The following is a 72,002-nucleotide window of genomic DNA, read 5'->3' on the forward strand; positions in this document are numbered from 1 at the left end:
GATCATACATGTAATGTTAGCTACCGAGCTAACGTTCGCTAGCTAGCTAACAATACACTTTAACTTGCAATGAAAACAACTTTCTGACAAAATTAGAAATGTATAATATCTGAAGACGTAGCTAGACTCTTACCCATATACATGGATGACTACTTCACGGCAGACTGGAACCTTTTAACTCTGCTTTGTTTGTAGTTACATCTTGTTTGGCAAGCATTATGTCAAATCACTCCGTTTCACACTGACCGTGGTGTATGCAGAAAGTATCCCATCACTTTTCCCAACTGATCTGTTGATAGCGCCTGCTAAATTCAGGGCATCCATGTTGTTGAGAAAAGTAGCAAAAGTTTAGTAGTTCTCAATGGCTAACGTTATATATTTCAAAATGGCGTGGTAGAAAGGATTATCAACACATACTGAGCAGCTCACGTTGTAGACAGGAGCACGTTACATGGCAGACCAATCCAATGACATGCCCAGCCCACCAATTATCTCAGCCAATCATGACTAACGGGAAGGTTCCTGGCTTTTTCCGTGGCTAAACCAACTGGGCTCATAATTGAACAATTGTATTCATATTTACAGATGGAATACAAGTTTGTCATTAAGGCACATGAAAGTTCACATGTTCCAGATGGCATTTCTGCCAAAAAAACACATTTTGATTAAAAAATAAATAAAAATAACGTTCAAATGCCTCTCCTGTGAAGTAGTAAGTTAAACAGTTTTCCTTCTAAAAAAATGTAATGAAGTATGTTAAAAAGCATATTTTCTATGGTGGAATGGTGTGGGCGTACCCCCAACAACAGAATGGTGTGGGTATATAGCGGTCATTCAAAATATTAATGCGAGTAGACCACTGATTGGCCGGCTCATCCTCCTCAGGATGATGACATCACCATCTATGAGGAAATAGCAAGCATTTTTGAGATACAAGTTTGAGGGTTTTTTGAAGTGTTCATTCTCCAATTGATGCTTTGGCTACAAATATGAGTATAGGATGAGTTAACATTATTTGTGTATGAGTTAACAGAACATTTTCACTGGACATTTACTTTAAAACTGCAAAAAAAAATCTCAGCCTCATGGCAACATGTGTAGAGCAGCAGGAAAATGTGCATCATTTTCTCTCATCCTCATGGCAAAATGAAAAGAATAGCATGAGTTGAGCTATAAAACAACACATTTTTATCTCTGTCCTATGGAAAAATGTGTAGAATTGCAAAATGTCCAAAAAGTATCCAAGAGAGGACATCCGGACACAGTCTACTGTTTGTCCCCCCAATATCTATACCACAATTTCGCCCTTGCCTCATAGTGCTCATCACTGCCTTTCTAAAAGTGCAAATGAAGGTCCTTACTACACCCCATCCTCCCTTCATACCTCTCTCTCTCCCTTCCTTCCTTTCTCCTAACGGAACCCTAAAGCGTCCTCCTGTTGACTACATTTCCTCAGTGACGTAGGAGTCTACGTACATAATCCATGTAGGTGATGCTTTTCGATGAATGAGTGCCCCCTCCCATCCCCATCACTAGTACTATGGCTTGTCTATAAAAACAGAACGCGGGGAGAGCCCACTTATTTTCACCGGTAGGCTATCCACGATGCAAGGGGGCAATGCATGTGGATCAAACAGAGAAGCTTCCACCTATTACAGATTATCTGAATTTCTGATATTCATAGTGATGATGCCATGCCTATGGTTTTTATCTAATGCAGTTACATTTCAATTGGTGAGCTACGATCATAAAGAGAAGCATAGTTTTCAGTAGATTTTGGGTCTGTTTCTACACAAGATGGGTAAGTGTCTTATTATTGTCAGTGGTTGTTTGCATAATATTTTATATTGATTGTCACAATTGAAATAGTTTGTCAACCACGTTTTAAACAACAACAAATGTAAATAATTCACGACTGTTTAAATCAAGAAGACTAATTTGCAAGCAAAAAGTACTCTATTTCTTCGTGTGAGCCTTTTCCTAAAACTGCGGTAGATATAGAGGCTCAAAGTTACTGCAGTGTGAGTCACTTTGGCGCACATGTGCAGTGTCAGTTGATAAAAAGAGACGATTTCTTGCGTGTACGCTGACTGCACATTATTAACCAGCCAGCCAGCATCCGAGACAGACCGCAGATAGCAAATCAATCCCCAGTTGATGCGTTTCTGTTGTTTGTGTACCACCGAATTAAGACTATCTGTGTAAAACCCTGTCATTCATTCCCAATATTCAGAGTAGGCTACCACTTCGGTCTTGTTAAAAAGGTAAAGTAGACTAAACAGGGGAATGAGAGAAATATTCAAAAGTGCTATTCATCAACAGGCCAATCATTATAACCTGTAGCCTATACATTAGATAGTAGGATACAGGTTATTTTACATGTTGACACGACAGAATCACATCAGAATGTCATTGAGTGCATCATCCTATGTCATTCTACCTGTGTCCGAGTGTTCATGTGATATTCCAGCAGCCTATATATCGCTTAGGCATTAAGGGACTCTCTTCATCTCTTCGCCAGCTATTTTTTTTCACGTTGACATGACATCGTGACGCGTTCTCAATTCTGCGTCATTCCTGCGCACACGGAGACAACTTCCAATCACCCATCAGAAGTCTTTAAAGAGACAGCGCGAGGCGTGAATAGGTCCGCATGCTGCAGTGCGAGCTCACCCTGCTCTGAGTAGAGCGCGGGAGATGAGGGAGGCGGCGGGAAGGAGCGCCAGCGCCTGGGGGTCCTTTGAAATCTCCCCAAGGTAACAACTGTAGAACTGCACGGAATGACAACGACTTTGGGTCGAAAAACTATTCTCTCTGCTGATTATAGTCTTCTTCCTGTTGCTGGCTTATATCCACACCGGTACAAGTGATATGACATTGTAGGCTACTCAGAAGAAGAAAATCCCTGTCTATGCTCCAGCGAAAATGAATCACTAGCTACAGTATCTCTATGGAAAACCGAATAGACAGGATACTCTGAGGTAGACTTCCATTTGATCGTAGCTGTCCATGGTGCTGAAAAGTTACCTAGCCTCTTGCTACTAAAACATTCAATGTCTTCGAAACAAGATATAGTCAACCCTGAGCAGCAAGTGCCTCTGTATGCTCCGAGAAAAGAAACGAGTCTGTCCTGTGGGAGAACAAAACAGGCTACTCGGACTGAGGTAGCCTACTAGAGTGGAGCTGAAAGACCGGTACTCTCTTGCTACAGTGTCTTGAAACAAGAGGTGTACCTGACTCCTGAATATTGATAGTCTTAGGAAATATTGGCTAATAAGGCCATCAAATTGGTACTTAATTCTTCAAAAAATAACAATTAGACACAGACTCAGACAACCGATGCATGCCGGTGTCCTACTGTTCCCGTTCTGATTTGGCCAAGTATCACTTCCGTCTGATCGTTGAGTTTTAGCTTTTGGTTAGAAAATTGATTTGACCAGCAGTGCCCGTCAACATGCCCAATTTGGAACACACGTGCAAAGCTATCGAAAAGAAAGTGAGCATTTATGGAGGTGTTTACCGTTCTCGTGACAGAAACTTGGCCAATGGGTCTCTTGTCAGTGGGATCATCTCAATTGCATTCTCCTTGGGTCCTCTCTCTTTGCCTCCTTCTCAAAACCTATTGGAGAAGGTCAGCGGGCCGGAATCTCTGGCTTTCTCATCTAATGGGTTTTGAGAAGGAGGCGAGGAGAGGACCCAATGGGTATGCAATTGAGATTCTCCCAGTGCGACTGCATACTCCTTGTGTAGGCACTGGTCAGGCGTTGGACAGCGACACAAAAAGCTCTAAAATCGCCGACTTTTGTAAAAAATTTGGTGTGGGAAATGTAAGGTTATAACTTCGAGTTCTCTCTTATCTTCTTAGATAAACCCCGATTATATATTCAGTGAAAAACAAATACAATAAATACCAATGAAATTTCAAACCATTGAGTCTAAAAATATAAGATAATGTGGGTATCTTGGTCATGATTTGTTCACTACTATGTTGTCACATAACATATTCTCTAGGTCAGACAGAACAGGAGCTATGGCCAGAGTAGGACAAGACAACTACATCAGCACCACTAAGAGCCAGTACACGTACACAGCTTTTTAAGAATGGCTTCAAGCTTATTTCTAAAATACCAAAAGTATCAAGTAATTGATAATAATGTTGCATGGGTTTATGTTTTTGTTCCTATATGCTGTGATATTTCAGATGTAGAAATGCAATGTGACTGCTATTACAGTCAGTGCATCAATACCTTGGCTCTAGACTGCTTACTGCTTAAAACTCATTGTAACAGTCTACAGTCATGGCTACTGACGTCTGGCAAATCTCTACCCCGTCCGCCCACCAGGCCCATCCAACTGTCTTCATGTGTATCCCTGGTGGATTGAGTGTCAAAGACAGAGAGCTAACATGTGTACATTTACATTTACATTTAAGTCATTTAGCAGACGCTCTTATCGCTCTTTTAGCAGACGCTCTTACGCTCTTAGCAGACGCTCTTAGTTAGATCAAGTGTGAAGGTTCTACTGCAAAGCCCTACTCTGCAGTCTGTGGGGTCCCTCCACACACCAACAAGCCAATCCTCATTCACTATGCGTTTCCACAGTAAATCCTGTTCTCCCGCTGTCTCCATGGTGACCGTGGCATTAGATTGTTACTGTAGCAACAGCACCACTGGTAACAGTCTACAGCCATGGTCGCTAGGGGGCAAACCTGCATCACATTGACAGGGGTGCGTAAGGAAGGCTGTGTGATGAGTTCCTCAGAGAAAGACTGGAAACGTCAAAACACCTGCAGTGATGCTGTGACCTTTGACCTTAGAAAATGGGTATATTGTTTGAGATTACGAGGTTGTGATGAGGGCACAGTGTTTGTTACCAGCACTTTGGTGCATGGGCTGACTAGTGTAACAAGTCTGTTTAGAATACTGTGCTTTGCTCATGAAGCAACCAAGAAATGTAGAGATCTACTTTAGACAAATAGATGGCTCTGTTCAGGACAAGCCTGACATTTCAGCAGTTAGACGGTGCAGAAAGAGCCCAGACTATTTGCAGTAGCATAATACAGGACATTGATCCCCCAGGCCTGTGAAAGAGAACGTGAACTTGATGACTTGTGCATGAAAACAGTGGTGTTATCTGGATTCTGATGTTTTCTGCCTATTGAGATATTACCCTTAATCATTCAAGGATCCGTCACAATTATATATTAAACACATATCCTTGAGGGGAGAGGAAAGAAGTGCCAGGAGCTGATGAAGGAGATTCCTGTAGTTAGTGAGTGTTTATCATCAGAGCACAGCCCTGGGTTAGGTACACACTTATAAGCTATAAATGAAAGACAGTGTGAAGCGGAGGGAGTACACTGAACTCTAACATGTCATCTATTTTTCACCAGCCCACATAAGCCCTGGTAGGAACAGACAGAGCAGTTCTGTAGAATACAGATCAGTTCAACAGCTACAATCAGTTCTTCATGAGGATATTGAACTATGTGTTTATCTCCATTATGTCTGTAGATCTTTTTCTGACTTCCTTCTTTATACAGGTGCTTCTGATCTTCTATTTCCTACTTTCTCTGGTTGTCCTGCTTCTTCTTTACCTAAAAGCAACACAGTTTAATATAAATAAATGTTATGTATTCAATTAGCATTTTATAAAATGATGAACATGCATTTTGTCTGTCTTTTATTTTATTTCTTACTCCTGTTGACCTTTCTGCTTTGGAGTAACGGCATATACAGGTAACTGCCAAAATAATGGAAACACTTGAGTAAATGAGGGATACAAAGTATATGCCCCCATCCACAGGGTACGATTGGTAACTGAATGGTTTGATGAGCATGAAAACGATGTAAACCATATGCCATGGTTGTCTCAGTCACCAGATCTCAACCCAGTTTAACATGCATGGGAGATTTTGGAGCCACACCTGAGACAGCGTTTTCCACCACCACTAACAAAACACCAAATGATAGAATTTCTCATGGAAGAAAGTTGTCGCATCCTTCCAATAGAGTTCCAGACAGGTGCATTAAAGCTGTTCTGGCGGGTTATGGTGGCCCAATACCCTATTAAGACACTATGTTGGCGTTTCCTTTAGTTTGGGACCTGTATATAAAGCATCTCAGCGTAGGAGTGGTAATCTAGGATCAGGTGCCCCTTATTCATTGTCATCTAAAAGGCTAAACTGATCCTAAAATCAGCAATACTACTCTGAGACGCTTGATACATAGGGCCCTTGATAGGATCTGCATTACGTACGCCTGTAGATGTGGTGTGAACGTCCTCCCAAGGCTGCTAGGCTGAGTGCAGTCCTCATGATTAAGAGTGGCCCTACTCCCTGTACTGTAAGAGGCTACATGCTGATGCTCCACTTTGACAGCACATAAAGTCTTACTGTTCAAAGAGGAGAGCTCAGACTGATGGTTGAACAGACAGACAGGGGATTGATGAGCACCAATTCCTTCTACACAGACTATATATACAAAAGTATGTGGACACCCCTTCAAATTAGTGGATTCGGCTATTTCAGCCACACACGTTGCTGACAAGTGTATAAAATCAAGCAAACAGCCATGCAATCTCCATAGACAAACATTGGCAGTAGAATGGCCCTTACTGAAGAGCTTAGTGACTTTCAAATGTGGCACCGTCATAGGATGCCACGTTTCTAACATGTCAGCTCATCAAATTTCTGCCCTGCTAGAGCTGCCCCGATCAACTGTAAGTGCTGTTATTGTGAAGTGGAAACGTCTAGAAGCAACAACATCTCAGCCGCGAAGTGGTAGGCCACACAAGCTCACAGAACAGGACTGCCGAGTGCTGAAGCGTGTAAAAATAATTTGTCCTCAGTTGCAATATAGCACAAGAACGGGTTTACATGGCCGAGCAGCCGCACACAAGCCTTAGATCACCATGCACAATGCAAAGAGTCGGCTGGAGTGGTGTAGAGCTCACCGCCATTGGACTCTGGAGCAGTGGAAACGCCTTCTCTGGAGTGATGAATCACGCTTCACCACCTGGCAGTCCGACGAACTAATCTGGGTTTGGCGGATGCTAGAAGAACGCTACCTGTCCGAATGCATAGTGCCAACTGTAAAGTTTGGTGGAGGAGAAATAATAGTCTGGGCTATTTTTCATGGTTCGGGGTAGGCCCCTTAGTTCCAGTGAAGGGAAATCTTAAAGCTACAGCAAACAATGACATTCTAGACGATTCTGTGCTTCTAACTTTGTGTTTGGGCAACCTCCTAACCTTCCTTTCCTGTTTCAGCATGACAATGCCCCCTTGCAGAAAAGCGAGATCCATACAGAAATGGTTTGTCGAGATCGGTATGGAAGAACTTGACTGGCCTGCACAGAGCCCTGACCTCAACCCCATTGAACACCTTTGGGATGAATTGGAATGCTGACTGCGAGCCAGGCCTAGTTGCCCAACATCAGAGCCCGACCTCACTAATGCTCTTGTGGCTGACTGGAAGCAAGTCCTTGCAGCAATGTTCCAACATCTAGTGGAAAGCCTTCCAAGAAGAGTGGAGGCTGTTATAGCAGCTAGGGCGGGGACCATCTCCATATTAATGCCCGCTATTTTGGAATGAGATGTTCGATGAGCAGGTGTCCACATACTTTTGGTCATTTAGTGTATCTTCAATACATGACAACTTAGGACACTGTGGGTGCATCCCAAATGGCCCTCTATGGGCCCTGCCCCTGGTCAAAAGGAGTGCACTATAGGAATATGGTGCCATTTGGGATGCAGCCTGTAACAAAGTGAATGACAGTAGCCTGAATGCCAGTAGTGTCTTCTTACCAGTCCTGAGATAGGCTGACCTTTCATCATACTGAGGGGCACGACAACCACATGGCAGAAATGCTGGCTACTAGGGATTCCCTGTGTGGACTCTCCATACTTCACCTAGGGGTTGTGTATGTGTGTGCGTGTGCATAAATGCAGGGAAAATCATTCTCCAATGATTATTATTACTAAGGCACTGTACCAGTTTACACTATGTCATGTCAGCACTTCAATAATGCCCTAAAGACACAGTTTGTCACTAAGGAGATTAAGTGTGAAAGAGAGTGTGAGGAAATGATTGAATTAAAGAGAAACTATGAGAGAAGAAGAACACAGACAATGAAGCAGTCTTTTTCTACAGGTATTTAAAAGCACTAGAGAGATAATCCATGGCAGCATTGTGCTGGGCTGGCATTTGGCAGGCTGATAAGAGACAGACTGACCTCCCACACAGAATTACTCATATCTTTACAACACTTCATTCTTCCTCCATCAAAGTATTTTATCCAACCTCCTAACAACGTTCTTTCACATTCCTATCTATTCTGTCCGTGCCCACACACATTCTGCCCACACCCACCAGCTTTTTCTCACATTAACACTTACAGATCCCGGTGGAGCTGAAAACACTGAATAATCATTAACATTTATGACAATAAACTTCCCCCTTAGTTAACTTCCATCTGATTGTATGCTGATGATACGTGTACTAATTATTTGGAACTGCAAATAAGTTAGGCCAAGATAGTCATTTTACATTGTATTCTTCCTTAATCAATGTCATCTGACATATCTTACCACTGAACTCGTCTAATTCCATCGTTCCTCCCCTCAGGAATGCCCACATTCAGCTGTTTGTTTTCCTGCCAATGTGGCAAAGGCCTCAACCACCCACCCTCTCTCCCAGCCCTCAGCCTCCCACCCCCCTCTGCCAGCCATCAGCCTCCCACCCCCCTCTCCCAGTCTCAAGCTCCCTCTCCCAGCCTCCCCCTCCCACCGCCCTCTCCCAGCCCCAAGCTCCCTGTCCCCAGCCTGGGGTCTCTGTAACCGTCTCAAATGGCACCCTATTCCCTACATAGTACACTACATAGGGAATAGCTTGTGATTTGGGATGCAAGCCTGCGTTCTGAGTCTTTAGGCCTGCAGCCAGAGGGCCAGATGTGGCAGCAGGATACAGTAGAGTTGTTCTGCCAAGGCCCCGCCAGCCCTGCCCCAGGCCTTCATAGATATATCACCACACAGACCAGAGGCGTCAAGCATTTTGGGCACATTGTGCCACATAACATTGGGGAAAGTAGACGATACTGGATAGTATTACACATCATACAGTAGCAATCTAATTTGATAGCAATACTCTTAAATTGAGACTGTTAGTATGCTTATAATCATATTTTTCCACTGTAGATACAACATTGAAAATGCTGCCACAAATGCCATGTTAACATACCAATGCAGCACAAAGAGATGGGTTTCACAGCATACAACATAATTACTACCCGTAGTCACAGTCTTACCGACATAACGAACAACCAGGTCTCCAAAATTCAGCAGTCAAATGAACCAGATCCTCTTCTTTGTAGTGACATAATATTCTAAATGGAATATTCCAGGTGTGGCAGGACAGAGAGACCTTGGGCTGACCGTTACCCTCGAAAGGACAGGAGCCTGGCTCTTTTTATACCATCTCCGGCCACGCCTGCGCTCCTCCAGCTGTGGCTGGCCCAGTCACATCGTCTGGAGTCCACACACATAGCCTCCAAGTCACTATGTGCTCCCCTCTTCTCACCTTTTCCCTTCACTTTTGGACTTCAATGCACAATATCTCAGCTGTATGTGACCAGGTGAAAAAACCTATACAAGCCAAACCATATCATAACCAATACACACAACCTACATTGTTGTTACCATATTAGTTAAAGTAACGTCATAGTCAACATAGCTAATAGAACTAACGTGTTAGTAAACCCGCTACAATTATGCAATATACAGTTTACAGTCAAGTAAGCAGTTCATTCATTCTCTGATCCTTTGATTGGGTGGACAACATGTCAGTTCATGCTGCAAGAGCTCTGATAGGTTGGAGGACATCCTCTGGACGTTGTCATAATTACTGTGTAAGTCTATGGAAGGGGGTGAGAACCATGAGCCTCCTAGGTTTTGTAATGAAGTCAATGTACCCAGAGGAGGACAGAAGCTAGCTGTCCTCTGGCTACACCATGGTGCTACCCTACAGAGTGCTGCTGAGGCTACTGTAGACCTTCATTGCAAAAAAAGTGTTTGAATCAATTATTTGGTGACGTGAATATATTTAATACAGTTTTATCTGAAAAGGATCACTTTTTAAATGTTTAACAATTTTATTTGCATGGAAATTCACTGAGGAGAATGGTCCTCCCCTTCCTCCTCTGAGGAGCCTTCTCTGGACCAGAAAAACAAACAAACAAACACATACTAGGAGTCTGAAAGTAAGCAATCAGTTGGTGCGACACATCTTTGGGTTTTACAAAAGTGCTATTGAAGATATACTACAGCGGAGGCTGCTGAAGGGAGGACGGCTCATAATAATGGCTGGAACAGAGCAAATGGAATGGCATGAAACACATAGAAACCATGTGTTTGATATATTTGATACCATTCCACTGATGCCGCTCCAGCTGTTACCCTGAACCCGTTCTCCCCAATTAAGGTCCCACCAACCTCCTGCGATACACTATGCCCTATATATTAACACATATCTTAAGAGTTCTCAATTGTTTTATAGTATTTGTGGGATATCAATATTGCAGAAGGTTTTATCACCATATAATGGTTTTGGGTGACCAACATAGGGTCTGAGGCTACAATAAACACCAGCTGACCGTATAACGCAAACTGATAGTAGTCAAACCCTATGTGATCCATGACACCTGTTGTCTTTGAGAAAGGAAAGGGAAATACCTAGTCAGTTGTACAACTGAATGCATTCAACTGAAATGACTTAGTCACGTGACACATGTGCACAGGAAGCTCATAAGCAGTCAAAAGCAGTCATAACCCCTCTATAACCCCACCCTGGCCAATCCTGCCCTAGGGACAGGAAACGGGGAGCTGCTGGCAGAAGAAACATGATGGCAAAAACATTTGGAGAGAGAGGGGGAGGGATGCCAAGGGAGATGGAAGAGAGTGGAGTCACATTCCCCAAACATCTGGAAACAATTACACACATTGAATACAAAAAGCACACAGGGTTCTTGGAAGGACACCCCCAAGCACACTCACCCACTACACTGCCATACAAAACACTGATAAATCAATCCCCCATGAGCTCTGGTGATTTAGCAGCACTATCAGAGTGGGGCTAAAACACACTGGCTATGCAGATTTCTCCATCTAGTGGCCACTGCCTCCCACTACATCTCTGGTCCAATGAACCAGTGGTGCAATAAGTCTGACACAATACACCACAGATCATATGGGGAGACTTTTCTCACATAACATGTTTTTCTGCATTTGGCCATATATGTGCATTGGATCAGAGTCTCTGTGGAAGGCAAGTCTGAGAGCGGAGGTGTTGCAAATACTTGGGTTACTTCAGTTACCAAGAAACAAAAGCAAATTGTTTGAAACAGAAGAAGTACTACCTAGACATATTGATTTAGCATGCTCATTTCTGTCTCCATTTAAAAACATTATTCCCTGCCTGTGCTTAATAAACATATCCCAGGGTTGTGGTAAGGTACAGTGCTATAGTGTTTATGTTTTCAAAGATGTAGGTAGGGATTCTCTGTGGGTAAGGATCCAGACACTGGACAATAAAGAAGTAAACAGCGAAGAGAGACACTAGAGAGGATATTCAGAGTTTGGCTTTGCAATCCACAAGAGTTTACTCAGCTTAAGTTGGATATTTTCTCTGCAGATCCTACAAGCATTAGGGAGTGAAGATTCTTTATTTAGCTGTTGAATGCAATCTCCTGACAAATCCCCGCCTCCCAATATGTCAATTATACCTCAACTGAAAGAACTCTGTTTTCCAATGCTTCTATTCAAACCAACAAGACAACAGCCAGCAAACAAACACCTTTATAACTCACTAGCTAGCCTTGTGAGGAAAACGCTGAGGTGTCGAGCATGGCGTAATGTGATATTATATACAGTGACGTAGCACGTTACCCAATACAACATTGAGGACCTGGGCATCTGGTGGGACCAGCAGTATCTAGCACCTTTGCTTGTGATTCGAATGAGATGCGGGTGTGACTGATCTGAGTAGAAGCTGCAGCACAGCAGGCCTTGTCGGGGGGGGGCTTGTGACATCAGAGGGGTGCCATACGTGTGACATCAAAGAGACTGTGGTTGATAACCTAGGGAGATGTACTCAGGGAACCAGCCTAGGCCACAGCTCCTGTCTGACACACACTTCTAACTGCTACTGATTGGTAGACATGTTGGTTAAAATATAAAATATACTTCTGTATTATCCTTCTGTCTCTCTCTCTCAAACTTTGATGCAGTAATGTCCATTCCATCAGGACAGTAAATATAATGGAGGGGTATCTGAGGTGAAGTGTCTCTGGTTCTCTGTCCTGCTCTCTGTCTCCTGGGGGAGGTGAGGTGTTGAGCAGGGCTCAGAGTGAAAGCCCTCCTGAGCTCCAACAGATAGCCATGATAAGAGCTGGTTGGCAGCCAGCAGTGGAGGTGTACATGTCATTCTCCCTGACAGCCAAAAGGGGCGCACTGGTTCTGTCCACACAGTTTAGACTGCTGTGAGGGAGTGGAGGTAGGGGCTGGCTGTGAGCCAGTCTTCTGTAGGGAAACAGTGGGAGAGAGTTAACATTTGGAACTGTGACAGTGCCTACCCCTAATAGTACCTACTCCTGATACAGTGACAACAAAACTCACAAGGAATGTTCATAGCAAGGAAATATTCATCCAAAGGGAATGCATACATTTGATTGTTGACATTTACAAGTCATAATTTCAAACAGGGTCAGATATGCAACTCTGAATCAACACAAATCAAAGAAGAAATGTAAAATCATGAAATGTGTTCTGTTGTCAGTGTACCGCTGGGTGTCACCATGGTGACACGCTCGCTCTCAGTAAGCACTTCCATTTAAGGCACATGACAAACACACACACACACACGCGAGAGGCTTCAAGCATTTTGGACACACTTGGTTTCACCCCCCCCATGTCATTCATCTTCTGCCCTACTCACCTGTGTCTGTTTGCGGGTGGGCCGAGCTGGTTGGTTGTCGGGGTGGTTGGGCGCCCATGGCCCCAGGCTCTGATTGGAGTAGAAATCCATGGGGTACACCTCCTGCCAGCCCACCTGCTGCAGAGCCACAGCTGCCTGGTAGAGGAGAAGAGGGGAGGGAGAGCAGAGAGGACAGCAGAGGGGAAGACAGAGGTTAAACATAGATCATCTGCACACACAAACAACACAACCAAGACAGAGGACTTCCAGCAATCCATTCTTTAGTCCTGTCCTTTTACTACTGCCCAACATACTGCCCATCATACTGCCCAACATACTGCCCAACATACTGCCCAACATACTGCCCATCATACTGCCCAACATACTGCACATCATACTGTACATACAGCCCATCATACTGTACATACAGCCCATCATACTGCCCATCATACTGTACATACAGCCCATCATACTGCCCATCATACTGTACATACTGCCCATCATACTGTACATACAGCCCATCATACTGCACATACTGCCCATCATACAGCCCATCGTACTGTACATCACACAGCCCATCATACTGAACATCATACTGAACATACAGACCATCATACTGCCCATCATAATGTAGATACAGCCCATCATACTGTACATACAGCCCATCATACTGTACATACAGCCCATCATACTGCACATACAGCCCATCATACTGTACATCATACAGCCCATCATACTGTACATACGGCCCAATCATACAGCCCATTAAACTGCCCATCATACTGTACATACAGCCCATCATACTGCCCATCATACTGTACATACTGCCCATCATACTGTACATACAGCCCATCATACTGTACATACAGCCCATCATACTGAACATAGAGACCATCATACTGTACATACAGCCCATCATACTGTACATACAGCCCATCATTCAGTACATACAGCCCATCAAACTGTACATACAGCCCATCATACAGCCCATCATAATGTAGACACAGCCCATCATACAGCCCATCAAACTGTACATACAGCCCATCATACTGTACATACAGCCCATCATACTGTACATACAGCCCATCATACTGCACATACTGCCCATCATACAGCCCATCGTACTGTACATCACACAGCCCATCATACTGAACATCATACTGAACATACAGACCATCATACTGCCCATCATAATGTAGATACAGCCCATCATACTGTACATACAGCCCATCATACTGTACATACAGCCCATCATACTGCACATACAGCCCATCATACTGTACATCATACAGCCCATCATACTGTACATACGGCCCAATCATACAGCCCATTAAACTGCCCATCATACTGCACATACAGCCCATCATACTGAACACCATACTGTACATACAGCCCATCACACTGTACATACAGCCCATCACACTGTACATACAGCCCATCATACTACCCACCATACTGTACATACAGCCCATCATACTGCCCATCATACTGTACATACAGCCCATCATACTGCCCATCCTACTGTACATACAGCCCATCATACTGCACATCCTACTGTGCATACATCCCTTCATACTGTACATACAGCCCATCATACGGTACATACTGCCCATTATACTGTACATACTGCCCATTATACTGCCCATCACACTGTACATACAGCCCTTCATACTGTACATACAGCCCATCATACTGCCCATCACACTGTACATACACCCCATCACACTGTAGATACAGCCCATCATACTGCCCATCACACTGTACATACAGCCCATCATACTGTACATACATCCCTTCATACTGCCCATCATACTGTACATACAGCCCATCATACTGTACATACAGCCCATCATACTGTACATACAGCCCATCATACTGTACCTACAGCCCATCACACTGTACATACAGCCCATCATACTGTACATACATCCCTTCATACCGCCCATCACACTGTACATACAGCCCTTCATACTGTACATACTGCCCATCATACTGTACATACAACCCATCATACTGCCCATCATACTGTACATACAGCCCCTCATACTGTACATACAGCTCATCATACTGTACAGACAGCCCATCATACTGTACATACAGCTCATCATACTGTACATACAGCCCATCATACTGTACATACATCCCTTCATACTGCCCATCACACTGTACATACAGCCCATCATACTGTACATACAGCCCTTCATACTGTACATACAGCTCATCATACTGTACATACAGCCCATCATACTGTACATACAGCTCATCATACTGTACATACTGCCCATCATACTGTACATACATCCCTTCATACTGCCCATCACACTGTACATACAGCCCATCATACTGTACATACAGCCCTTCATACTGTGCATACAGCTCATCATACTGTACATACAGCCCATCATACTGTACATACAGCCCATCATACTGTACATACAGCCCATCATACTGCCCATCACACTGTACATAGAGCCGATCATACAGCCCATCACACTGTACATACAGCTCATTATACTGTACATACAGCCCATCATACTGCCCATCACACTGTACATAGAGCCGATCATACAGCCCATCACACTGTACATACAGCTCATTATACTGTACATACAGCACATCATACTGCCCATTATACTGTACATACAGCCCATCATACTGTACATACATCCCTTCATACTGTACATACATCCCTTCATACTGTACATACAGCCCATCATACGGTACATACTGCCCATTATACTGTACATACTGCCCATTATACTGCCCATCACACTGTACATACAGCCCTTCATACTGTACATACAGCCCATCATACTGCCCATCACACTGTACATACAGCCCATCACACTGTAGATACAGCCCATCATACTGCCCATCACACTGTACATACAGCCCATCATACTCTACATACATCCCTTCATACTGCCCATCATACTGTACATACTGCCCATCATACTGTACATACTGCCCATCATACTGTACATACTGCCCATCATACTGTACATACAGCCCATCATACTGTACCTACAGCCCATCACACTGTACATACAGCCCATCACACTGTACATACAGCCCATCACACTGTACATACAGCTCATTATACTGTACATACAGCACATCATACTGCCCATTATACTGTACATACAGCCCTTCATACTGTACATACATCCCTTCATACTGTACATACATCCCTTCATACTGTACATACAGCCCATCATACTGCACATACAGACCATCATAGTGTACAAAGTTCATGATCAAGGCTTGGGGCCAGTTCCATTCCAGTCATTTTCCATTGAGAACATGTATACGATTTAATTACTGAGCTGCATTACTGGCATTGGTATGTCATTGAGGTAGGGAGTGGGCTGATGGAAAAGGCAGAAGTGTTGGCTGAGAAGGAACAGTGAGGGAGAAGAGGACTGTATGGGGCACAGCTTTATTCAGAAAACCATGGGACAATGTCTGACTTCACACATGCCAGACAGGCGTCAAAATATTGAGTGGGGATGACAAGCGTGGATGTCACTTTATTTCTACCTACCTTCCTAAATGGCACCCTATTCCCTTTATAGTGCACTATATATGGAATAACCTTTATAGTGCACTATATAAGGAATAGGGTGCCATTTAGGACACACCCTGTAGTGCAGAGCAAAACAGGTGTTGGAGAGGAACTAACACAGTGCTTTACCATGTGCGAGAATTACTTTGAGCCAATGATTCATACTGGCTATGAATGGCATTAGTGAACATTAAGATAGAGATAAAAAGAGAATTCAATTTATAATACAGAAGATTTTCCAATTATCTCTATTAAAAAGACACGGGTCATGGAGAGATTTAATTTGATAAACAATTATGTAAATGAAAATCAACTCTTGTATTGTACATGTTCTGCCTACAATTTCAATCATTTCCCCTTTGTTATCATGTTAAACCATGTCAATACTAGAGCCTGGACGATACCATTATTGTGGCAAGGAAACAAAACACAAACCGGATTTAACTTCAGGAAAACAGCCCTAATGCTGGAAATAAAATTCATTTTGTGGTCATCCAGAGTCACATGTATTTATTTTTCTAGCTATATCACACAATATTTTACATACAGCAGGTTTTTAAAGGACCAAAGAGTTGTCTGCTTTGTGTTTTCATTTTTGCCATGGAAAGAATATTGCAATACTGGTATCATCACAGCTCTAGTCAATAATGTAATGTATTCTTATCAATCACTCATTTTTCTTTCATCTCTTTTCCCCTTTCCTTTCCTCTCATCTCTACTCTCTCCTCTCCAGCTCCAATCTATCTCCTCCCTCCCTCTCCCTCTCCCTGTGTAAACTAGCTGCTCCTGCTAATCCCTTCACTGACAGGAGGCAAGTGTGTCTTATTGACTATAAATATAACATGAGACGCTCTGAAAATAACCACTGCTCCCTCTCCACCCATATCCCTCTTCCCTCTCCTCCCCCATCTCTCTCTTCCCCCATATCTCTCTTCCCTCTCCTCCCTCATATCCATCTCCTCCCTCATCTCTCTTCCCTCATCTCCTCATATCTCCCCAGCTCCTAATGCACCACAGAGGAAAGCAGGGAAAACAGACACAGATAGTCTGTTAGAGAAGAGGTGAATTAACTTATCAAACGTACACACACAAACGCAGACAGCGCAAATAATTCATATGTATTGATAGTATCTGAAAAGGGACTTCAAGGAACCTAGGGAACATTTTACTAGAAGGCTTCTGAACACAACTGAACGTCAGGGAGGGATATTACTACTAGGCGAATCACAGTCACACAGCGTCTGTAGCATTAGTCAATATCATAGCAGCAGCATAAACGGTGCACTATCACAGATATGGAATGCACTGACCTTGGACCATAGCTTGAAATAAGACCATGATGATGCTAATGCTAATCCTCATACGACAGGCACCTTTCCCATTAGGAAACTAACCTAATATCTAAGAAAATTAGTGTCTTAGTCACAATGTAAACTGTACATTTTAAGCGTATGACTCATTTCTAAACAGTAATGACTGATACCGCTTACATGAACACCTCTTTGAGTCTCTAAAATGCAGCCCACGTCATATTCATACTCCTGTGCTTGATATCACTGTGCAACCAAAGCCTGTCTTAAGGGACGCACTACCTCCATAGGAGTACAAAAACAAACATTTGCTTATCAGATCCATCTCTTCCTAGTTAGAAAAACAAGCTGCAGCTGGGGTGCAGTGTGGCGAGGCCCCCAGCGAGGGGAGCTGGTCTGCTGTGCTGTGAGAGTACATCAGTCAGTCAGAGAGAGAGAGAGAAAAGAAAAGTGCAACCATTGTAAAAGAACAAACACCATTGTAAATACAACCTATATTTATGTTTATTTATTTTCCCTTTTGTACTTTAACTATTTACACATCATTACAACACTGTATATAGACATAATATGACATTTGAAATGTATTTATTCTTTTGGAACTAATGTTTACTGTTAATTTTTTATTGTTTATTTCACTTTCGTTTATCTATTGCACTTGCTTTGGCAACATAAAAATATGTTTCCCATGCCAATAAGCCCCTTAAATTGAAATTTAAATCGAATTGAGAGCAACAGAGCTGAAAGACAGAACATAGGGGCTCCTACTGAAGAGCGTTGTCCATGCCCGCCTCTCTCCCCAGTCCAAGCCAGCCAGCCTGCCTCTCTCCCCAGCCCACCTCTCTCCCCCTAGCCCCATCCAGTCAGCCAGCCTGCCTCTCTCCCCAGCCCACCTCTCTCCCCCCAGCCCCATCTAGCCAGCCTGCCAATCTCCCCAGCCCAGCCCAATCCAGCCAGCCTGCCTCTCTCCCCCAAGCCCCATCCAGCCAGCCTCTCTCCCCCCAGCCCCATCCAGTCTGCCTCTCCCCCCCCAGCCCCATCCAGTCTGCCTCTCCCCCCCCAGCCCCATCCAGTCTGCCTCTCCCCCCCCAGCCCCATCCAGTCTGCCTCTCCCCCCAGCCCCATCCAGTCTGCCTCTCCCCCCAGCCCCATCCAGTCTGCCTCTCCCCCCAGCCCCATCCAGTCTGCCTCTCCCCCCAGCCCCATCCAGTCTGCCTCTCCCCCCAGCCCCAGCCAGCCTGCCTCTCCCCCCAGCCCCAGCCAGCCTGCCTCTCCCCCCAGCCCCAGCCAGCCTGCCTCTCCCCCCAGCCTCATCCAGTCTGCCTCTCCCCCCAGCCCCATCCAGTCTGCCTCTCCCCCCAGCCCCATCCAGTCTGCCTCTCCCCCCAGCCCCAGCCAGCCTGCCTCTCCCCCCAGCCCCAGCCAGCCTGCCTCTCCCCCCAGCCCCATCCAGTCTGCCTCTCCCCCCCAGCCCCATCCAGTCTGCCTCTCCCCCCAGCCTCATCCAGTCTGCCTCTCCCCCCAGCCCCATCCAGCCTACCTCTCTCCTCAGCCCCATCCAGCTAGCCTGCCTCTCCCCCCAGCCCCAGCCAGCCAGCCTGCCTCTCTCCTCAGCCCCATCCAGCCAGCCTGCCTCTCTCCTCAGCCCCATCCAGCCAGCCTGCCTCTCTCCTCAGCCCCATCCAGCCAGCCTGCCTCTCTCCCCAGCCCCATCCAGCCAGCCTGCCTCTCTCCCCAGCCCCATCCAGCCAGCCTGCCTCTCTCCCCAGCCCCATCCAGCCAGCCTGCCTCTCTCCCCAGCCCCATCCAGCCAGCCTGCCTCTCTCCCCAGCCCCATCCAGCCAGCCTGCCTCTCTCCCCAGCCCCATCCAGCCAGCCTGCCTCTCTCCCCAGCTCCATCGAGCCAGCCTGCCTCTCTCCTCAGCTCCATCGAGCCTGCCTCTATCCCCAGCCAGCCTGCCTCTCTCCCCAGCCCCATCGAGCCAGCCTGCCTCTCCCCCTCCATAGCCCCATCAAACCTGCCTGCCTCTCTCCCTTCCTAGCCCCATCTAGCCTACAGTACCTGCCTCTCTCCCTAGCCCCATCTAGCCTGTCTGCCTCTCCCAGCCTGCCTGCCTCTCTCCTCAGCCCCATCCAGCCAGCCTGCCTCTTACCCCAGCCCCCTCCAGCCAGCCTGCCTCTCCCCCTAGCCCCATCCAGTCAGCCTGCCTGCCTCTCTCCTCAGGCCCATCCAGTCAGCCTGCCTGCCTCTCCCCCTAGCCCCATCCAGTCAGCCTGCCTGCCTCTCTCCACAGCCCCATCCAGTCAGCCTGCCTGCCTGCCTCTCTCCTCAGCCCCATCCAGTCAGCCTGCCTGCCTGCCTCTCTCCTCAGCCCCATCCAGTCAGCCTGCCTGCCTCTCTCCTCAGCCCCATCCAGTCAGCCTGCCTGCCTCTCTCCCGAGCCCTGTCCTCAGTCCCATAAACCCCACCAGCCTGACTGCTACCTGCCTGCTCAGAGACAAGCAGTACTGATGAGCCCCTGCAATGTTAACACCAGAACCAGACATTTTCCCACATTTATCACAGGGTACACAACACCGCCTGCTCTGAGGGAGAAAAGTCATCAGAAGTGTGTGTGTGCGTGCACGCTCTTGTCGTGCTTTGATAGTGAATGACAGCAGCAGACAGTATGGATCGAGGCGAGCTGTTGTAGGACGCCTATTTACCTCATAGGGAGACAGCAGGGGTTTGGAGAAGGCTGTGCCCCAATCAATGGAGAGACGCGGGCAAGCGATCTGGACCCACCTGCAAGTACAGAGAGACAGCAGAGAAAGAGGGAGATTGCATTAAAGAGGCAGTGCACATCTCAGATAGCAGGGTGGGTAGGCACATGATGTGAATCTGTGCTGCTGCATTGGGCTGCAGGCAGCTCTGCCTCCACCTGATCTCCTGCATATGTTAGAGGATCTGTCCTGATTCACTCTGAACACAAAACACACTCTACATTCATTCATCATACCAGGGGGAGAAAGAAAGAATGCTGAGAGACAGGGGGAGAGAGGAGGGGAGAGGGGGAACACAAACAGGGAGAGGTGCGAAGGTGTGAGAGGAAGATGAATAAGAGGTAAGACAAAGAAGAGGGAGAGGTTAGGTGAGCTTGAATAAAAAAGCTGCACTAGCCCAGTCTCCACGGAGCTAGCCTACTTAGCAAGACAGACAGAGGGGAGGGGGGCTGGGAGTGTGTTAGAGAGGGAGAGACATTACGAAAGATAGAGGGAGGGGTGATGGAAGAAAGGCGGGGGGGGGGGGGGGGGGGGGGGTTGGCAGTGACATGTGTTTATCTTAGTGATTGTGAGAGTGAAGGATGAGAAGGATGTAAACAGCTGGGGGGAGAATGGATGATGGGAGGATGGAGAGGCAGAGCGGGGTTAAAGGGGTTAGCTTCCACAAATCAATGCTATCCACAGCTCCATCTCCACGGTGACATCCCCTCCCTGTACTGCCTATCCCCAAAGACAGACAGCCACCAGTAATACACCAGACACATTTATGGATTCAGCTGTATTCACATGGACACGGTGAGGAATGAGAGAGCACATATCTAGGTAGATTTCAAGACAAATATATGGATTCAGAATCTGTGCACAGGTGTACAGAAAGTGTTGGAGGGAGAAAGAAGCTAGCTCTAAAACACGGCACCGTGCTTCATCTCAGGGATACTTTCACAAGTTTAACGTGTATCTCTGCATCCTCTCTCGCTCTCCCACTCAGTTTGTATCCTTGTAGCAGAACTGTACTGTGTCTTATATCATAGTCGCTTCCTTGAACAGTAGAATTGATTGGGGCTTCACCTGAACCACTGGAGGCCTCACTGCACTCCTCGTCTCTGTCATGATTAACTCAAATATTCCACCCCCTCAGGCATTACATTTTCTCATTTTTAAATCATAATACTTTTTGGGGGGGAAAATATCTCCACAAAAACTTGATGAATTAGTATTCACAAGCCTAATTTGGAAGGCAGCTGAGTCAGATGTTTCCCCTTTAGTCTCAGAGGAGGAAGTTGGGATGCTGACTCCGAGTTCTGATTGGAACAGAGCTGTAGTTCTGATATGACCTTTTCAGACTCTTAGGCTGTGTCCAAAATGGCACCCTATTGGCCCTAGTCAAAGATAGTGGACTATGTAGGGGGCCCTTTAGCCTAGCAAACACAGCAAATGCATCAGACTGAACGGCCTGAGTACTATCCCCCACTCATTATGGGGGATAGTGTAGCTGAGTGTGTTTATCTTAAAACACGACTGGTAGCCTCAGGAAAGAGGGGTGACCCAGTAAGTAAAGCACAAAATCTGCACAGAATACTTGAAGAGATCTTCTGGTATTTTGTATAGTTTTTAGCCAATAGTTCTGAAAGTAGCGCTCACAAGCCAAAGGTGGTCCCCGAAAATGGTATACTACGACACATGTGCAGATATGTGACCATGTCATTGCTCTCTCTCCCTCCCCCTCTCTCTGCTGTGTCCACCGAGCCAGTGGACCCGCCCTGCAAACTCATTGAATAACGCTGGGCAGGCCTCTTGCTAGCTGTGTACTCAAATGTGGGGGGTGAAGCTCATTGGCTAGAACCTGAATTGCTAGGGGTGAAATGTAGGGAAAATGGCCCAGCTTTAAGAAAACAGTCGCTTTCAAACTAGGGATTTCGTGGCTAACTGAGGTAAGACAGTAATTCTGCTCATAGAATATGGATGCAAGAACTACACATTGACACATCCAGCCCAAAGCAGGAGGTTTAAAACATACTTTCTTAGTAGCCATAGTACCGGAGCATGTCTTTAAGACAAGCAATGAGTGGATGGGAGTGCAGGAGAGAGAAGCGAAGGATAGAAGACGAGGGGAGAAAGACTGGACAATCCCTACCTCCCTCTTTAGGAGCAGTATCTTAACAGATTGGCCTGGGAACATGCGCTGTGCCACGCTGGCTAGGCCCCCAGCCCGCCCCACAATTCAATTTACAGCCAATATCGGAGCTAAGATCTGCCTAGCGCACCGCAGATTCCTCACCACGGAGCATAGACAGAGAGAGATGGATAAAAAGAGAGCGTGAGGGAGGGTGAGAAAGAGAGAGGAGAAGAAGAGAAAGGGGGAAAGAGACAGAAGAGGAAAACGGAGGGGTTGCTACAGGGAGGTAAAGCTAACTCCAGTCACAGTCAAATCAAATCACATTGTATTGGTCACATACACATGGTTAGCAGATGTTATTGGTCACATACACATGGTTAGCAGATGTTATTGGTCACATACACATGGTTAGCAGATGTTATTGGTCACATACACATGGTTAGCAGATGTTATTGGTCACATACACATGGTTAGCAGATGTTATTGGTCACATACACATGGTTAGCAGATGTTATTGGTCACATACACATGGTTAGCAGATGTTATTGGTCACATACACATGTTTAGCAGATGTTATTGGTCACATACACATGTTTAGCAGATGTTATTGGTCACATACACATGTTAAGCAGATGTTATTGGTCACATACACATGGTTAGCAGATGTTATTGGTCACATACACATGGTTAGCAGATGTTATTGGTCACATACACATGTTTAGCAGATGTTATTGGTCACATACACATGTTTAGCAGATGTTATTGGTCACATACACATGTTAAGCAGATGTTATTGGTCACATACACATGGTTAGCAGATGTTATTGGTCACATACACATGTTTAGCAGATGTTATTGGTCACATACACATGGTTAGCAGATGTTATTGGTCACATACACATGGTTAGTAGATGTTATTGGTCACATACACATGTTTAGCAGATGTTATTGGTCACATACACATGTTAAGCAGATGTTATTGGTCACATACACATGGTTAGCAGATGTTATTGGTCACATACACATGGTTAGCAGATGTTATTGGTCACATACACATGTTTAGCAGATGTTATTGGTCACATACACATGGTTAGCAGATGTTATTGCGATTGTAGCGAAATGCTTGTGCTTCTAGTTCTGACAGTGTAGCAATATCTAACATGTGATCTAACAATTCCCCAACAACTACCTAATACACACAAATCTAAGTAAAGGAATGGAATAAGAATATATACATATAAATATATGGATGAGCAATGACAGAGCGGCATAGGCAAGATGCAATAGATGGTATAAAACACAGTATAAACATATGAGATGAGTAATGCAAGATATGTAAACATTATTAAAGTGGCATTGTTAAAGTGACCAGTGATCCATTTATTAAAACTTCTTCTTAATAGGGGGGCGCTGTTTTCACTTTGGAAAAAATCGTGCCCAAATTAAACGGCCTCGTACTCTGTTCTAGATCATACAATATGCATAGTATTATTACTATTGGATAGAAAACACTCTGACGTTTCTAAAACTGTTTGAATTATATCTGTGAGTAAAACAGAACTCATTTGGCAGCAAACTTCCATATAGGAAGTGAAAATTCTGAAAATGAGGCTCTGTGTCAGGGCCTGCCTATTCAACTGGCTTTTATTTATGGATCTGTATGCACTTCATACGCCTTCCACTAGATGTCAACAGGCAGTAGAAGGTTGAATGGGGTGTCTAGCTTGATGTGAGGCCGAATAAGAGCTTTTGGAATGACAGGTCCGCTCTTTAGTCAGTTTTCAACTGCGCGCCGGGGAACCTCACATTGTCATCTGAAAAGCGTTCGGTATACACGACGAATTGCTCCGGCTCTGATTTTATTGGATACATATGAGAAGAACATCATAAAGTAGGATTTTCAACCGAGTTTGACCAGTTTATTTGACGTTTATTGGGAATTTCGGAATTTTTCGTTCCTGGCGCCGAGAGTTGATGGGCATGTTCGCGCCACAATGCTAGCCAAAGTTGCTAATTCGACAGAAGAAATGGACATTCTAAAACCAAACAACGATTTATTCTGGACCTAGGACTCCTTGCACAACATTCTGATGGAAGATCAGCAAAGGTAAGAGAATATTTATTATGTTATTTCGTATTTTTGTGTAATATGTTGGCTCCAACACAGCGGAGAATAGGTGAGCGCTGTCTCACAATAATGCATGCTGTATGTTGTAGTAAAGTTATTTTAAAAAATCTAACACAGCGGTTGCATTAAGAACCAGTGTATCTTTCATTTGCTGTACAACATGTATTTTTTAGAAAAGTTTATGATGAGTTCTTTGGTTAGATTAGGTGACTGTCCAAAATATCTCCGGACATTTTGGTGAATTGTTGCTACATATTCACAATGTATAACCACGATTTGCAGCTCTAAATATGCACATTTTCGAACAAAACATAAATGTATTGTATAACATGATGTTATAAGACTGTCATCTGATGAAGTTGTCCAAAGGTTAGTGATTAATTTTATCTCTATTGCTGGTTTTTGTGAAAGCTATGTTGGCGGTGAATAAATGGCTCTGTGTGTTTGGCTATTGTGGTAAGCTAATATAATTCTATATTGTGTTTTCGCTGTAAAACACTTAAAAAATTGCAAATATTGGCTTTCATTTGCTGTATTGGACTTGTGATTTCATGAAATGATATTATATGATATCCCTGTCCCGTTAGGCTAGGCTATGCTAGTCAGCTTTTTTGATGAGGATGCTCCCGGATCCGGGATGGGTAGCCCTGAAAGGTTAAAGTGGCCAATGATTTCAAGTCTGTATGTAGGCAGCAGCCACTCAATGTTAGTGATGGCTGTTTAACAGTCTGATGGCCTTGAGATAGAAGCTGTTTTTCAGTCTCTCGGTCCCAGCTTTGATGCACCTGTACTGACCTTCTTCTGTATGGTAGTGGGTTGAACAGGCAGTGACTCGGGTGGTTGTTGTCTTGATGATCTTTTTGGCCTTCCTGTGACATCGGGTGCTGTAGATGTCCTGGAGGGTAGGTAGTTTCCCCCCGGTGATGCGGTGTGCAGACCGCACCACTCTCTGGAGAGCCTTGCGGTTGTGGGCGGAGCAGTTGCCGTACCAGGCTGTGATACAGCCCGACAGGATGCTCTCAATTGTGCATCTGTAAAGGTTTGTGAGGGTTTTAGGTGACAAGCCAAATTTCTTCAGCCTCCTGAGGTTGAAGAGGCACTGTTGCGCCTTCTTCACCACACTCTCTGTGTGGGTGGACCATTTCATATACACGGCTGTGACAATAACAGCGGATAATTCTCTTGGGAGATAATACGGACGGCATTTGATTGTGAGGAATTCTAGGTCAGGTGAACGAAAGGACTTGAGTTCCTGTATGTTGTTACAATTACACCATGAGTCATTAATCATGAAACATACACCCCTGCCCTTCTTCCTCCCGGAAAGATATTTATTCCTGTTGGTGCGACGTACAAAGAATCCAGGTGGCTGTATCGACTCTGAGAGCTTATTCCGAGAGAGCCATGTTTCCATGAAACAGAGTATGTAACAATCCCTGATGTCTCTCTGGAAAGCAACTCTTGCCCCAATTTCATCTACCTTGTTATCTAGAGACTGGACATTAGCGAGTAACATACTCGGAAGCGGTGGGTGGTGTGCGCACCTCCGTAGTCTGACCAGAAGACCTCTCCGTCTACCTCTTCTCCGGCGACATTGTTTTGGGTCAGTAGTGTAGTGCTGGTAAGTTGACGCCACTCTGATATCTAATAGTTCTTCCCGACTGTATGTAATTACACTTAAGATTTTCTGGGCTAACACTGTAAGAAATAATACACAATAAAACAAAAATAGTGCAGATTTCCCTAAGAACTAGAAGCGAGGCAGCCCTCTGTCAGCGCCATTTTATGTCTATCTACTACAGCCGCTGCCTCTGAACGTGTCCCCATTTCCCCTGTCCATTTCCTAGCAGCCCTCTGGGTGTAGGGGAACAGGAAGGAGAGCAGGGTGCCATGCTGATGCCTCAAGTCATGCCCTGTGAATAAGACCATCAGTAAGTGAATAGAATCCTGATGACTCTCTGTGAATGGGGGACCCTGCAGTGAGCTGAGGTAGAGGGAGGATAGCCTGATAAGCAGACCTAATTAGAGGGAAGGGGGGTGGGCCACACAGAGCTTGCATCCCAAATGGCACCTTTTCCCTATATAGCGCCCCAGAGGCCCTGGTCAAAAGTAGTGCACCAAATAGGGAGCCATTTGGGAGGCAGTCAGGGGCGAGCAGGGTTGAGGTGACCACAGGACCTGAAGGGTTCCCCAGTGTTCCCAGTGTGAACTAAGGCCCTGTCCACACCCTGCTACATTAGCTTCTCTGCTCCATTAGCCCCAGTAACAGTTACCATGCATCCCAAATGACACCCTATTCCCTCTACAGCAACCGGCTATGGTCAAAAGTAGTGCACAATATAGGGAATAGGGGGACATTTGTGATGCACACTTACGCAGACCTCCTTCCACCTATAAGGCTGCTGCCTTTCAATTATTCTAGCAGCCTGAACCAAGACAGGAAAAAACAATTAACCTCTTCTCTCGATCTCTCGATCTCTCAGGACAATGGACTAGAGTGAGTCACTTGAATAAAATAAAAAATATTAAATCAGGAACGTTGATTGGCATATGGATGAAAAGGAAATGCAGATGATTTGCGGTAAATTGGCATTAGACATGGCAAGGTATTTGCGATCCAGTTGATATAAATGTGTGTATGTGCCATATATCTACACAACGGTTCTAAACCAGCCCGGGGACAGTCTAATTACACACTTTAAAGTGTTTGCTAATGGTTTCTCTGTATGTCGAAGTGTGTGTGGTGTGTCACTAATGGGAGAGAAAGGCTGGGGGTGGGCCTTCTTTGCTGCACTGTGTGGGCTAGTACACCTTCCCTCTCCACCCTCCCTTCTCTTTCTGCACTCCTCTCCACAGCCAGTGTGCTGCCTTTGATTCTGTGCCCACAGGTAAGCACTGTCCCCAATGTGGGATCAGAACACAAAACAAACTTCCTTTCAAAACTTCCTATTTCTGTCTCCTTCAGGGTGTTTGTGTTTTTGTCTAACTCAGGAATCAATGGAGGTAGAAACTCTCCACCAAAACTAATTCCAAATACTGGTAGGCTAAATAGAGGAAAGTTCAGAGAATCACAACCAACACTGAGTTAGTTAGTCCATTGGTTAAAGTATCTGTCTAGGCTAGTCATATCCTGCTGTGGGCCAATCTCACTCATCTTGCTGACCCTTCCAGATTGACTTTTTTAGGTAGGCAAATCTCATACACCTAACTAACACCCCCCTAGTCACTTCTAGCCCTTTCATACACAGACAAAGACCCCACTAATGTACCACGCCTGCTTCTTTTATCCTGCCACCTAAAAACTTAGTCATGTTTCCTGCATTTTCACAGACCCTGTAATCAAAACACAGGTGTCAGGTCTGTGTAAATGCCTTAACACCTCCCATTGTTTAACACCTCTCTAATTTGCAATGCAAACAGCCTCTAGGTTATGACAACACGCCCCTCCCAATTTGCCAGTTGTATAAAAGGGGTATACCTGCAAGAAAGTGGTAAATAAGGGGATGTTTGAAAGGGGTCATATAAACATTGCCTTATATTTATTTTTTACATGTAATATACCACATCTTCTGTCTGAAATGGGTATTTCTGATCAGGCCATTACTGGCCCTCTAACACCTCTGCAGAGCCACCTCAGGACCAGTCTCATTACCTGGGGTCCTGCTGAGAGCCTTGTAGCACTGAGATAAGCCCTGTAATGTCAGCCGTCACGCCATTCCTATCACGCCTTCCCTGTAACAGAATTCCTTTAATGTCATCACTGCAATGCCAGTCCGCCCTTTGGTGTCATATGGCTGAAACGAAAGGACTGATGACTATGTACTGACTGTGAGCCCTTTTGAGTCATCCCTGCTACATCAACCCTGTGATATCATGAACTTTGTGTCTGTCCTGTGACGTCTGTCAGAGCCATGACGCCAGTCAGCCTTGTCACACCACTCTACTAACTACTGACTGAGCGACCCCACTCTGGCAGCTCTCTGCATTTCAAAAGCACTTATTTTCCTTCCCTCCCTGAGTACTTAATCTGCGGCCACTGAGCTGTCTAAACAGGTGCCTGTGAATCGCCTCGGGTGAAGGGTGTGAATATTTTGCCGGTTTGAGTCGTGCCGGGCTTATGAATTCACTGTTGTGTGTAACTGCCTTGGAGAGTGGTGAGATCAGATCAGAGCCAAAAAAACAAGAGCAGCAAACACCTCATTTTATCATGCTCTCTCCCGTTTCAACACAACCTCCTCAACTACCTCTGCATCCCCCGATCTCTCTCTCTCCTTCTTTCTCTCCATCTCTTTCAGACCTTCTGTCCCTCCTTCACCCACTCCTCCCTCACACATTGCAGTACTCATTACTCCACAGTGAGAGGCCAATCTGCTGAGTGTGTGGACTGTGAAAAATGTGTGTATTTGTGTCTCAAATACACACTCCTCCTTTCCTTCTTTCTGCCAGACAGTCATAGAAAACAAAGCAACTGGAGCTTGAAGCACGAGCGGTTGACATTTCACTTAAGAAACTTTTGGAGTTTTCTATTAAAGACAATTATAACTGTGCCTCGCTGGATAACAGAGAGCCTTTCACTGTGTGTGTGTGTGTTTGTGCATGCGTGTGTGCTGTAGACTCACGCATCCACTTCTGCCATCAGGTCCAGCTTGCTGGGGAAAATCTCAGACAGCAGCACTCGAGTGAAGGACTTGCCAAGAGACTCAAGCTTGGATTCCAAGTGCTATAATGGGGGGGGGGGGGAAGAGAGAGAGAGAGAGAGAGAGAGAGAGAGAGAGAGAGAGAGAGAGAGAGAGAGAGAGAGAGAGAGAGAAATACAAAGAGTGAGGGGGTAATGCGAGTAGGAGGACGTAGAGAGGGAGGGGATGGTCACATTAGCTTTGTGCCGAGTCCACACGAAGAACAAGTGTGTGTTTGTGCAGGTCTTGGACTCACAAGGGACCAGGCTGTGTTGCCTGCCTATACTAATACAAACACAGACACACTACGACACACACCCCCACTCCTCCTCCCTTTCAATAGATGTTCTGCTGTTACAGTGGAGGGCCCTTCACAGGTCCTTTAGAGCTCCAAAGTCTAGTGTTTCATAGTTAGTTAAACAGCTAATAATTAGAATATGGGTAATTAACCCAACTGGCTCTCAATGATGGAGCCCAGCAACACTGGAGAAAACCGCCCAATAACATCACTAGATAAAACACATCACCGCCCAATAACATCACTAGATAAAACACATCACCGCCCAATAACATCACTAGATAAAACACATCACCGCCCATTAACATCACTAGATAAAACACATCACCGCCCAATAACATCACTAGATAAAACACATCACCGCCCAATAACATCACTAGATAAAACACATCACCGCCCATTAACATCACTAGATAAAACACATCACCGCCCAATAACATCACTAGATAAAACACATCACCGCCCATTAACATCACTAGATAAAACACATCACCGCCCAATAACATCACTAGATAAAACACATCACCGCCCAATAACATCACTAGATAAAACACATCACCGCCCATTAACATCACTAGATAAAACACATCACCGCCCAATAACATCACTAGATAAAACACATCACCGCCCAATAACATCACTAGATAAAACACATCACCGCCCATTAACATCACTAGATAAAACACATCACCGCCCAATAACATCACTAGATAAAACACATCACCGCCCAATAACATCACTAGATAAAACACATCACCGCCCAATAACATCACTAGATAAAACACATCACCGCCCAATAACATCACTAGATAAAACACATCACCGCCCAATAACATCACTAGATAAAACACATCACCGCCCAATAACATCACTAGATAAAACACATCACCGCCCAATAACATCACTAGATAAAACACATCACCGCCCATTAACATCACTAGATAAAACACATCACCGCCCATTAACATCACTAGATAAAACACATCACCGCCCAATAACATCACTAGATAAAACACATCACCGCCCAATAACATCACTAGATAAAACACATCACCGCCCATTAACATCACTAGATAAAACACATCACCGCCCATTAACATCACTAGATAAAAGCGTTGAGCCAGTTCTGGGACTGAACTTCCTTCTGTGTTGGTGAACGTCTTTGAAGAGGGCCCGCTGGACCAAAAGTGTTACCACAGAGAGTCAAGACACACACGCAGTGCATTAAAAGGTGAGTGGATGTTTTTCCCCTCAGAACGTCGACTTCAAAAAGATCCCCTAATGGTTAGTATAGAGAGAGATACACCTCTGCAGCCAGCCACACTGTGATTCTCCGTTCCCTAGTGGGTTAGTTCTCACCCTTTACTATGACAGCCTGGGTTGCTATCTAAGATTATCCAGTCCTGTCCAGACAAAGGCATATCACACAACTCAACCACTTAATCTACACATTGGCCCAACAAGGGGTAGAACCAGTGGGACAGATTCAAATCCAGCTACTGTAAAAACAATTTAAAACAACGTTATTTTGGAATAACTTAATCTCTCTGTCTGACTACTGTATGTGGATAAGGAGAGGTTTTCATACAGGTTTGAAAATTGTGGGGGAAAGGTTTGGTTTTAAAATATAATCTGACAGCAAGAGGAGAGGAGAGATGCCAGAGAACGCTATGATTCTCTCAGTCTCACCCCCCCTCTCTGTCTCTTCCTTCCAGCATACCAATTAGAGAAAAGGATGACGCGAGGACGTGGAGGAAGAATCCCAAACAAAGTCAAACACAACGCATGAGAGGAAAACAAGAAGCGGGCAGATCAAACAGAGGAGAGAACAAAGAGAAGAGTGCTGAGAGGAGGAAGGAGGGGGGAAGAAGAGGGCTTGAGAGCAGGCTAGAATGGGATCCAATAACCCCCCCATGTAGGACCGATTAAGAACCCCAGGCACACACGCACAGAACATCCAAATGCCAACTGTTGGAGGGGTGAGGTTTGGCTTTACACTCTATAGTCTCCACAGGTGCATTGAGCTGCTAAGAGAAGCTGTGCCCCACAAAATGTATTACACATTATTGCATAAGTGAAGGTCTCAGTGTGTGAGGGAGGGGTAGAATCAGGATAAGTGTGAGATCTCCGAGACGCAGGCTCATACCTCCATGACCTTAGGGCTGCCCTGCCGGCCCAGCGTGCCCAGGATCAGGCCCCATCTCTTGGCAGAGCGAGCCTTGTCGATGGCCTGGAGCCGGATGGACCGCATGGCTTCATGGTCATAGTACTCCCTGGAGAATATCTTACTGTACGGGTCGTACCTAAACACACACATACACACAAGCACACGAGTGCACAGACATACACACAAAAGCACAGGCATTTGCAATCATACACAAACACACAAAACATGCACATTAGTGTGTATTGTTCACAACTGGTATCTACCTCGAGGATAGAAGCGCAAGAGAAAATCCAATCATGAAAATCCATCAAGTATTAAGGCAGTTATATGAGAGAAGAGGCATTTTAGAAAAACAAATCTTTCTCTCTACTAGGAGAGCTCAGCTCAGCACATCTTGAGATGATCATCTTTATTAGAGACCGAGAGGAGGGCAGTAGTACATGTATACAACAAACACCATCTCATATAAATTGTTTCCCACCAAAACAGCTGAGTGGCAATGACACCATAATGACAACCTCCTACAAGGTGAACCACATCACATTAATCCTGTATACAGTCCTTCGGGAAGTATTCAGACCTCTTGATTTCTTTCCACATTTTGTTACAGCCTTATTCTAAAATTAATTAAATGTTTTTTTCTTCATCAACCTACACACAATACCCCATATTTACAAAGCAAAAACAGGTTTAGACATTTTTGCAAATGTATTAAAAATAACAAACTGAAATATCACATATACATAGGTATTCAGACCCTTTACTCAGTACTTTGTTGAAGCACCTTTGGCAGCGATAACAACCTTCTGCCTTCTTGGTAGTGACGCTACAAGCTTAGAACACCTGTATTTGGGGAGTTTCTCCCATTCTTCTCTGCAGATACTCTCAAGCTCGGTCAGGTTGGATGGCGAGCATCGCTGCACAGCTATTTTAAGGTCTCTCCAGAGATGTTAGATCGGGTTCAAGTCTGGGCTCTGGCTGGGCCACTCAAGGACATTCAGAGACTTGTCCCAAAGCCACTCCTGCATTGTATTGGCTGTGTGCTTAGGGTTGTCGCCCCAGTCTGACATCCTGAGCGCTCTGGAGCAGGTTTTTATAAAGTCTCTCTGTACTTTGCTCCGTTCATCTTTCCCTCGATCCTGACTAGTCGACGACACAATAGTGGTAGGCCTGATCACCAACAACAATGAGACAGTGGTGCCAGGACAACAACCTCTCCCTCAACAGGATCAAGACAAAGGAGATGATGTGGACTACAGGAAAAGGAGGGCCAAGCACGCCCCCATTCTCATCAATGTGGCTGTTGCGGAGCAGGTTGAGAGCTTCAAGTTCCTTTGTATCCACCTCACCAACAAACTCTCATGGTCCAAACACACCAAGACAGTCGTGAAGAGGGCACGACAACGCCTATTCCCCCTCAGGAGACTGAAAAGATTTGGCATGGGTCCTCAGATCCTCAAAAAGCTCTACAGCTGCACCATCGAGAGCATCCTGACTGGTTGCATCACCGCCTGGTATGGCAACTGCTCGTCCTCCGATCGCAAGTCACTACAGAGGATAGCGAATATGGCCAAGATCATCACCGGGGGCCAAGCTTCCTGCCATCCAGGACCTCTATACCAGGCGGTGTCAGAGGAAGGCCCTAAAAATTGTCAAAGACTCCAGACACCCTAGTCATAGACTGTTCTCTCTGCTACCACACGCATCCCCCCACCCCCATTTTTACGCTGCTGCTACTCTGTTTATTATCCATGCATAGTCCCTGTACCTCTACCTACATGTACATATTAACTCAATTACCACGAATAACCTGTGCCCCAGCCCATTGACTCGGTACCCCCTGTATATTGCCTCTCTACTGTTACATTATTATATTATTGCACCTTAGTTATTTGTAATTTTTCTACTTAATTATAATTTTATTTATTTTTACTTCAGTTTATTTTTGTAAATAATTTAACACTTATTTATCTTAAAACTGCATTGTTGGTTAAGGGCTTGTAAGTAAGCTTTTCACTGTAAGGTCTACTACACCAGTTTTATTCGGCACGTGACAAATAAAATTATAGTTTATTTTAGTTTTGAGTCTCCCAGTCCCGGCCGCTGAAAAACAACCCCACAGCATGATGCTGCCACCACCATGCTTCACTGTAGGGATGGTGCCAGGTTTCCTCCAGACTTGGCATTCAGGCTAAATAGTTCAATCTTGGTTTCATCAGAAAAGAGAATCTTGTTTCTCATGGTTAGAGTCCTTTAAGTGGCTGAGGAGTGGCTTCCGTCTGGCAAAGGCCTGATTTGTGGAGTGCTGCAGAGATGGTTGTCCTTCTGGAAGGTTCTCCCATCTCCAGAGTAATTCTAGAGCTCTGTCAGAGTGACCATCGGGTTATTGGTCCCCTCTGACCAAGGCCCTTCACCCCCGATTGTTCAGTTTGGCCGGGCGAGTTGAGTCTCATAGCAAAGAGTCTGAATACTTACAGTACCAGTCAAAAGTTTGGACACCTACTCATTCAAGGGTTTTCTTTAATTTGACTATTTTCTACATTGTATAATAGCGAAGACATCAAAACTATGAAATAACACATATGGAATCATGTAGTAACCAAAAAAGTGTCAAACAAATCAAAATATATTTTAGATTCTTCAAAGTAGCCACCCGTTGCCTTGATGACAGCTTTGCACACTCCTGGCATTCTCTAAACCAGCTTCATGAGGTAGTCACCTGGAATGTGTTTAAATTAACAAGTTAATTTGTTGAACTTCTTTCCTTCTTAATGTGTTTTAGCCAATCATTTGTGTTGTGACAAGGCAGGTGTGGTATACAGAAGATAGCCCTATTTGGTAAAAGACCAAGTCCATATTATTGCAAGAACAGCTCAAATATGCAAAGAGAAATGGCAGTCCATCATTACTTTAAGACATGAAGGTCGGTCAATCTGGAAAATGTTAAGAACTTTTAAAGTTTCTTCAAGTGCAGTCGCAAAAACCATCAAGCGCTATGATGAAATTGGATCTCATGAGGACCGCCACAGGAAAGACAGAGACTTACCTCTGCTGCAGAGGATAAGTTCATTAGAGTTAACTGCACCTCAGAATGCAGCCCAAATAAATTCTTCACAGAGTTCAGGTAACAGACATCTCAACATCAACTGTTCAGAGGAGACTCCTTGAATCAGGCCTTCATGGTCAAATTGCTGCAAAGAAACCACTACTAAAGCACACCAATAATAAGAAGAGACTTGCTTGGGCCAAGAAACACGAGCAATGGACATTAGACCGGTGGAAATCTGTCATTTGGTCTGATGAGTCCAAATTTGAGATTTTTGGTTGCAACCGCCATGTCTTTGTGAGACGCAGAGTAAGTGAGCGAATGATCTCCATGTGTGTGGTTCCCACCGTGAAGCATGGAGGAGGAGGTGTGATGGTGTTTGGTGGTGACACTGTCATGATTTATTTAGAATTCAAGGCACACTTAACAAGCATGGCTACCACAGCATTCTGCAGTGATACGCCATCCCATCTGGTTTGCGCTTTTTGTTTTTCAACTGGACAATGACCCAGAACACACCTCCATGCTGTGGAAGGGCTATTTGACCAAGAAGGAGAGTGATGGAGTGCTGCATCAGATGACCTGGCCTCCACAATCACCCGACCTCAACCCAATTGAGATGGTTTGGGATGAGTTGGACTGCAGAGTGAAGGAAAATCAGTCAACAAGTGCTCAGAATACATAGGAACTCCTTCAAGATGGTTGGAAAAGCATTACTCATGAAGCTGGTTAAGAGAATACCAAGAGTTTGCAAAGCTGTCATCAAGGCAAAGGGTGGCTACTTTGAAGAACTTAAAATATAAAATATATTTTGATTTGTTTAACACGTTTTTGGTTACTACGTGATTCCATATGTGTTATTTAATAGAAAATAGTAAAAATTAAGAAAAACACTGGAATGAGTAGGTGTGTCCAAACTTTTGACTGGTACTGTATGTAAATAAGGTATGCATGTTTTTTTATAAATTTTTCGAAAAACCTGTTTTCGCTTTGTTGTTATGGGGTATTGTGTGTAGATTGATGAGGAAAACATTTAATTTGATCAATTTTAGAATATGGCTGTAACGTAACAAAATGTGGAAAAAGGGAAGGTGTCTGAATACTTTCCAAATGCACTGTATTCCTGACAATAACGACATTCTGCAATCTACCTCAGACTCATCCACTGTAGTACACCAGTATACTGTAAATGGAACACACAGTGCCTGATTAGCTCTTTACACTTGTACCAGTATACGGGTTCAAAATAGCAAATTTGGACACTGATACGCAATGTTCCCACCAAATGTTTTCCAGGAACTAAGCTAATTTCAGGTCTGCTGAGCGCAAACTTGAACATTGTGATAATTCTGTGCGACTTCCAGTGCATGGTTACTGTGAACACTGAGGCTGTACCGGCTTTAAATTACAGTTTTAACAGTGGCCAAGTAGGCTACTGTGGCTATTTGATCATAATGTAGGCCTATCAGAGTGGCCTAACATCAAAAACTATAGAGAAAATGCATTCCATAACATTTTAGCTGGTCTATCATTCAGGTCTATCATTCAGCCTACAGTAGCATCCAATGTGTGGTGTTCAATGTAGGCCTACATTCCATGAGACTTTTGAAGAAAAAAAAACATGCAGGGCTTGACTGTTTATCCACTTGTCCATCAGACAAGGAGGTGACTGAAAATGCTGTTGTGTTGTTTGATGCAAGAAACCACTTTACAAAATAAAATGGATTATTAATCCCATACCATTATTACAGAGAATCAGACAAATTATGCTACCCTCTGCCTATTGGCTACTTCGCTTATTTAAGCCTGTCTCAAAATACAACACCGCCCCTTTAAGACAAAAAAAAGCGCTTTACCTGACTGGCTTTTTAAAGATGTCTAGAATTGTACACATTTTGTGCTCTTGTAGGAAGCAATCATGCTCCTATTTCTGACTACAAATGATCTATAACTGGGCTAATAACTCACCAAATAGGAAAGGACATGAACAAAATGTGCACACTTGGCTACACACGCAGCTCTAGCTTTGATCTCAAAACAACTGCATCTACTCACGACCCCTCATGCTGTAAACACAGTCCAGTTCAATGTAAATGGCACAGATAAATATATGGCAATGGTGTATTTGCATATAGACCTACTGCAGTTCTGATTGGTTATGCCGCACCTGTCTGTGTAGAGTACGGACTGAGTCCTGTGCAACAGAAATCCTCTGCCGATGTGTTCTGCCGACAACAATCTCTTGCATAGTTAGTTTTGTTTCGGTATGTTGCATTGAAAGTGGCTAATATTGTGTTGATTCGATCACAAATGTCACATTGAAGGGAAATGTTGATAGTGTTAACAGGGAAAACTCTAGAAAGTTGACTGAAGGTCAATCTCGTGCTTCTCTCCGTGGGCTGATATTCTTCTGTGCTCTGCACGGCAGTCCAGGGGAGCTGCGCGGCAGTCCAGAGGAGCTGCGCGGCAGTCCAGGGGAGCTTTGCGGCAGTCCAGGAGAGCTTTGCGGTAGTCTTTGGGCTACCGCTCGCCCGTGCACGCACGCAGCTTAGAGGGAACAGTGCTGATAAGCGTCTAAATTGGAACGCAGTGGCTGTACAGTAACATACAATACATAATGTCAAAGCTCAAGGTCTCCGCTTCACAGCGCAGTATTGGTTTTGACTGACAGCCGTTCTGAACTTGAGCACCGCGCACGACAAGAAGTTGCCCCCATCCCCCCCGCTAATTAGGCAACTTTTGCACATTTTGGTTGTCAGAGAGGGAAATGCTGTAAATAAAGAGGACTCGATGTATTTTGAAAGATGAGACATTGACGATTATAACAAATGCCGCTTTGATGTCATACAAGCAAGCCAAACACCTGTTAGTCCAGATGTGGCAAGCCAAACACCTGTTAGTCCAGATGTGGCAAGCCAAACACCTGTTAGTCCAGATGTGGCAAGCCAAACACCTGTTAGTCCAGATGTGGCAAGCCAAACACCTGTTAGTCCAGATGTGGCAAGCCAAACACCTGTTAGTCCAGATGTGGCAAGCCAAACACCTGTTAGTCCAGATGTGCACTTCACATTTCCATATCATAAAACTCATGCAATATACAGTGTCATCGTTCATATTCACAATGCTTGGTGTACAGATACAAGATGACATGGCGTCATACCCTAGGTTGTCCTGAACAGAATGAGCCTGTTTGTGGTATTGTAAAGACATTTGGCGGGGAACACGCACCTGAATGCACTTGTGACTCTATTCTATGCACACCAAAATGATGATCTGCTTCTCTGAATTGCCTTGTGAAAGCCTAACACTGTTAGATCATATTTTGTAACTTAGCTAGCCATGTTGGCAATAAAACACGCTTTCAAATCATGCCCAACTGACCAGATTGCAATTTATAATGGACCATTTTTGGAATGCGTAAACAGTAATTGTGTAAAGGCAGGGATGCAGGGCTGTGCTCCAAATAAAATGACCAGTCTGCTTGCTCTAGTTCCTCAACAGCACAGCAAGGAGAGCTCAAAATAGTACCTTCTAGTTGAAGAGTCTTCTTTGAGTCATAAAAGTGAATTAAAATGACTTAGGAACTGCGTACACTGGAGAAGTGTGTGTCCACTTGGAGACACCAGTTAGTCCTCTCACTCAAACCCTTGTCATTGTTTGTCTTATGTTGCACCTACCCCACATTTTCCAGGAATAGTCTTATGTTACTGAATGTATCTGGAGTATTTTCAGATTTAGTTATCAACAAACGTGGCGAAAAGTACAGTAAATGTATAATACACATAAAATCAACAGTGTAATGTTTGGATTCAGTCTTGTTCCAGATTCATTGTTTTGTCCTCACCTTTAATCTAATAATTTTCCCATTCATCTCCAAACTTATGCATATGCTTTCCATATTTCTTCTGTAAGACACATTTCAATTTAGCCCTATAGGCCAACTGGAACGACTGTAAGGAGGTAAAGGGTTATTATGTGTATGTTATTATTTACCTGTAGGCATGTATCTCTGGGTTGGCAATCATGATGGACTCCAGGTGGAACCTGCCATCTCCCAGGTAGCTATAAATACAAACACAACACACACAGAGGCACAGGATGAGAGAAATACAAACACAGTAAGACAGACACACTCCCTGCATACCTGTGGTGGAACAACAATTCTCTCTCCCTCCCCATCTGTCCTTCCTCTCCACCCCCCCACCCCTCTCTCCTGGTGAAACAAAGTGGCCTCAGAGGACCTATGCCTGGGGTTCAGGGGTTCAAGGTGTGACCAGGGGCTGCTGATGTATAGGAACACTGCCGAACACCACCCCTGTGATGACCCCATGTTGTTTATCCACTACCAGGCTTTTCAATTAACCCAGGGGTGTTATTAGTCGGCCCACCGAGACCAGTGATGGGGCAGGATTCAAGGGGCGCACACACACACACACAATTATCATCCCAGGGGGTGTTCTGGGAGGAGGCCTGCTATTGGCTGAGTGAGGGGTCCAGGCCTCTGTTACCGTGGCGAGTTCGCGGAGGCCCAAGGGGAGACGGACAATTAGAGGAGCTAATTAGCCAGCGTTTAGGAAAGTGTGTGTGGAACGGGCTGTGGGTGAGCATCCACAGGGACCGCCAGGAGCCACAACTAACCTCCACACAGACAGGCAGGCCTGCACGCATAGACACACACACACACAAAATAACACACACCCACGCACTAGTGGTCATTAACTCATAACCTGCAGTCCCCGCAGTTATATCTGGGTTTAGGGTCATGAACTATTGTGTGGATGAAGGGCGGGTGGGTTGAATAAAGAGAAAGCGATGCATAAAACAATCCATAAATGTATAATTATTGTGCAATTCACATTTATAGGCTACATTGAGGTTTTTCTTTCATTATTTGTAACTGCCATTAGTGTATAAGCCTAATCTTTAGGGCCTAACTGTACGTGCACCAAATACATGGCAATCACCAAATACATGGCAATCACCAAATACACGGCAATCACCAAATACATGGCAATCACCAAATACATGGCAATCACCAAATACACGTCAATCACCAAATACATGGCAATCACCAAATGCTTTTGGGAATTTGGGCAGAAAAAGTTAACGTCGGTCCACTGAGGCAAAAAGGACATTGTCAGAGTTTAATTAAATAAGAGAAAAGCTGTAAAATGGAGATTTGAAAATAAAAGAGAAGGGAGGGCCAGAACAGTAGTCTAATGTTTGGGAAACATGTTGTGTGCCGACTACAAATTCAACAGTCACAAGATAGGGGCATCAAATACGGAATGTCAAAGGACCTATACTGTTCTGAAATCATCATGAGAGGCCGCAGTGGCTCGCGTACATCCATACCCACGTATCAGTCAGAGCCGGTCCTAGCCTTTTCCACACATTTTACCAGTGGCTCGCGTACATCCATACCCACGTATCAGTCAGAGCCGGTCCTAGCCTTTTCCACACATTTTACCAGTGGCTCGCGTACATCCATACCCACGTATCAGTCAGAGCCGGTCCTAGCCTTTTCCACACATTTTACCAGTGGCTCGCGTACATCCATACCCACGTATCAGTCAGAGCCGGTCCTAGCCTTTTCAACACATTTTACCAGTGGCTCGCGTACATCCATACCCACGTATCAGTCAGAGCCGGTCCTAGCCTTTTCCACACATTTTACCAGTGGCTCGCGTACATCCATACCCACGTATCAGTCAGAGCCGGTCCTAGCCTTTTCCACACATTTTACCAGTGGCTCGCGTACATCCATACCCACGTATCAGTCAGAGCCGGTCCTAGCCTTTTCCACACATTTTACCAGTGGCTCGCGTACATCCATACCCACGTATCAGTCAGAGCCGGTCCTAGCCTTTTCCACACATTTTACCAGTGGCTCGCGTACATCCATACCCACGTATCAGTCAGAGCCGGTCCTAGCCTTTTCCACACATTTTACCAGTGGCTCGCGTACATCCATACCCACGTATCAGTCAGAGCCGGTCCTAGCCTTTTCCACACATTTTACCAGTGGCTCGCGTACATCCATACCCACGTATCAGTCAGAGCCGGTCCTAGCCTTTTCCACACATTTTACCAGTGGCTCGCGTACATCCATACCCACGTATCAGTCAGAGCCGGTCCTAGCCTTTTCCACACATTTTACCAGTGGCTCGCGTACATCCATACCCACGTATCAGTCAGAGCCGGTCCTAGCCTTTTCCACACATTTTACCAGTGGCTCGCGTACATCCATACCCACGTATCAGTCAGAGCCGGTCCTAGCCTTTTCCACACATTTTACCAGTGGCTCGCGTACATCCATACCCACGTATCAGTCAGAGCCGGTCCTAGCCTTTTCCACACATTTTACCAGTGGCTCGCGTACATCCATACCCACGTATCAGTCAGAGCCGGTCCTAGCCTTTTCCACACATTTTACCAGTGGCTCGCGTACATCCATACCCACGTATCAGTCAGAGCCGGTCCTAGCCTTTTCCACACATTTTACCAGTGGCTCGCGTACATCCATACCCACGTATCAGTCAGAGCCGGTCCTAGCCTTTTCCACACATTTTACCAGTGGCTCGCGTACATCCATACCCACGTATCAGTCAGAGCCGGTCCTAGCCTTTTCCACACATTTTACCAGTGGCTCGCGTACATCCATACCCACGTATCAGTCAGAGCCGGTCCTAGCCTTTTCCACACATTTTACCAGTGGCTCGCGTACATCCATACCCACGTATCAGTCAGAGCCGGTCCTAGCCTTTTCCACACATTTTACCAGTGGCTCGCGTACATCCATACCCACGTATCAGTCAGAGCCGGTCCTAGCCTTTTCCACACATTTTACCAGTGGCTCGCGTACATCCATACCCACGTATCAGTCAGAGCCGGTCCTAGCCTTTTCCACACATTTTACCAGTGGCTCGCGTACATCCATACCCACGTATCAGTCAGAGCCGGTCCTAGCCTTTTCCACACATTTTACCAGTGGCTCGCGTACATCCATACCCACGTATCAGTCAGAGCCGGTCCTAGCCTTTTCCACACATTTTACCAGTGGCTCGCGTACATCCATACCCACGTATCAGTCAGAGCCGGTCCTAGCCTTTTCCACACATTTTACCAGTGGCTCGCGTACATCCATACCCACGTATCAGTCAGAGCCGGTCCTAGCCTTTTCCACACATTTTACCAGTGGCTCGCGTACATCCATACCCACGTATCAGTCAGAGCCGGTCCTAGCCTTTTCCACACATTTTACCAGTGGCTCGCGTACATCCATACCCACGTATCAGTCAGAGCCGGTCCTAGCCTTTTCCACACATTTTACCAGTGGCTCGCGTACATCCATACCCACGTATCAGTCAGAGCCGGTCCTAGCCTTTTCCACACATTTTACCAGTGGCTCGCGTACATCCATACCCACGTATCAGTCAGAGCCGGTCCTAGCCTTTTCCACACATTTTACCAGTGGCTCGCGTACATCCATACCCACGTATCAGTCAGAGCCGGTCCTAGCCTTTTCCACACATTTTACCAGTGGCTCGCGTACATCCATACCCACGTATCAGTCAGAGCCGGTCCTAGCCTTTTCCACACATTTTACCAGTGGCTCGCGTACATCCATACCCACGTATCAGTCAGAGCCGGTCCTAGCCTTTTCCACACATTTTACCAGTGGCTCGCGTACATCCATACCCACGTATCAGTCAGAGCCGGTCCTAGCCTTTTCCACACATTTTACCAGTGGCTCGCGTACATCCATACCCACGTATCAGTCAGAGCCGGTCCTAGCCTTTTCCACACATTTTACCAGTGGCTCGCGTACATCCATACCCACGTATCAGTCAGAGCCGGTCCTAGCCTTTTCCACACATTTTACCAGTGGCTCGCGTACATCCATACCCACGTATCAGTCAGAGCCGGTCCTAGCCTTTTCCACACATTTTACCAGTGGCTCGCGTACATCCATACCCACGTATCAGTCAGAGCCGGTCCTAGCCTTTTCCACACATTTTACCAGTGGCTCGCGTACATCCATACCCACGTATCAGTCAGAGCCGGTCCTAGCCTTTTCCACACATTTTACCAGTGGCTCGCGTACATCCATACCCACGTATCAGTCAGAGCCGGTCCTAGCCTTTTCCACACATTTTACCAGTGGCTCGCGTACATCCATACCCACGTATCAGTCAGAGCCGGTCCTAGCCTTTTCCACACATTTTACCAGTGGCTCGCGTACATCCATACCCACGTATCAGTCAGAGCCGGTCCTAGCCTTTTCCACACATTTTACCAGTGGCTCGCGTACATCCATACCCACGTATCAGTCAGAGCCGGTCCTAGCCTTTTCCACACATTTTACCAGTGGCTCGCGTACATCCATACCCACGTATCAGTCAGAGCCGGTCCTAGCCTTTTCCACACATTTTACCAGTGGCTCGCGTACATCCATACCCACGTATCAGTCAGAGCCGGTCCTAGCCTTTTCCACACATTTTACCAGTGGCTCGCGTACATCCATACCCACGTATCAGTCAGAGCCGGTCCTAGCCTTTTCCACACATTTTACCAGTGGCTCGCGTACATCCATACCCACGTATCAGTCAGAGCCGGTCCTAGCCTTTTCCACACATTTTACCAGTGGCTCGCGTACATCCATACCCACGTATCAGTCAGAGCCGGTCCTAGCCTTTTCCACACATTTTACCAGTGGCTCGCGTACATCCATACCCACGTATCAGTCAGAGCCGGTCCTAGCCTTTTCCACACATTTTACCAGTGGCTCGCGTACATCCATACCCACGTATCAGTCAGAGCCGGTCCTAGCCTTTTCCACACATTTTACCAGTGGCTCGCGTACATCCATACCCACGTATCAGTCAGAGCCGGTCCTAGCCTTTTCCACACATTTTACCAGTGGCTCGCGTACATCCATACCCACGTATCAGTCAGAGCCGGTCCTAGCCTTTTCCACACATTTTACCAGTGGCTCGCGTACATCCATACCCACGTATCAGTCAGAGCCGGTCCTAGCCTTTTCCACACATTTTACCATGGGTTGTAGAGAAAAAGTTTGCTGAAATTCTACAAATTTTGCCATGGGGAAAGATTTTTTCTCTCTCACATAGCCTAATATAATATTAACTCCTGCAGAAAAATAATACATCAAATGTACATTTTTACTTGGGAACAGGAGTGGTGAAATAAGATTTATTTACCGTCTGTAAAGGTGCTATCTTTATCAGTATCATAAAAGCTGCATGTATTTCAACCACAAAAAGACATGCATCCAAGGCAATCTGAAATCTTGTCAGAAACATGTTGGGTCGTTTTCACAGCATTTAATTCCCTTCAAATCTATCAAACTGATGTCATTTGGACATTTTGCACAGAAAAGCTTAGCCATTTTTGTTTGTTGTGTTATTGCATTTTCTCCCTGGTCCTTAAACGTTTGGCTGCACAAGAGAAGCACGGATAAAATCTCAACTTTACAGATGTCACCTGGATTGAAGCATTCATTCTATCGATGTAGGACATTTTCTGGTGAGCAAGGGTTTGTTTAGTCTTCTAGGCCAAGATAATCTGCATGTATCTAACTACAGACTAAAATCAACAGACTAACATTTACTAAAAATAGCCTACCAAAATGTTGGCAATTATAAACAAAAACATAGCTTAGGTTTAAAAAAACACAGGCCTCAGATTTTCAATTTATCTCAGTCGGGTGGTTGCGGATGGTCTATTAGCAATTGCGGTTGGGTGAACAAACAGCTGACCCGCGCACCACTAACACGCACACACTCAGTCACTGAGACTAGATTGTGTGCGTGGGGATGTGTGTGTGTGTGAGCGCGTGTGCATGTGTCTTTGTGTGTATAGCAGGGTAAAAGCAGGGTAATTGTGAGCCAAGAAGAAAATGAAAGACGAGTGATGACTATTGTGCCGAGTGCTTGCTTTTCCAAGGTCCCTCTATAATCACACTGGCTACAATGAGCCTCCTGCTTTTCAACATCACACCCTGCATGTGTTTCTCTGCTTTAAGAGGATAGCGCTCTATAGCACTCCTATGAGGGCCTTTGTTATCCTATCATTCATATTGCATTGTCCTTTGTAGGAGAGGTGAGTGTTGCTGTGCTATAATAGTGAACACTGTGCTGTATGTCCTGCATTATGCATCAACACACTCTGATTCTGCTCTTAATATGTCTGCAGACATTCGGAGGATTAGACCTGAGGGCATCTGCTACTAAAGCTATTCTTATAGCTGCTCTTTTCTCAAGCATTCAGCCAGTTTAACATACTTCTCTTAATTACTGAAATCATATAGATTATATAATGTATTAAAGACATAGGGCATCTCAGAGACTAATATACCATCCCTCATCCCACAATGTCCCAGCTACACTCAACTGAAGTAATTTCAACTTCTACATAATAGATATCGCAGCAATAGGTCCCTCCGATGCACTTTTACAAATAAATGTTTGAACACAATAAGAGACAAGCATTTAGGTGACTTATGAGAGACAGTATTGGAGGCTGAGAGATATTTCAAACTATTCATAAATGTCAAATCTGGTATATGCAAACTAAAATTAATTAAGTGAAATGTAATCCATGGACCATGATACTTCAACAGCCCTTATTTCTATCCATTATTACTGACTATTATATTTTGTTGACGCCTCCTGCTGGTTTCCCGTTTCCAGGATCTGTACTCAGGTATGAGCTGGTTGTATGCTGCCCCTCAGAGCACTGACATGAGGAGAGAGTGAGATGGAGAGGGAGAGAGGGAACTAGAGAAGGGGAGAGGTGGAGAGAGGGGGAGAAAAGCGGGGAGGGAGAAGGAGAGAGTGGGAGAGAAAGGGTGAGAGACTCCGGGAGCTAATTCTCAGTCAAGATAATCAATTATTTCTCCCATCTCACCCCCACCCGCCCCTACACACACATCAAAGACACTCCACTTTAGATTAGTGGGCAAAGTGCAAACACACCCGACACACGCACGCACACACACGGCTTTGCTCTCCCGTGAGAGTGGGTTCCTATAATGGCTGTCTCTCCTCTACTTATCTGGCCAATCTAATCCCATACACTGGGAGGGGTGTGTGGGTATCATAACATAAGTACAGCATGGCTATTATTAGGAACCCACTATGTCTTAAAATGCAAAGGATTGTGTGTCTATGTTAATACACTGGGGTCGTTTTCTATGTGTACTCACTGTCGCCTGAGCCTGTTAGTGTGTATGAGCAGGGCTGGGAAGTAACGGATTATTACATGCAACTGATTACAAAAAACTGTAACTGTAATCTGTTACGTTACCAGCAAACATATTGTAATCTGATTACAGATCTTTTGAAAAAGTAAATGATTTATTCTAGGACTACTTTTAAATTCAGAAAGGCTCTTTGCGGAAAAAAATGGACACCTTTGTTTTCTCAATAACATTCAAATCAGCATTTTAAATTTGTCAAGTTTAAGTTTGTTCCGCCTAAGCGAGTCTGACCGCAAGTCAGAGACAACTATGATGACACACCTTAATGTGTTTGATGGATCGTGGGAAAAGAGCAGGAATGGCTTCTGTAGGTTTCAGCCCAAGCGGTGTCTTCCAATGGTACGACTGCTGTCGCCATCCAAACATTATCCATCTTAATTAAACGTTTGGCGGTAAGGATGACAGCAGTGTTGTAGCCTACAGGCGATGCGGATATCACTTATTGTTGATAGGCTATCTACATAGAGCATTGATGTGAATCACACTGCTGCTCTTTCATTTAGCTATTTGCGCCTTAAGGATTGTGGTGGTTATGGATGTATGTGTATTTTAACCCCAAAATTAAATTTAACAAGTTTAAAATGCCTATTAATCATTGTTTTTGCGACCAGTGGACAGCCAGTGAAACATGTGCTCTTGCAACAGCTGCATAGTGCAGATCCCAGCCTTTGGAATAAATGTTTGAGGGAGTTCCTCCCCTTTAAACTTCTCTGTGGTATTGTGCTCCATACTGTCAAAAACGTGTTAATATTAAGAAGACCATGTGTGGGGCTTTTATTGCTCAACCAAATTCGCGCTGATTAACAACCCAAAAAAACATAGGCTTAACGGACACATGCTTAACTTCTTATGGCTGGGGGCGCTATTTTCACGTTCGGATGAAAAGCGTGCCAAGAGTAAACTGCCTGCTACTCAAGCCCAGAAGCTAAGATATGCATATTATTAGTATATTTGGATAGAAAACACTCTGAAGTTCCTAAAACTATTTAAATGATGTCTGTGAGTATAACAGAACTCATATGGCAGGCAAAAACTAAACGTGCGAGAAAAAAAAGGAAGTATTTGGACATAAATGGACTTTATCGAACAAAACAAACATTTATTGTGGAACTGGGATTCCTGGGAGTGCATTCCGATGAAGATCATCAAAGGTAAGTGAATATTTATAATGCCATTTCTGACTTCTGTTGACTCCACCACATGGCGAGTATCTGTATGGCTTGTTTTGGTGGCTGAGCGCTGTACTCAGATTATTCCATGGTGTGCTTTCGCTGTAAAGCTTTTTTGAAATCTGACACAGCGGTTGCATTAAGGAGAAGTATATCTTTAAACTCACACACTTTTTTGATAGACTTAAACAGCTGCAAATTATCTAGATATCAAAATGTCACCAACAAAAACAAACAATAGGCCTATAGCAAATGCAGAATATGGCATACATTTTTCACATGCAAATAGCACTTTTCGGTGGAGCTCAAAGCATGCCATTCCATGAGAGCTGCATTTATTTTTCAAGTCGAAGCAATGAGCCCAATCAGTCCTCCATGACAACAAAATCATAAACAACAGAGTAAGCTAATTATTTCTGGGTTATGCTAAAGTAAAACAACTTGCCTAATATATACTTCCAAGTCCTATTCTTGAAGACCAAGGAGTATTAAATGAATGCTAATGACTGGAATTCTGACAGACTTTGGGATTTAATATAAAGACATAGCCTAATTGTATTATTATCTGTAGTAAAAAAGCAATGGGTTAGAAGAAGCCTACATAACCACCTGTAAAGTAAAATGCAACATCCATTTATGGCCAGCTACAGTTGAAGTCGAAGGTTTACATAGACCTTAGCCAAATACATTTAAACTCAGTTTTTCACAATTCCTGACATTTAATCCTAGTAAAAATTCCCTGTCTTAGGTCAGTTAGGATCACCACTTCATTTTAAGAATGTGAAATGTCAGAATAATAGCAGAGAGAATGATTTATTTCAGCTTTTATTTCTTTCATCACATTCCCAGTGGGTCAGAAGTTTACATACACTCAATTAGAATTCGGTAGCATTGCCTTTCAATTGTTTAACTTGGGTCCAATGTTTCAGGTAGCCTTCCACAAGCTTCCCACAATTTGTTGGGTGAATTTTGGCATATTCCTCCTGACAGAGCTGGTGTAACTGAGTCAGGTTTGTAGGCCTCCTTGCTCGCACACGCTTTTTCAGTTCTGCCGACACATTTTCTATGGGATTGAAGTCAGGGCTTTGTGATGGCCACTCCAATAGCTTGACTTTGTTGTCCTTAAGCCATTTTGCCACAACTTTGGAAGTATGCTTGGGGTCATTGTCCATTTGGAAGACCCATTTGTGATCAATCTTTAACTTCCTGACTGATGTCTTGATGTTGCTTCAATATATCCACATAATTTTCCTCCCTCATGATGCCATCTATTTTGTGAAGTGCATCAGTCCCTCCTGCAGCAAAGCACCCCCACAGCATGATGTGTCACGTTCTGACCTTAGTTCTTTTGTTATTTCTTTGTTTTAGTATGGTCAGGGCGTGAGTTGGGTGGGTTATCTATGTTTGTTTTTCTATGTTAGGTTTTTCGTTTGGCCTGATATGGTTCTCAATCAGAGGCAGGTGTTAGTCGTTGTCTCTGATTGGGAACCATATTTAGGGAGCCTGTTTTCTATTGTGTTTTGTGGGTGGTTATTTTCCGTATCAGTGTTTGTTCCATACGGGACTGTGTGTTCGGTTTTAATTTATTCTCTTGTTCCTTTTGTTTTTCTGTGTCCAGTGATATTTCATTAAAATATATTATGGACACATACTACGCTGCGCATTGGTCCGACATTTCTTACTCCTCGTCAGAGGAGGACGAAGAGAACCGTTACATGATGCTGCCACCCCCGTGCTTCACGGTTGGGATGGTGTTCTTCGGCTAGCAAGCCTCCCCATTTTTCCTTCAAACATAACAATGGCCAAACAGTTCTATTTTTGTTTCATCAGACCAGAGCACATTTCTCCAAAAAGTACCCATCTTTGTCCCCACGTGCAGTTACAAACCGTAGTCTGGCTTTTTTATGGTGGTTTTGGAGCAGTGGCTTCTTCCTAGCTGAGAGGACTTTCAGGTTATGTCGATATAGGACTCGTTTTACTGTGGATACAAAAACTTTGTACCCGTTTCCTCCAGCATCTTCATAAGGTCCTTTGCTGTTGTTCTGGGATTGATTTGCACTTTTCGCACCAAAATACGTTCATCTCTAGGAGACAGAACACGTCTCCTTCCTGAGCGGTATGACGGCTGCGTGGTCCTATGTTGTTTATACTTGCGTACTATTGCTTGTACAGATTAACATGGTACCTTCAGGCGTTTGGAAATTGCTCTCAAGGATGAACCAGACTTGTGGAGGTCTACAATTGTTTTTCTTAGGTCATGGCTGATTTCTTTTGATTTTCCCATGATGTCAAGCAAAGAGGCACTGAGTTTGAAGGTAGGCCTTGAAATACATCCACAGGTACACCTCCAATTGACTCACATTAGGTCAATTAGCCTATCAGAAGCTTCTAAAGCCATGACATAATTTTCTGGAATTTTCCAAGCTGTTTAAAGGCACAGTCAACTTTGTGTAGGTAAACTTCTGATCCACTGGAATTGTGATACAGTGAATTATAAGTGAAAAATTCTGTCTGTAAACAATTGTTGGGAAAATGACTTGTGTCATGCACAAAGTAGATGTTCTAACTGACTTGCCAAAACTATAGTTTGTTCACAAGAAATTTGTGGAGTGGTTGAAAAACGAGTTTTAATGACTCCAACCTAAGTGTATGAACACTTCCGACTTCAACTGTATGTAACGTCTAACATTGATTTATCCTGCAATAGATGTCGTTCAATTGGTAATATAAATTTTTTGTCTTCTTCTCAAGGCGTCAGTCAGCATGCTTCAGTTTGGCTGGCACCTAGCCGAACTTGGCTGGGCAAACCGAACAAGTGTGCTCGCATACTCGCTTAAAAGACCTTCACTTGAAAAATGAGAAGAAGTGTGCGTCTGTGTGTGAGGACTAGGGAACAAGAGGAGAACACAGACACTAAGTGCATCTCCAGCCCCTCCAGTCCTGCTGGCAACATTCCTACTCTTATGTAACTCTCTGATTGACAGGGTGACCTTTCGTCACAACCCTTCTTCAAAACTAACGGCACAGGCAATCTAAAGCCCATCACAGTAATTGTACTGTATGGTCTACAGTAGTGCCTCTGTCACACAGGAAAGTCTTGTATCTATTGCACATGCCAGTGGATGTGTGGTGTTTATCAGGTAGTTGTGTTGCACAGTATACCAAAACTTCAAAAGTAGATACTTGAATCTGAAAAACAGTTTGGTACTAGATTGTGTGTTACTTTTCGTATTTCTGTCAAATGTGTCTCAAGTCATATACAGATTGAAAGGATCAAGTCTGTCCAGTAATTTGTCTGAATCTTCTCAAAGGGGGAGAAGCAAGCTAGACAGGCTACTTGCAGCATGCAGCTGACACAGGGCAAGCCACCTATGAGAAGCAAGCGAGAAGAGAGAGAAAATGCAGACACCATGGATTCTTTTAACAAAAACATCATACCTCCACGCCCTCAGCTTGTATATAAAACTGTCTGCAGAAGCAAACTATGGGAATATTTTGATTACAGAGCAGATGATGAGGGTCAACCCATCGAAACTAAGCAAAAGGTGTTACAAAGCAGTGCAATGTAAGGGCTGTTTCGTTCCAAAAGGAAATAAAAAACTATTTTACAGATGACATTTGCATTGTAACATTGTCGTTATTCTACTAAATTTGAATAATTTTTGAGTGACAATTAAAAGAACATATATTCAGCATGACAATCATGTGAGCATTATAATAGTATACACAAACTAAAAGTCGTGAAATGCGCTCATAGCTTGACAGCAATAATATATTTAGACTACTTCGCGATTGTCTGGGCTTGCTACTAGTAGTAGCCACTAGCCAGCCAGCAGCCCTGGGTGGAGCATTGCACCCTGGGAAGGGAAATGCATTCTGGGAATTGTAGTAAAATCCATGCTGTTACGGATACAAGTGTACTGTGTGTATCCTGTGTGTATTTCTTTTCTCTCCTTCTCCCCTACTCACAGGTGACAATAATCATTCCCCAATCAGTCATCAATCAGTCGCTAATCAGAAGACACCTGCTCCTTTTCCCTTACCAAATCACGGTCCCTTTCCCTTGGTTTAAAACCCCTGTCAGTTTGTCTCCCCAGCTGAGCTCAATCTCTTTTGTAAATGCCTTCTGTCTGTAGATCGCTTGTGTGTTTTGCATCTACATGTCACTTTGTCCCCACCTGTGAGTATTGTTTTGGTTATGGTGTTTGAGTGTTTGTTTGATGGTGGGAAAAGGGGGTAACCAGACAAGTCGCCCTTGGGCATACACTACCCGTAGGTAAACTTTGTTATATAAACACTAGTTAGAACTGGGCGGACCACCCCCTGTATTTTTGGTTAGTTAGTCAGCTGTTTGTGAAGTAGGCTAGTCTAGCTTAGGGGTGTTTTTGGATTATTCTTTCATTCCTTGGGTCCCAGCTCAGCCCCTTTTCCTGCTCCCCCCATTACCGTGTGTTTTTAAATAAACCTTGAGTGTTTGACGGTAGTAATTTAGTTGTCTGTGGTTATTTTTGTTCTCACTGTTACGTTGTCACTATAATAATTTGCATGAGTTGTGTTACGGGTCCCATTACCATCCCCCCCTAGATTGTCGGGCCAAAGGGATTCGTAACATAAGTGGGGGCTCATCCGGGATCTGTCTTTATTGACACCCATACCGCTTATGCAAATTGTTGTAGTGGTATAGTTCAGTGTTGAGCGCTGTAGCTGAAGTAGCATTAGTGTTTGCTATTTTGTTGGCTCTTGTGTAGTAGTTCAAGATGGCTACTTTTGATTTGAAGTCCTTTTTGGATAACCCTTCGTGGGAGGTTTTTGATAGATGTCGTAGGGTAGATTTAATGACCTTGGCTGACCATTATTCGGTATCGATTCCGCCGGGTTTAGTTAAAGCGGAGGTTAAACAACTAGTGTTAAATGTTTTGTTGGAAGAGCAGGTGCTTGTATTACCGCTGCCTGAGCCTACTACCCCTGTAGGGGATGTTGCTGCACCTCTAAGCCCAGTGGTGTCTGAGGGCGAGGCTAAAGCACCTGCCACATTGCCCCGTTTTGATCCACTCTCCCCACTTTCAACCGGTGATGCCAGGAGGGATATCCGTTCCATACAGTTCCAACTGGAGGCGGAAGAGAGAGCCCAAATTAGGCGAGAGACTCTCCAGTTGGAGATGTGTAAAATTGAGGCAGAAAAAGAGGAAAGGCGAGAACAGCGGCAGATGGAGTTAAAAATGCGCCAGATGGAACTGGAGGCAGAGACAGCGAGGCTAGCCTTCGTTCCTGCAGTGACTGTTAGTGAGCCGTCCTCACCAACTAGAGGTCCCAACACTTTTGACATTAGTAGGCAGATTGCCTTAGTACCTTTGTTCAGAGAGTCAGAGGTTGACTCCTATTTTTGTGTATTTGAACGAATAGCCGTAGCATTGAAGTGGCCTAAAGAGGTATGGTGCCTATTACTTCAGTGTAAATTAACTGGTAAAGCCCAAGAGGTTTTGTCAGCGCTACCTCTTGAAGACAGTTTAAATTATGAAGTGGTCAAAGCTACTGTTCTTCGCGCCTATGAGCTTGTGCCTGAGGCATACCGACAGAGATTTAGGTCTCATAAGAAGTCTTCTAGTAAGACTTATGTGGAATTTGCTAGAGAGAAGGGAAATCTGTTTGATAAATGGCATGCTGCTAGTAAGGTAACTGATTTCAACTCTCTCCGGGAGTTAATTTTGTTGGAAGAGTTTAAAAATTGCTTACCTGAACGCATTGTAGTGTACCTAAACGAACAGAAAGTATCCTCCTTGTCAGAAGCGTCTGTGTTGGCAGACGAGTTTGTGTTGACGCACAAGAGTGTGTTTTCGGCTCATACTGAGAGTAGAGTTACAGAATTGCCTACTTATAGCCCTAGTCGGCCAGCAGTATATCAAGCACGCCAGAAAAATGAGCGTCCCTGTTTCTATTGTCATAAGGTGGGACATATGATTAATGATTGCTTCCTGCTAAAACGTAAACAAGGGATGCCTCTTCGTGCCAAGCCACCAACAGGTGTTGGTCTAATTCGTACAGTTGTGAGGTCTGAAACGAAACAGGTGCCTAAGGGTAAATGTATTTTGAAAGACCCAGTCCCCGACCGTAGTTATGAACCGTTCATTTTCGAGGGTCTTGTGTCCCTAGCGAATGACGACGCGTCTCAGCTTCCGGTTAAAATCCTTAGAGATACTGGTGCGGCGCAGTCGTTTATATTGTCTGATGTGTTGCCCTTATCCGACGATACATACTGTGGTTCCAGTGTGTTAGTTCAGGGTATTGAAATGGGTTTTGTTCCAGTGCCATTGCACTTTGTGAAAGTACACTCTGAGTTAATCAGTGGAATATTCAGAGTGGGGGTACGTCCTATGTTGCCAGTAAAAGGTGTGACCTTTATAATGGGTAACGATATTGCCGGAGGAAAGGTAGTACCCGTTTTGGAAGTATTGGATAAAAGTGACCACTCTCTCTCCAATGAGCTGGCACAGAGTTATCCACATGTGTTCCCCGCTTGTGCTGTCACTCGTGCTCAGGCACGACAAGAGAGTGACGTGATAGATTTGTCGAACACTGTTCTGTTCAAAGAGGATGACCAAGAGGATGGGTTGTGTGCTACCTCTGGGAAGCTGATCACCTCTGACAAACAGCCCAGGAAAGAAGCGAAGAATGTTGAACTTATTGCTGATGCAATACAGTTACCAGTCACTCGTGAGCAGCTGGTTGCTAACCAAAAGGTTGACACCAAGCTTGCTAAATGTTTTTCTAGTGTTGTCTCATTGGAAGAGGTAAAGAAGAAAAACGTGGCTTACTTCATTGATGGTAATCTCCTCATGCGTAAATGGACATCCCATGATGACGCAGGCGGAGATTGGAATGCTGTTTACCAAATAGTGATTCCTACAGCCTTTCGACAAAATGTGTTATCCCTTGCTCATGATCACCCATGGTCTGGTCATTTAGGAATCACAAAAACATATGATCGGATCCTTCGCCATTTCTTTTGGCCAGGTTTAAAACAAGATGTGGCTCAGTACTGTCGTACCTGCCACACATGTCAGATAACAGGAAAACCAAATCAGGTTATTCCTCCCGCTCCTCTTTGTCCAATACCTGTCATAGGTGAACCATTCGAACATGTGGTGGTTGATTGTGTTGGACCGTTACCGAAGACAAAATCGGGTAACCAGTTTCTGTTGACAATTATGTGTATGGCAACAAGATACCCCGAGGCCATTCCTCTGCGAAGGATTACAGCCCCAGTAGTGAGTAAAGCCTTAATTAAATTCTTCACGACGTTCGGATTACCTAAGGTGGTACAAAGTGATCAAGGTACCAATTTCCTATCCAAGCTCTTCAAACAGGTGTTAAAATCCTTATCAATTACGCACCGTGTGTCAAGCGCCTATCACCCAGAGTCTCAGGGTGCGCTTGAAAGATGGCATCAGACACTGAAGTCTATGCTACGTAAATATTGTTTAGAATCTGAGAAAGATTGGGATGAGGGAGTTCCTCTAGTTTTGTTTGCTGCTCGTGAAACTGTGCAGGAGTCCCTAGGTTTCAGCCCGGCTGAACTAGTGTTTGGTCACACAGTGAGAGGACCAATGAAAGTTCTTAAAGAACAGTTTTTGTCCCAAGAGTTGTGTACAGGAGATGAGAAGGTGTTGGACTACGTTAGTCGCTTTCGGGAGCGCCTACACCAAGCCTGTGCTCTTGCAAAGGAAGCTCTGTCTTCCTCCCAAAGGAGCATGAAAAGACACTATGATAAAGAGGCTGTTTCTCGTCCACTACAGCCAGGTGACCAAGTACTGGTCTTATTGCCTGTTCCAGGATCTTCACTGTCAGCTCGTTTCTCTGGTCCTTACTTCATTGAGAAGAAATTAAGTGAAACTGATTATGTGCTTCAAACGCCTGATAGAAAACGCCAATCTCGTGTGTGCCACATTAACATGTTAAAAGCATACCACACCCGACCCATCACCCAAGTGGATAGTTCAAAAACAGAGGAAGGTACTGCTGTCTCCTCTGCTTCTACTGCTATGATAGTGGACTGTCATATTGATGATGGATTAGAGTTGCGCAATACTCAGCAGCAGTGCGTTAGGTTGCCCAACTCAGAAATGCTGCTGTCTATCCAGTCAGGTCTGGTTCATTTAACGGACGGACAGGCCGACGATGTTGTGAGGCTACTACACAGTTTTCCATGTCTCTTTAATGACGTTCCTACTCGCACAAACGTGTTGGAACATGACATTAATGTTGGAAATGCTACACCTATCAAGCAACACCCCTATCGTATCAACGCTTCCAAAAGGAAGATAATGAGGGATGAAGTGACATATTTGTTGGAGAATGACCTGGCTACGCCAAGTTCAAGCCCTTGGAGTTCTCCTTGCATTCTGGTTCCTAAACCTGATGGTACGTCCAGGTTATGTACGGATTATCGAAAGGTTAATTCTGTCACAATGCCAGATTCGTTCCCGTTACCCAGACTGGACGACTGTATCGACACTATTGGAGCTGCTAAGTATGTTACTAAGTTGGACCTCTTAAAAGGTTACTGGCAGGTTCCGTTAACTTCACGTGCTTCGGAGATTTCTGCCTTTGTAACCCCAGACAACTTCCTACAGTACTCAGTCATGGCTTTTGGGATGCGAAATGCACCAGCCACTTTCCAACGACTGGTTAACTCCGTATTAGCTGGAGTACCCAACTGTAGTGCATATCTTGATGATCTGGTGATTTATTCGTCTGAGTGGTCAGATCATGTTGACTCTCTCAGGGTAGTATGTGAACGGTTGGCAGCTGCTTCGCTAACCCTGAACTTGGCAAAGTGCGAGTTTGGAAAAGCTACTGTTACTTATCTTGGCAAAGAGGTCGGCCATGGACAGGTGCGCCCTGTTGATGCCAAGGTGTTGGCTATAACTGCATTTCCCGCACCTACCACCAGACGACAGCTACGCCGCTTTTTAGGGATGGTTGGCTACTACCGTAGTTTCTGTCAAAATTTCTCTGCGGTAGTTGCTCCATTGACCGATTTGCTCAGTCCGGCTAAATCATTTGTGTGGTCTCCGGATTGTAAAATAGCTTTTGAATCTGCGAAAGCCCTCTTGTGTAATACCCCTGTACTTGCTGCTCCGGATTTTGAAAAACCGTTTCAACTTGAGGTAGATGCTAGTGCCAGAGGTGCTGGTGCTGTTCTACTGCAGCAGGACAAGAGTGGAGTGGATCATCCAGTGTGTTATTTTTCTCGGAAGTTTAATAAATGTCAAACAAACTATGCCACAATAGAACAGGAAGCTCTTGCTTTGTTGTTGGCTCTGCAGCACTTTGAGGTGTACATTGGTTCCAGTGCCCTGCCAGTGATTGTATATACGGACCACAACCCCTTAGTGTTTCTCCACCGCATGTACAATCAGAACCAGCGCCTAATGCGTTGGGCCCTTATTGTACAGAATTATAATTTGGAGATAAAGCATAAAAAAGGTTCTGAGAATGTGTTGGCAGATGCTTTGTCTCGTGTGTGAGAATTATGATGTTTGTATGTTTTGTAAATACTGTGTTCGCAATCCCCCTAGGGTTGCTCTTTTAAGGGTGGGAGTGTTACGGATACAAGTGTTCTGTGTGTATCCTGTGTGTATTTCTTTTCTCTCCTTCTCCCCTACTCACAGGTGACAATAATCATTCCCCAATCAGTCATCAATCAGTCGCTAATCAGAAGACACCTGCTCCTTTTCCCTTACCCAATCACAGTCCATTTCCCTTGGTTTAAAACCCCTGTCAGTTGTCTCCCCAGCTGAGCTCAATCTCTTTTGTAAATGCCTTCTGTCTGTAGATCGCTTGTGTGTTTTGCATCTACATGTCACTTTGTCCCCACCTGTGAGTATTGTTTTGGTTATGGTGTTTGAGTGTTTGTTTGATGGTGGGAAAAGGGGGTAACCAGACAAGTCGCCCTTGGGCATACACTACCCGTAGGTAAACTTTGTTATATAAACACTAGTTAGAACTGGGCGGACCACCCCCTGTATTTTTGGTTAGTTAGTCAGCTGTTTGTGAAGTAGGCTAGTCTAGCTTAGGGGTGTTTTTGGATTATTCTTTCATTCCTTGGGTCCCGCTCAGCCCCTTTTCCTGCTCCCCCCATTACCGTGTGTTTTTAAATAAACCTTGAGTGTTTGACGGTAGTAATTTAGTTGTCTGTGGTTATTTTTGTTCTCACTGTTACGTTGTCACTATAATAATTTGCATGAGTTGTGTTACGGGTCCCATTACCATCCCCCCCTAGATTGTCGGGCCAAAGGGATTCGTAACATAAGTGGGGGCTCATCCGGGATCTGTCTTTATTGACACCCATACCGCTTATGCAAATTGTTGTAGTGGTATAGTTCAGTGTTGAGCGCTGTAGCTGAAGTAGCATTAGTGTTTGCTATTTTGTTGGCTCTTGTGTAGTAGTTCAAGATGGCTACTTTTGATTTGAAGTCCTTTTTGGATAACCCTTCGTGGGAGGTTTTTGATAGATGTCGTAGGGTAGATTTAATGACCTTGGCTGACCATTATTCGGTATCGATTCCGCCGGGTTTAGTTAAAGCGGAGGTTAAACAACTAGTGTTAAATGTTTTGTTGGAAGAGCAGGTGCTTGTATTACCGCTGCCTGAGCCTACTACCCCTGTAGGGGATGTTGCTGCACCTCTAAGCCCAGTGGTGTCTGAGGGCGAGGCTAAAGCACCTGCCACATTGCCCCGTTTTGATCCACTCTCCCCACTTTCAACCGGTGATGCCAGGAGGGATATCCGTTCCATACAGTTCCAACTGGAGGCGGAAGAGAGAGCCCAAATTAGGCGAGAGACTCTCCAGTTGGAGATGTGTAAAATTGAGGCAGAAAAAGAGGAAAGGCGAGAACAGCGGCAGATGGAGTTAAAAATGCGCCAGATGGAACTGGAGGCAGAGACAGCGAGGCTAGCCTTCGTTCCTGCAGTGACTGTTAGTGAGCCGTCCTCACCAACTAGAGGTCCCAACACTTTTGACATTAGTAGGCAGATTGCCTTAGTACCTTTGTTCAGAGAGTCAGAGGTTGACTCCTATTTTTGTGTATTTGAACGAATAGCCGTAGCATTGAAGTGGCCTAAAGAGGTATGGTGCCTATTACTTCAGTGTAAATTAACTGGTAAAGCCCAAGAGGTTTTGTCAGCGCTACCTCTTGAAGACAGTTTAAATTATGAAGTGGTCAAAGCTACTGTTCTTCGCGCCTATGAGCTTGTGCCTGAGGCATACCGACAGAGATTTAGGTCTCATAAGAAGTCTTCTAGTAAGACTTATGTGGAATTTGCTAGAGAGAAGGGAAATCTGTTTGATAAATGGCATGCTGCTAGTAAGGTAACTGATTTCAACTCTCTCCGGGAGTTAATTTTGTTGGAAGAGTTTAAAAATTGCTTACCTGAACGCATTGTAGTGTACCTAAACGAACAGAAAGTATCCTCCTTGTCAGAAGCGTCTGTGTTGGCAGACGAGTTTGTGTTGACGCACAAGAGTGTGTTTTCGGCTCATACTGAGAGTAGAGTTACAGAATTGCCTACTTATAGCCCTAGTCGGCCAGCAGTATATCAAGCACGCCAGAAAAATGAGCGTCCCTGTTTCTATTGTCATAAGGTGGGACATATGATTAATGATTGCTTCCTGCTAAAACGTAAACAAGGGATGCCTCTTCGTGCCAAGCCACCAACAGGTGTTGGTCTAATTCGTACAGTTGTGAGGTCTGAAACGAAACAGGTGCCTAAGGGTAAATGTATTTTGAAAGACCCAGTCCCCGACCGTAGTTATGAACCGTTCATTTTCGAGGGTCTTGTGTCCCTAGCGAATGACGACGCGTCTCAGCTTCCGGTTAAAATCCTTAGAGATACTGGTGCGGCGCAGTCGTTTATATTGTCTGATGTGTTGCCCTTATCCGACGATACATACTGTGGTTCCAGTGTGTTAGTTCAGGGTATTGAAATGGGTTTTGTTCCAGTGCCATTGCACTTTGTGAAAGTACACTCTGAGTTAATCAGTGGAATATTCAGAGTGGGGGTACGTCCTATGTTGCCAGTAAAAGGTGTGACCTTTATAATGGGTAACGATATTGCCGGAGGAAAGGTAGTACCCGTTTTGGAAGTATTGGATAAAAGTGACCACTCTCTCTCCAATGAGCTGGCACAGAGTTATCCACATGTGTTCCCCGCTTGTGCTGTCACTCGTGCTCAGGCACGACAAGAGAGTGACGTGATAGATTTGTCGAACACTGTTCTGTTCAAAGAGGATGACCAAGAGGATGGGTTGTGTGCTACCTCTGGGAAGCTGATCACCTCTGACAAACAGCCCAGGAAAGAAGCGAAGAATGTTGAACTTATTGCTGATGCAATACAGTTACCAGTCACTCGTGAGCAGCTGGTTGCTAACCAAAAGGTTGACACCAAGCTTGCTAAATGTTTTTCTAGTGTTGTCTCATTGGAAGAGGTAAAGAAGAAAAACGTGGCTTACTTCATTGATGGTAATCTCCTCATGCGTAAATGGACATCCCATGATGACGCAGGCGGAGATTGGAATGCTGTTTACCAAATAGTGATTCCTACAGCCTTTCGACAAAATGTGTTATCCCTTGCTCATGATCACCCATGGTCTGGTCATTTAGGAATCACAAAAACATATGATCGGATCCTTCGCCATTTCTTTTGGCCAGGTTTAAAACAAGATGTGGCTCAGTACTGTCGTACCTGCCACACATGTCAGATAACAGGAAAACCAAATCAGGTTATTCCTCCCGCTCCTCTTTGTCCAATACCTGTCATAGGTGAACCATTCGAACATGTGGTGGTTGATTGTGTTGGACCGTTACCGAAGACAAAATCGGGTAACCAGTTTCTGTTGACAATTATGTGTATGGCAACAAGATACCCCGAGGCCATTCCTCTGCGAAGGATTACAGCCCCAGTAGTGAGTAAAGCCTTAATTAAATTCTTCACGACGTTCGGATTACCTAAGGTGGTACAAAGTGATCAAGGTACCAATTTCCTATCCAAGCTCTTCAAACAGGTGTTAAAATCCTTATCAATTACGCACCGTGTGTCAAGCGCCTATCACCCAGAGTCTCAGGGTGCGCTTGAAAGATGGCATCAGACACTGAAGTCTATGCTACGTAAATATTGTTTAGAATCTGAGAAAGATTGGGATGAGGGAGTTCCTCTAGTTTTGTTTGCTGCTCGTGAAACTGTGCAGGAGTCCCTAGGTTTCAGCCCGGCTGAACTAGTGTTTGGTCACACAGTGAGAGGACCAATGAAAGTTCTTAAAGAACAGTTTTTGTCCCAAGAGTTGTGTACAGGAGATGAGAAGGTGTTGGACTACGTTAGTCGCTTTCGGGAGCGCCTACACCAAGCCTGTGCTCTTGCAAAGGAAGCTCTGTCTTCCTCCCAAAGGAGCATGAAAAGACACTATGATAAAGAGGCTGTTTCTCGTCCACTACAGCCAGGTGACCAAGTACTGGTCTTATTGCCTGTTCCAGGATCTTCACTGTCAGCTCGTTTCTCTGGTCCTTACTTCATTGAGAAGAAATTAAGTGAAACTGATTATGTGCTTCAAACGCCTGATAGAAAACGCCAATCTCGTGTGTGCCACATTAACATGTTAAAAGCATACCACACCCGACCCATCACCCAAGTGGATAGTTCAAAAACAGAGGAAGGTACTGCTGTCTCCTCTGCTTCTACTGCTATGATAGTGGACTGTCATATTGATGATGGATTAGAGTTGCGCAATACTCAGCAGCAGTGCGTTAGGTTGCCCAACTCAGAAATGCTGCTGTCTATCCAGTCAGGTCTGGTTCATTTAACGGACGGACAGGCCGACGATGTTGTGAGGCTACTACACAGTTTTCCATGTCTCTTTAATGACGTTCCTACTCGCACAAACGTGTTGGAACATGACATTAATGTTGGAAATGCTACACCTATCAAGCAACACCCCTATCGTATCAACGCTTCCAAAAGGAAGATAATGAGGGATGAAGTGACATATTTGTTGGAGAATGACCTGGCTACGCCAAGTTCAAGCCCTTGGAGTTCTCCTTGCATTCTGGTTCCTAAACCTGATGGTACGTCCAGGTTATGTACGGATTATCGAAAGGTTAATTCTGTCACAATGCCAGATTCGTTCCCGTTACCCAGACTGGACGACTGTATCGACACTATTGGAGCTGCTAAGTATGTTACTAAGTTGGACCTCTTAAAAGGTTACTGGCAGGTTCCGTTAACTTCACGTGCTTCGGAGATTTCTGCCTTTGTAACCCCAGACAACTTCCTACAGTACTCAGTCATGGCTTTTGGGATGCGAAATGCACCAGCCACTTTCCAACGACTGGTTAACTCCGTATTAGCTGGAGTACCCAACTGTAGTGCATATCTTGATGATCTGGTGATTTATTCGTCTGAGTGGTCAGATCATGTTGACTCTCTCAGGGTAGTATGTGAACGGTTGGCAGCTGCTTCGCTAACCCTGAACTTGGCAAAGTGCGAGTTTGGAAAAGCTACTGTTACTTATCTTGGCAAAGAGGTCGGCCATGGACAGGTGCGCCCTGTTGATGCCAAGGTGTTGGCTATAACTGCATTTCCCGCACCTACCACCAGACGACAGCTACGCCGCTTTTTAGGGATGGTTGGCTACTACCGTAGTTTCTGTCAAATTTCTCTGCGGTAGTTGCTCCATTGACCGATTTGCTCAGTCCGGCTAAATCATTTGTGTGGTCTCCGGATTGTAAAATAGCTTTTGAATCTGCGAAAGCCCTCTTGTGTAATACCCCTGTACTTGCTGCTCCGGATTTTGAAAAACCGTTTCAACTTGAGGTAGATGCTAGTGCCAGAGGTGCTGGTGCTGTTCTACTGCAGCAGGACAAGAGTGGAGTGGATCATCCAGTGTGTTATTTTTCTCGGAAGTTTAATAAATGTCAAACAAACTATGCCACAATAGAACAGGAAGCTCTTGCTTTGTTGTTGGCTCTGCAGCACTTTGAGGTGTACATTGGTTCCAGTGCCCTGCCAGTGATTGTATATACGGACCACAACCCCTTAGTGTTTCTCCACCGCATGTACAATCAGAACCAGCGCCTAATGCGTTGGGCCCTTATTGTACAGAATTATAATTTGGAGATAAAGCATAAAAAAGGTTCTGAGAATGTGTTGGCAGATGCTTTGTCTCGTGTGTGAGAATTATGATGTTTGTATGTTTTGTAAATACTGTGTTCGCAATCCCCCTAGGGTTGCTCTTTTAAGGGTGGGAGTGTTACGGATACAAGTGTTCTGTGTGTATCCTGTGTGTATTTCTTTTCTCTCCTTCTCCCCTACTCACAGGTGACAATAATCATTCCCCAATCAGTCATCAATCAGTCGCTAATCAGAAGACACCTGCTCCTTTTCCCTTACCCAATCACAGTCCATTTCCCTTGGTTTAAAACCCCTGTCAGTTTGTCTCCCCAGCTGAGCTCAATCTCTTTTGTAAATGCCTTCTGTCTGTAGATCGCTTGTGTGTTTTGCATCTACATGTCACTTTGTCCCCACCTGTGAGTATTGTTTTGGTTATGGTGTTTGAGTGTTTGTTTGATGGTGGGAAAAGGGGGTAACCAGACAAGTCGCCCTTGGGCATACACTACCCGTAGGTAAACTTTGTTATATAAACACTAGTTAGAACTGGGCGGACCACCCCCTGTATTTTTGGTTAGTTAGTCAGCTGTTTGTGAAGTAGGCTAGTCTAGCTTAGGGGTGTTTTTGGATTATTCTTTCATTCCTTGGGTCCCGCTCAGCCCCTTTTCCTGCTCCCCCCATTACCGTGTGTTTTTAAATAAACCTTGAGTGTTTGACGGTAGTAATTTAGTTGTCTGTGGTTATTTTTGTTCTCACTGTTACGTTGTCACTATAATAATTTGCATGAGTTGTGTTACGGGTCCCATTACCATCCCCCCTAGATTGTCGGGCCAAAGGGATTCGTAACACATGCTGTGTAAAATCCATTGTATTTCTATGGTGTATAGACTAATGTAGAAGCTTCAGAAATTATCTTTAAAGTCTTTTTGGAACTAAACAATTTAATACATTAAATGATTTAGCTGTAATGAATAATGAATCATAGGTAATGAATGTCATTTGACCCAATATTATGGCCATAGATGAGCAAATTACCCTGATATTGTATGTATCAAATTACATTGTAAAACAGTTTAGATGTAATGTAATTTTGGCTGCTCCGAGTCACCGATATGTTTTGCATAAGGAAAAATGAAAGGTATTCTTCTGTTATTTAATATGGTGTTGTATTTTTGAAAGACATTGAATATAGAACAGAAGATATTCTTTGTGTTATTTTATTTGTTCGACCAGGTATCAACACATTGTTCAATGTTTAAAAATAATAAAGCCCAGCAGTTATTCAGTGACTTCAGTAATCATTTTTGTTGTTGTTGAAATGGTATCGTTTTGATATCGAGTATAATTTCGGTATTGAGTATCGTTACGGTATCGAGTGATACTAAACCTTGCATCGAAAGTAAAAAATGTGGTACTGTGGCAACACTAACACATAGATGACAGAGAGTCAGGGACCGAGGAAGGGGAAGGTAGGTTTAACAATGTCTGGGGAAGTGGTGGGTAGGAAGGTAATGTATAACAGAAACTGTGTAAGGTAGGTCTGTCAGACTGTGACTGTGTAAGGTAGGTCTGTCAGACTGTGACTGTGTAAGGTAGGTCTGACAGACTGTGACTGCGTAAGGTAGGTCTGACAGACTGTGACTGTGTAAGGTAGGTCTGACAGATTGTACTGCGTAAGGTAGGTCTGACAGACTGTGACTGTGTAATACAGGTCTGACAGACTGTGACTGTGTAAGGTAGGTCTGACAGACTGTGACTGTGAAAGGTAGGTCTGACAGACTGTGAAAGGTAGGTCTGACAGACTGTGACTGCACAAGGTAGGTCTGACAGACTGTGACTGAGTAAAGTAGATCTGACAGACTGTGACTGCGTAAGGTAGGTCTGACAGACTGACCTGTGTAATACAGGTCTGACAGACTGTGACTGCGTAAGGTAGGTCTGACAGACTGTGACTGTGTAATACAGGTCTGACAGACTGTGACTTTGTAAGGTAGGTCTGACAGACTGACCTGTGTAATACAGGTCTGACAGACTGACCTGTGTAATACAGGTCTGACAGACTGACCTGTGTAATACAGCTCTGACAGACTGTGACTGTGTAATAACGGTCTGACAGATTGTGACTGTGTAAGGTAGGTCTGACAGACTGTGACTGAATAATACAGGTCTAACATACTGTGACTGACTAAGGTAGGTCTGACAGACTGTGACTTTGTAATACAGGTCTGACAGACTGACCTGTGTAATACAGGTCTGACAGACTGACCTGTGTAATACAGATCTGACTGACTGACTGTGTAAGGTAGGTCTGACAGACTGACCTGTGTAAGGTAGGTCTGACAGACTGTGACTGTGTAATACCGGTCTGACAGACTGTGACTGTGTAATACCGGTCTGACAGACTGTGACTGTGTAATACCGGTCTGACAGACTGACCTGTGTAATACAGGTCTGACAGACTGTGACTGTGTAATACCGGTCTGACAGACTGTGACTGTGTAATACCGGTCTGACAGACTGTGACTGTGTAATACCGGTCTGACAGACTGTGACTGTGTAATACCGGTCTGACAGACTGTGACTGTGTAAGGTAGGTCTGACAGACTGTGAAAGGTAGGTCTGACAGACTGTGACTGCACAAGGTAGGTCTGACAGACTGTGACTGAGTAAAGTAGATCTGACAGACTGTGACTGCGTAAGGTAGGTCTGACAGACTGTGACTGCGTAAGGTAGGTCTGACAGACTGTGACTGAGTAATATAGGTCTGACAGACTGACCTGTGTAATACAGGTCTGACAGACTGTGACTGCGTAAGGTAGGTCTGACAGACTGTGACTGAGTAATATAGGTCTGACAGACTGACCTGTGTAATACAGGTCTGACAGACTGACCTGTGTAATACAGGTCTGACAGACTGACCTGTGTAATACAGGTCTGACAGATTGTGACTGTGTAAGGTAGGTCTGACAGACTGTGACTGTGTAATACAGGTCTGACAGACTGTGACTGTGTAAGGTAGGTCTGACAGACTGACCTGTGTAATACAGGTCTGACAGACTGTGACTGTGTAAGGTAGGTCTGACAGATTGTACTGCGTAAGGTAGGTCTGACAGACTGTGACTGTGTAATACAGGTCTGACAGACTGTGACTGTGTAAGGTAGGTCTGACAGACTGTGACTGTGTAATACAGGTCTGACAGACTGTGACTGTGTAATACAGGTCTGACAGACTGTGACTGTGAAGGGTAGGTCTGACAGACTGTGAAAGGTAGATCTGACAGACTGACCTGTGTAATACAGGTCTGACAGACTGACCTGTTTAATACAGGTCTGACAGACTGACTAAGGTAGGTCTGACAGACTGTGACTTTGTAATACAGGTCTGACAGACTGACCTGTGTAATACAGGTCTGACAGACTGACCTGTGTAATATAGGTCTGACAGACTGTGACTGCGTAAGGTAGGTCTGACAGACTGTGACTGAGTAATATAGGTCTGACAGACTGTGACTGTGTAAGGATCTGACAGACTGACCTGTGTAATAAAGGTCTGACAGACTGTGACTGCGTAAGGTAGGTCTGACAGACTGTGACTGTGTACGGTAGGTCTGACAGACTGACTGTGTAAGGTAGGTCTGACAGACTGACCTGTGTAATACAGGTCTGACAGACTGTGACTGTGTAAGGTAGGTCTGACAGATTGTACTGCGTAAGGTAGGTCTGACAGACTGTGACTGTGTAATACAGGTCTGACAGACTGTGACTGTGTAAGGTAGGTCTGACAGACTGTGACTGTGTAATACAGGTCTGACAGACTGTGACTGTGTAATACAGGTCTGACAGACTGTGACTGCACAAGGTAGGTCTGACAGACTGTGACTGTGTAATACAGGTCTGACAGACTGTGACTGTGTAATACAGGTCTGACAGACTGTGACTGCACAAGGTAGGTCTGACAGACTGTGACTGCGTAAGGTAGATCTGACCTGTGTAATACAGGTCTGACAGACTGACCTGTGTAATACAGGTCTGACAGACTGTGACTGTGTAATACAGGTCTGACAGACTGACTGTGTAATACAGGTCTGACAGACTGACCTGTGTAATACAGGTCTGACAGACTGACCTGTGTAATACAGGTCTGACAGACTGACCTGTGTAATACAGGTCTGACAGACTGACCTGTGTAATACAGGTCTGACAGACTGACCTGTGTAATACAGGTCTGACAGACTGACCTGTGTAATACAGGTCTGACAGACTGACCTGTGTAATACAGGTCTGACAGACTGTGACTGTGTAATACCGGTCTGACAGACTGTGACTGAATAATACAGGTCTAACATACTGTGACTGTGTAAGGTAGTTCTGAAAGACTGTGACTGTGTAATACAGGTCTGACAGACTGACCTGTGTAATACAGGTCTGACAGACCGACCTGTGTAATACAGATCTGACTGACTGTTACTGTGTAAGGTAGGTCTGACAGACTGACCTGTGTAAGGTAGGTCTGATAGATTGTGATTGTGTAATATAGGTCTGACAGACTGTGACTGCGTAAGGTAGGTCTGACAGACTGTGACTGCGTAAGGTAGGTCTGACAGACTGTGACTGCGTAAGGTAGGTCTGACAGACTGTGACTGTGTAAGGTAGGTCTGACAGACTGACCTGTGTAAGGTAGGTCTGATAGATTGTGATTGTGTAATATAGGTCTGACAGACTGTGACTGCGTAAGGTAGGTCTGACAGACTGTGACTGCGTAAGGTAGGTCTGACAGACTGTGACTGCGTAAGGTAGGTCTGACAGACTGTGACTGTGTAAGGTAGGTCTGACAGACTGTGACTGTGTAATACAGGTCTGACAGACTGTGACTGTGAAGGGTAGGTCTGACAGACTGTGACTGTGAAGGGTAGGTCTGACAGACTGTGACTGCACAAGGTAGGTCTGACAGACTGTGACTGAGTAAAGTAGATCTGACAGACTGTGACTGCGTAAGGTAGGTCTGACAGACTGACCTGTGTAATACAGGTCTGACAGACTGACCTGTGTAATACAGGTCTGACAGACTGTGACTGCGTAAGGTAGGTCTGACAGACTGTGACTGTGTAAGGTAGGTCTGACAGACTGACCTGTGTAAGGTAGGTCTGACAGACTGACCTGTGTAATACAGGTCTGACAGACTGACCTGTGTAATACAGGTCTGACAGACTGACCTGTGTAATACAGGTCTGACAGACTGACCTGTGTAATACAGGTCTGACAGACTGACCTGTGTAATACAGGTCTGACAGACTGACCTGTGTAATACAGGTCTGACAGACTGACCTGTGTAATACAGGTCTGACAGACTGACCTGTGTAATACAGGTCTGACAGACTGACCTGTGTAATACAGCTCTGACAGACTGTGACTGTGTAATACCGGTCTGACAGACTGTGACTGTGTAAGGTAGGTCTGACAGACTGTGACTGAATAATACAGGTCTAACATACTGTGACTGTGTAAGGTAGTTCTGAAAGACTGTGACTGTGTAATACAGGTCTGACAGACTGACCTGTGTAATACAGGTCTGACAGACCGACCTGTGTAATACAGATCTGACTGACTGTTACTGTGTAAGGTAGGTCTGACAGACTGACCTGTGTAAGGTAGGTCTGATAGATTGTGATTGTGTAATATAGGTCTGACAGACTGTGACTGCGTAAGGTAGGTCTGACAGACTGTGACTGCGTAAGGTAGGTCTGACAGACTGTGACTGCGTAAGGTAGGTCTGACAGACTGTGACTGTGTAAGGTAGGTCTGACAGACTGTGACTGTGTAAGGTAGGTCTGACAGACTGTGAAAGGTAGGTCTGACAGACTGTGACTGAGTAATATAGGTCTGACAGACTGACCTGTGTAATACAGGTCTGACAGACTGACCTGTGTAATACAGGTCTGACAGACTGTGACTGCGAAAGGTAGGTCTGACAGACTGTGAAAGGATCTGACAGACTGACCTGTGTAATACAGGTCTGACAGACTGTGACTGTGTAAGGTAGGTCTGACAGACTGTACTGCGTAAGGTAGGTCTGACAGACTGTGACTGCGTAAGGTAGGTCTGACAGACTGTGACTGTGTAATACAGGTCTGACAGATTGTGACTGTGTAAGGTAGGTCTGACAGACTGACTGAATAATACAGGTCTAACATACTGTGACTGTGTAAGGTAGGTCTGACAGACTGACTAAGGTAGGTCTGACAGACTGTGACTTTGTAATACAGGTCTGACAGACTGACCTGTGTAATACAGGTCTGACAGACTGACCTGTGTAATACAGATCTGACTGACTGACTGTGTAAGGTAGGTCTGACAGGCTGACCTGTGTAAGGTAGGTCTGACAGACTGTGACTGTGTAAGGTAGGTCTGACAGACTGTGAAAGGAGCTGACAGACTGACCTGTGTAATACAGGTCTGACAGACTGTGACTGTGTAATACCGGTCTGACAGACTGTGACTGTGTAATACCGGTCTGACAGACTGACCTGTGTAATACAGGTCTGACAGACTGTGACTGCGTAAGGTAGATCTGACAGACTGTGACTGCGTAAGGTAGGTCTGACAGACTGACCTGTGTAATACAGGTCTGACAGACTGTGACTGTGTAAGGTAGGTCTGACAGATTGTACTGCGTAAGGTAGGTCTGACAGACTGTGACTGTGTAATACAGGTCTGACAGACTGTGACTGTGTAAGGTAGGTCTGACAGATTGTACTGCGTAAGGTAGGTCTGACAGACTGTGACTGTGTAATACAGGTCTGACAGACTGTGACTGTGTAAGGTAGGTCTGACAGACTGTGACTGTGTAATACAGGTCTGACAGACTGTGACTGTGTAATACAGGTCTGACAGACTGTGACTGTGTAATACAGGTCTGACAGACTGTGACTGTGTAATACAGGTCTGACAGACTGTGACTGTGTAATACAGGTCTGACAGACTGACCTGTGTAATACAGGTCTGACAGACTGACCTGTGTAATACAGGTCTGACAGACTGACCTGTGTAATACAGGTCTGACAGACTGACCTGTGTAATACAGGTCTGACAGACTGACCTGTGTAATACAGCTCTGACAGACTGTGACTGTGTAATACCGGTCTGACAGACTGTGACTGAGTAATACAGGTCTGACATACTGTGACTGTGTAAGGTAGTTCTGAAAGACTGTGACTGTGTAATACAGGTCTGACAGACTGTGACTGTGTAATATAGGTCTGACAGACTGTGACTGTGAAGGGTAGGTCTGACAGACTGACCTGTGTAATACAGGTCTGACAGACTGACCTGTTTAATACAGGTCTGACAGACTGACTAAGGTAGGTCTGACAGACTGTGACTTTGTAATACAGGTCTGACAGACTGACCTGTGTAATACAGGTCTGACAGACTGACCTGTGTAATACAGGTCTGACAGACTGACCTGTGTAATACAGCTCTGACAGACTGTGACTGTGTAATACCGGTCTGACAGACTGTGACTGAATAATACAGGTCTAACATACTGTGACTGTGTAAGGTAGTTCTGAAAGACTGTGACTGTGTAATACAGGTCGGACAGAGTGTGACTGTGTAAGGTAGGTCTGACAGACTGTGACTGAGTAATATAGGTCTGACAGACTGTGACTGTGTAAGGATCTGACAGACTGACCTGTGTAATAAAGGTCTGACAGACTGTGACTGCGTAAGGTAGGTCTGACAGACTGTGACTGTGTAAGGTAGGTCTGACAGACTGTGACTGTGTAAGGTAGGTCTGACAGACTGACCTGTGTAATACAGGTCTGACAGACTGTGAAAGGTAGGTCTGACAGATTGTACTGCGTAAGGTAGGTCTGACAGACTGTGACTGTGTAATACAGGTCTGACAGACTGTGACTGTGTAAGGTAGGTCTGACAGACTGTGACTGTGTAATACAGGTCTGACAGACTGTGACTGTGTAATACAGGTCTGACAGACTGTGACTGCACAAGGTAGGTCTGACAGACTGTGACTGCGTAAGGTAGATCTGACCTGTGTAATACAGGTCTGACAGACTGACCTGTGTAATACAGGTCTGACAGACTGTGACTGTGTAATACAGGTCTGACAGACTGACTGTGTAATACAGGTCTGACAGACTGACCTGTGTAATACAGGTCTGACAGACTGACCTGTGTAATACAGGTCTGACAGACTGACCTGTGTAATACAGGTCTGACAGACTGACCTGTGTAATACAGGTCTGACAGACTGACCTGTGTAATACAGGTCTGACAGACTGACCTGTGTAATACAGGTCTGACAGACTGACCTGTGTAATACAGGTCTGACAGACTGTGACTGTGTAATACCGGTCTGACAGACTGTGACTGAATAATACAGGTCTAACATACTGTGACTGTGTAAGGTAGTTCTGAAAGACTGTGACTGTGTAATACAGGTCTGACAGACTGACCTGTGTAATACAGGTCTGACAGACCGACCTGTGTAATACAGATCTGACTGACTGTTACTGTGTAAGGTAGGTCTGACAGACTGACCTGTGTAAGGTAGGTCTGATAGATTGTGATTGTGTAATATAGGTCTGACAGACTGTGACTGCGTAAGGTAGGTCTGACAGACTGTGACTGCGTAAGGTAGGTCTGACAGACTGTGACTGTGTAAGGTAGGTCTGACAGACTGACCTGTGTAAGGTAGGTCTGATAGATTGTGATTGTGTAATATAGGTCTGACAGACTGTGACTGCGTAAGGTAGGTCTGACAGACTGTGACTGCGTAAGGTAGGTCTGACAGACTGTGACTGCGTAAGGTAGGTCTGACAGACTGTGACTGTGTAAGGTAGGTCTGACAGACTGTGACTGTGTAATACAGGTCTGACAGACTGTGACTGTGAAGGGTAGGTCTGACAGACTGTGAAAGGTAGGTCTGACAGACTGTGACTGCACAAGGTAGGTCTGACAGACTGTGACTGAGTAAAGTAGATCTGACAGACTGTGACTGCGTAAGGTAGGTCTGACAGACTGACCTGTGTAATACAGGTCTGACAGACTGACCTGTGTAATACAGGTCTGACAGACTGTGACTGCGTAAGGTAGGTCTGACAGACTGTGACTGTGTAATACAGGTCTGACAGACTGACTGTGTAAGGTAGGTCTGACAGACTGACCTGTGTAATACAGGTCTGACAGACTGACCTGTGTAATACAGGTCTGACAGACTGACCTGTGTAATACAGGTCTGACAGACTGACCTGTGTAATACAGGTCTGACAGACTGACCTGTGTAATACAGGTCTGACAGACTGACCTGTGTAATACAGGTCTGACAGACTGACCTGT

The 72,002-nt window shown here is 44.8% G+C and overlaps 1 protein-coding gene across 1 annotated transcript; it reads right to left on the reverse strand.

Annotated features, from left to right (window-relative positions):
* Positions 1–10,081: 10,081 nt before the first annotated feature.
* LOC120040825 (2-(3-amino-3-carboxypropyl)histidine synthase subunit 1-like) lies at positions 10,082–39,096 on the reverse strand (the record flags this gene model as incomplete). Its single annotated transcript, XM_038985845.1, has 6 exons — positions 10,082–12,571; positions 12,987–13,121; positions 20,547–20,625; positions 29,467–29,567; positions 31,968–32,124; positions 39,028–39,096. Coding segments are annotated over 6 exons (640 nt in total), but the record flags the coding sequence as incomplete, so codon positions are not given.
* Between the last annotated feature and the right edge of the window lie 32,906 nt (positions 39,097–72,002).

The sequence above is a fragment of the Salvelinus namaycush genome, unplaced genomic scaffold (genome assembly GCF_016432855.1).
Source record: "Salvelinus namaycush isolate Seneca unplaced genomic scaffold, SaNama_1.0 Scaffold384, whole genome shotgun sequence".
NCBI classification, from domain to species: Eukaryota; Metazoa; Chordata; class Actinopteri; order Salmoniformes; family Salmonidae; genus Salvelinus; species Salvelinus namaycush.